This window comes from Pteronotus mesoamericanus, unplaced genomic scaffold (genome assembly GCF_021234165.1).
Source record: "Pteronotus mesoamericanus isolate MK-2021 breed Mesoamerican mustached bat unplaced genomic scaffold, CSHL_Meso_final contig_230, whole genome shotgun sequence".
Taxonomy (NCBI): Eukaryota; Metazoa; Chordata; class Mammalia; order Chiroptera; family Mormoopidae; genus Pteronotus; species Pteronotus mesoamericanus.
In genome coordinates, this window is record NW_026555096.1 from 989,712 (window position 1) to 1,061,800 (window position 72,089).

Sequence of the window (72,089 nt, forward strand, 5' to 3'; positions counted from 1 at the left end):
ATCTTCAGTGCCCAGTAAAGTGCTTTGGCACATTTCAGGGATTCTGAAAATGTTCGTAAGAGAAAGAGGAGAGGATTATTTGCAAATGAGTTGGTCTCTATTGACTTTTGTCCCCTGGAGGTAAAATTATCTGCTTCTTAGAAACATAGGGACATAACGCTTTGCTATATGTGAGAGACCTTCCTTCTAGCTGACTTGCTGGGGAGCTGGGTGTCCCTACTCCCTGATATGAATAGATGTATTCCTCCAGATGCCCTGCTCCTCTTTTGCACCCACAGGGGTGAAGAGAACTGGGAAGTTGATCTTGATTTCCAAATGTCTACTTTTATGTTTCCAGTTCCATCAATAGCTTTGCTCATATTCCTTTTAAGACAGAAGATAACTGCTTCCTCAAATATAAGTTTCCCTTATATAAAGTGTCTTTTTTCTTGTAGGGACATGGTTGTTTTTAACTGAGGGATATTTCTTTTTTTAGGCAATTTTATCCTTTGGTCTTGAGAATTTTAAATTGAGATACTACTTCTCCTACTTACATAAAATGAAAACAAGTGAAGACAACACTTGGTGACTTGGTGGCACAGCCGAGATCATAACTTTGTTCTCTTCATTTGCACCCTGATGTGTGTGTGACTTGTGGGAGCCAGGGTTCATGGGCAATGGTCTGTTTTCCTGCATTCCTGACTCATCATTTAGTAGACTCACTGGGACAGAGCTTATGGCATCAGGCTGAAGATCTGTGTAGTTTTTCCACAATGAAATTAAGGTGTGACCACATTTGTTGGGAAAAGAAACAGGTATAAAATCCTGAATCCAAATCACAAACTTGCAATACACTCAGGCCCTTGTGTTTGTGTGAGTTGGGGACTTGCTGAGCTGCGTGCCTCCCCATTTCCCCAGCCTGGAAACAGCATCTGTGCAAAATGGCCCCCCTCCAAAAACCAAACCGAAACAAAACAAAACTCAAAAACCCACCAAGGACAATGCATTTTGTGTGGTGCCCACCACAGCTGCCCTTTTAAACAAGGAGGGAGGCACTTTTGTCCCCATCTTTCCCACATCACAAGAATGAAGAGGCTTCAGTAGAAGCCCCCAGTGGCAGGCCACACGGACTGGCCCGGCTCTCCTCCCAGAATAGTTGCACACAGTGGGCCTCCCCTCTCACACCTGCACTGCTCTTGAAAGTGCAGAGGTGGTTATTGCACTCTGCTCTCTTGAGCTGATTCAGATACTTTTCTCCAAATCCCCAAACACAACCTCCTTTTGAGCACAGAACACAGTTATTGGTCACTAAATAGGGATAATCAGGGCCTGACTCAGGTAACAGTGGAGGTCCTGGACCCAAGAAGGCATGGACAGGGGTTGAAGGATCAAGGAGGGTCACTGGGGTTGTAGGGCATGCCAAAGCTGCCGATCTTTTCACATGTGATCCTGTGTGGCCTGCAGGCCAAGATGAAGCCCTGGAGGCCATGTGGCCCTTTACTCACCAGCTGAGACCCACCACTGTCCACAGAAGAGACAGGAGTCCAGTGACAGAACCACATCTATAAACTTGTTTCACTTTTTAAAAGGCAGCTTTTTCTTTATGAGGAAACAGCTTTCAGGGGAAAGTTTTCTCAGTAAAGAAAACTCTTTCTATTCAAATGAACATTTCTGCTATGCTGCCTTGTGTCAGTTCTCAGCCACTTCCACCTGAGCTGAGCTGGTAATGGCTGCTGTCTCAGAGTGATAGGGGAAAGTTACCGTCAGTGGCATGTCTGACCCCGAGGGGGTGTGCTGGGTGGCTTGCTTGACCTGCAGTGTTCCGTGCAGTGTTTCTGGGGGCCTCAGCCTGCCCTTGACAAGGAGTGGGTCCGTTGTTGGAACTGAATGGCCCTGAGAAGTCAGGGTGGATCCACCTTAGTGGTAGAGCCAGAGGAGAAGGACAGGGAGGAAGAAAGGAGAAGGGAAAAGGAGTGGAGCATATCTGGGGACTGGGAAGGGGCTCAGAAGGGCCATCATGCAAGCATTGCCCTTCCAGGGAGGGAAACTTGGGGGGTGCCTTGAGGTGGGGTGTTGTTAGAATCTTCACTTCCTTTGAGACTTTAAGTGTCTTAAATGACAAAGGGTGTGTGTGTGTGTGTGTGTGTGTGTGTGTGTGCCCACGCGCGCGTGCCTAAGCAATTGATTGTTCTGGGGGAGGGGGAGCTAAGCTCTTCTGGATTTGCTGTGGAGGTGTTAGTCTGCTGTAATTCTCAAGAAATTCCTTCTGTGGCAAAGTCCTCTAGATCATTGGTGGAGATGATGTCCAGGCTTGGAGCATCTACCTCCTCCTCCCCTGGAATCCAGGGAGGCTCACTGGCAGCCTGGCCTGTAGTGTGCTTGGTGGGGTTGTCATGAGACCCAGGGGTTGGCTGTGGGTCAGCTTTGTGGGTGTTCTGGGACCCAGGGGTTGGCTGTGGGTCAGCTTTGTGGGTGTTCTGGGACCCAGGGCAGGCTGCCTCAGTGGTACCGGGGCTCTGCTTGAGGAAGGTGGGGGCAGAGAGCTGAGAGGAGCAGCGCAGCGGCATCAAGGCAGTTGTGGGTAGGGGCCGGATGCCAGGGTACAACATATAGGGAGCAGCAAGCATGTCCGGCAAGGGTGGCTCGGGTGAACCCTCCTCAGAAGATGGGATGGGGACCTTGACATATTTGCCTGTCTCTGGGTCATAGAAGGTCTTGATTTTCACCTGAAGCGGCAGATCAAAGACAAAGTACTCTCCAGACTGGGGGTCTTGGAGGACCTTCTGGGTGGCAGGGTAAGGGATTAGGGGCATGAAGGACTGGGTCTCCCCAGTCTGCCTCCTGACTAGCTCTGAAAAGGTGGACACTGAGTGGCGGTGCAGAGGAGGGGGCAGGGCACGGATTGCGGGGAACCTGGGCAGCAGCCTTTCTCCAGGGGACCAGGGTCTGTGCTCTGAGTCTTCCAGGCAGGACTTTTCTTCCTGCGGTTTGCCATGCATTTCCTGTGCCTGGTCAGTCTTTCTCCTCTTGCTTGCCAGCTTCTTTGCCCGCCTCAGGGCCTTTTCTGTTTTGGGTGGGACTGCTGGTGGCTTGGCAGCCACTCTTTCTAGGTGAGCAGAAGGCTCTGCTTTTTCAGGGAAGGCTGCTGCACTGGTGGCCATATCCAGCAATGAACCTCTTGGAGAGAGTGTCCTGAGGTCTTCTGCTGATGGCTCAAGCTGGGGGTCGGAACTGGCTTCCCACGTGAAAGCATGCATCAGGTCCTCCCTGCGGGCAGCCCTGGCAGGGCTGCGGTTGGCCCAGGGGCTGGTACGGGAAGGCTCCCCTGGCATCAGGCCCAGTTCACTGGGGCCCTGAGAAGCATCATCCCAAACACTGCTGGTAGCAGGGGAGTATATGCTGCTCTCCTCAAGAGAGCTGGTGTTGGGGGAAGTTGCCATCTCACCAGTGGCCAGTTTTCTCCCTGGGGGCCCTGCTCTGGGTGTAGACAAAAAGTGACCTTTGAAGTCTTGTGTCTGCTCTTCCCCAGAGGTTCTGAGCTGTTGTGGGCGTGACTGGTCTTGTATGTCACTTTCCGGCAAAGCGATCATAGGGATACACCTTGGAGCCTCCAGCTTCTCCTGGTCTGTGGAATTGCTCTTGCCATCATTCACCACAACTTTCCATGTGGCATCTGGGGGTGACTTCAGTACTCCACCCTCTGCTGCTAGTGGAATAGATGAGACATTCCCCTTTGTCTCCACCTTCGCCACATTGGACTCCCAACCCTGTTCCTCTGTGCCCTTGTAGGCCACATTCTTTATGTGTGGGCCCTTCACACCAGTGGATGTCGGGGTGTTGGGCATTTCTTGGCTCTTGGGGGCACAAAGACTGGCATCATTGCCCAAGTCTGGCCTTGGCAATTCCTCCTCTTTGTGACCACTGCCCAGCGGGTCCTCTGAGGACAAGGCCCTCAGAAGGGGCAGCATGATGGGTTTTATCACAGGGGTGGTCCTGAGGGTGTTGTCTTTGATTGCAAACAATATGTGCTTGTTTGAAGTGGAAGATGGTGAGGGGGTAATGCCTTGGGCATGTGAAAAGACTGCATCTTTACTTCCCCCAATCCAAGTGCCTCTGAAACTAGCTTCTTCCCTCAATGGCTTCCTGGGTTTCCCTCCAGACACACTTTCCCCTTCTCCTTGCAATATTCCCCCCTTGCTCTGCTCCTCCATGCATGTGTGCCCATTACTGAGAGCACAGTACTGTAGCTCATCTTTGCCCAGCACTTTCTCCTTCTCATCCTTCTGACTGTCACCTGTACTCACATCATTCTTCCTGTCTTCCCACTGGCTCTCAGTGAACCATGTCTTTTGCTGATCCTCAAATGAGGCAAAGGACTGATCTGAAGAGCTGGTGCTGAATTTGGCCTTACTTTTGAGGCCTGGCATGAAATCAGACTGGCTGTCACTGTAAAACACATCTTCTTCCTCGGGAGAAAGGGGCCCTGGGGAGAATTTCTGGCTGAAATTTGGATTTTGAAGACCTGCTTCTCTCTCGGGTTCTGTCTCTTGAGAGACAGATCTTGAGAACCCACTCTCTAGGTTGGGGATCTTCAGTTGCTCCTCAGCTCTCCCTACCTCAGGCTCTCTGCTGCAAAGTTTCAGGGACAGGTGCTTCCTGGGGCAGTGTTCTCTGGAGTCTGGACACCAGCTGGACCGGGCAGCACCCAAATCTGAATCTTCTTTGGTGGCATCCTTCTCATAGCTGTCCTGGTTCGCAGCCTCCCCGCTGACACAGAAGGGGGCTTTGGCAATAGCTGGAGGTGAGGTAAGTGTTAGATAGTTTTCTGCAGAAGTTGCACCAGGATCAGCTTTAGGGTCCTTCTTGGTACTGATGTGTGACAAAGAAGGAAGGTCAGCTGGTCTCTCCTTAGAAAGTTCCTTTTGGGGGCTTTCCTCAAGCCCATTGGGAAGGATGCCATTGATCATAGGTTCTTGCTTGTCTCTGGTTTTCTCATCGAGGCCTTTTAAGAGAGGCGAGGGGCTGTATATGCTCTTAACACACTTCCGCACATCTTTGAGGTTGAACAGGAGACTAGGGGCTTTGGATTTGTAGCTATCCCGAGATGAACACTCACTGGACTCCTTCTCTTGGTATCCATTCAGCTGTCCTGGGGGTAATGGGGTTATCTCCACTGGTGGGCTGTTGGATGAATCTAGGACATGCTTGGTGGGTATGATGGGGGTCAGAAGCTCACTGATGTTAAAAGGAGGATTATAACAGTCATTGGGGTCCACAGCATTGTCAAGAGCATCATTTTCTGGAAATTGCCCCTGGAGATTGTGCTTTGAATACAAGGCTGAGCCTCTCCTGTTGCTCTGCTTCTCTTCTAAAGCATCTTGTGTACTTTCTTTCCCTCCTTTGCGAGTCTTTGGTTTTCTCCAAGGGGGCTGGGTTGACTTTACCTGAAGATCAGGTTTTGAGCTGGAAGCTTTTTCCTCCATAGGGAATACCTGAACTCCTGGGCCCCTAGCTCTCCAGGGTCCAGATGTGGAGAGAGCTGCTGCTGTCAGACTGTTCTCTTCTTGACCACAGCTGGCCTGGACTTGGCAGGGAGAGACTTTGTGTTCAGGGGCTTGTGGCTCTCTTAACAAGGGAGTGTCCTCATAATGTTTGGGTGATTTGTTTTCAGGGACAGCCTCAGCAGGGTCCTTTCTCTCCAGCAGCCTTGGTTGGTGAGTGCTCCATGACTCAAAAGCACTGTTTTCACTGTGAAGGAAGGTGCCTTTGCGAGCCCACTCTTTGCTTCTTCCAGGCTCTACCATGGCTGGTTTGTGGGATGGAGGTGGGAACTTGGACTCCAATGAGGTGGCTACGTTTTCGGGTGTTGGGAGGAAGCTACTAGAGCCCTGACAGGCCATTTCAGGGCTCTTGGAGGACTCCTGCTCTCCATGCTTTCTACTGGCCTGGTGGCTATTCTGATGGGTGCTGGAGACTTCTGCAGGTACCCTCCTGACAGTCAAAAAGGCAGAATCAAAGCAGAAGTTGACACCACTCTCTGGAAGAGGAGCAAATTGGGGGGGATTTTTGATAGCTGGAGGCTTATTGGTAGGAGGCCTGCTATCACATTGTTGGTTCTCTGTCCTGTCGAAAGATTTAATTAGTGAGGACACTTTGGAAATAGGCTTGTTGCTATTCCTCAGGCCAGAAACTGGCACCTCCAGTCTTCTCTGGGCTGGTGTCAGTGGGGGGCTGCTTTTGGGATACTTTTCCTCTCCTTGAACATATTTAGGTAGCTGCTGGAATGTGGCTGCCCAGCCAGCATGCTCTGTGCCTTGTGATGGTAACTGGCTCCAGATGCCACTTTTTCTATGGGTGTGGCTCACTGCGCCCTGGTGAAAATTCCCAAACACTTGGCGGCTGATATCTGGGGACAAGGCCAGGTCAGAGTCACTGAAAGACGTGTCTTCGGAGATGCACAAACTCCGAAATGCCCGGTCTGTGAGGCTGCTCACCTCCCTGTCTGCATCATCCAGCACACTGCCAATGCTCGAGGAGTCACTGAACCCATCCATGCACTTCTTGTTCCCTTGCATTATCCGCTGGCTAGGAAGCCTGTTTCTGCTCTGTCAGTGTGCACCTCCGGGTAATGATTCTGGAAAGGTTAAATGTAGCCTTCTTTTCACAAAATTAGAGCTTTCCGTTGATCCAATGCAATTACAGAGTGAGATTTTTTTCTCTGCGAAAGGAAGAAGAGCAGGATATGAACAAGATATCTAACTTAAAGGCTCTATATAAGAAATACACACTGGTCCAGATGGTAATGGCGCTTGTGATAGTTAACTTTATGTGCCAACTTGGCTGGACCCTGATGTCCCATTTTTGCTCAGATGCCAGACAGCTTAGATGTTTCTTTGAAGGTCTATTTTTTAGGTGTAATTCACATTTAAATCAATGGACTGTGTAAAGCAGATTACCTTCTTTATCTTCGTTAGTGGGTGGGTCATGTCCAAAAGACTGAGAACCTCTGAGAAAGAGAGAATTCTACCTTCAGTCTTGGGACTGGAGATACATTAGCTCCTTGGATGTCCACCCTACTGGCCTGCCCTGAAGATGTCAGGCTTGCCAGCCCCACAACTGGATGAGCCTGTTCCTTAAAATAAATCTCTCCAATGACATTTTGGCTAATGACTGACTTCATATATGATGGTGGTTCCACAAGATTATAATGGAGCTGAAAAATTCCTATCACTTAGTGATGTCATAGCCACCATAATCTTGTAGCACAATGCATTACTTCATGTTTGTGGTGATGTGGGTATCAACAAACCTGCTGCACTGCCAGTCATATGAAAATACAACACACATTATGTACAGTACATAATACTTGATAATAAATGGTTGTGTTACTGGTTTACATAGTTACTATACTTTTTATTGTAATTTTGAAATACTTTTTCTACACATAAAAAAGTTTGCTGTAAAACAGTATGTGATGTTACACTAGCAGCGACTTCATACATCCGTGTTTACCAAGGCTCTTGATTGCATTGTTTTCTTTTGTGCTTGATTTAATTTTGTGTTGTTTTGTATAGTAACATGTTGTATAGGCTTGTAGCCTAGGAATAATAGACTATATCACATAGTCTAGGTGTGTAGTAAGCTGTGCCATCTAGGTTTGAGTAAGTGCTCTTGATGTTTGCACAGTGACAAAATTGCCTAAGGATCCATTTCTCAGAACGTATCCCTATCGTTAAGCAGCGCATGAATGTGTATGTGCATATCCTATGGATTCTGTTCCTCTGGAGGACCCTGACTAATATAGTGCCTAAAATTCAGATGTGTCATTTACACAGAGAGAACTTCTCTGGCATTCTGTGGAAATATCTCCCCCCAATCTCTCTCAGAGTGGCTGGTTTATTTTCGTCGTTGTACTGAGCACAATCTAAAATTAAATTTACTTCTTCATTGCCTAGCCCATCATTAGACTGTAAGAACTAGGAGCTTAGGAGCCGTTAAGTTGTCCGTTTGCTGATTGCCCTTGTCCCACAGCCACAAAGGAGGGCACGTCCTCCAGAACCTACATTTTCTGGACTCCCTCACTCTCTGTCTTGCCCTTGGATGTGACCAATGGAAGGTGCCAGTAGGATCTTGGAGAGAGGGGGAGCTGCTTGCCCTTGCCCCTGGGGCTGCAGAAGGATGTCTTCACTCTTTTTGAGTGACTCCTCATCCCGCGGTCTCCCTAATTCTGCCTATGCCTCTGTCATAACCCCTTCACTACTCTTTTTTTTATTTTTAAAATCACAATGAAATGTACACTACATAAAACTTATCATCTTAACCATTTTAAGTGTACAGTTTAGTAGTGTTAAGTATAGTCATATTGTTGTACAAACATTACCAACATCCACTTCTTTTTTAGCTTGCAAAACTAAACTTTGTACCCATTAAACAATAACTTATTCTCTCTTTCCACCAGTCCCTGAAACCACCATTCTACTTTCTGTCTGCATGAATTTGACTATTCTAGGTACCTCATATGAGTGGAATCATACGATATTTGTTTCTTTGTGACTGTCTTATTTCACTTTCCATAATGTCCTCAAGGTTCATCCATGTTTTAGCATGTGTCAGCATTTCCTTCCTTTTTAAGGCTGAATAATACTTCATTGTATGTAAGCACCACATTTTGCTTACCCATCCATCTGTCAGTGGTCCCTTTGGTTGCTCCCACCTTTTGCCTATTGTGAATAGTGTTGCTATGAACATTAATGTCCAAATATCTGTTCCAGATCTTGTTTTTAATTCTTTTGAGCTCAAACCCAGAGGTGGAATTGATGGGCCATTATAGTAGTTCTACTTTTAATTTTTGAAGAAACCATCATACTGTTTTTCATAGCAGCTGTACTATTTTATATTCTCACCAGAGTGCACGAGGGTTCCAATTTCTCCAAATCCTTAGCAGCACTTACTATTTTCTGTTTTTTGATAGTAACCATCCTAATGGGTTTGAGGTTGTACATTAAATCCCTTTTGGATCCTGTCTGAGGATGTTGCTTTGTGCTGGGATCCTGACTGCGACGGCCTTCAAAGTCCAGAATAGGCCTGGCCTGGAGGAAGGGATAAATAAACGAGTACAAAAAAAGTAGACAAAATAGGAGGTTTAGGGCCTCGAATGGGCCTGCATGGTGGGCATCTGGGACAGCAGTCATGTGGCGGATGCTGTGTGTTCAGCTGACAGGTGGAGCTCTATCAGGCCGAGGCCCATTCATATTGGCAGCATGCAAGGCAATAACACGGTCAGGGCTTTAGGGGATGGCAGGCAGGGCCCACATGGCAGGAATCCCAATTCAGTCCTTGCTACACATGCAGGAATGAGCACCAGGCATCCTCACGGGCCCGGTGCTACTGTGCTAGTAGTGCTGTGTTTCAGTCCTGCAAGCCAACCTTCCTCAGGGTTTGTTGTTATTGTCTCTTGACCATAGCACTCTGGTGAGTTTCCATTTGGATTTGTTGGCAGACTGACTTGCTTTATGAGTGAAAGAAATGAGCAGAGGCTGCTGGATAAAGAAAGGGATCCTGAGTTCTGGCAAACAGAATGAGGTGAGAAGGAACCACTGACCTGCTCTGGGAGAGCTTCTATTACATGCACCTTGAAGGTCAGAGCTGCTTGCTCCCTAGAAGGCACAGTGTATGCCTTTTAGAAGGCTGTTTGAAAAGGGAGAGTGTCTGCCTCCCACCCTGCTGGCTAGCTGACTTTATTCCTTTCCCTACTTTCTTTCTTAACCACTCACATTCTTAGACTCCTGAGCAGCCATTGTGGCCAGGCCGTGGTGCAGCTCTGGTACAGGGATGGAAGTACAGGGGCATCTAGGGAAATCCATGCCTTCTGATCAAAGGAGTGATCTCTGCTGTCCCCCCTCTATTGGCACCTTTCCTCCTGCTTTGATGCAGACACCAAGACTGAGCTGAGTGAATTTTTGGCATGGGTTGCTATAAAAGAGTACCACACACTGGGTGGCTAAAACAACAGAAGTGTATTTTCTCATAGTTCTGAAGTCTGGATGTCCCAATTCGAGGTATCAGGAGGATGGGTTCCTTCTGAGGGCTGTGAGGGAAGGATCTACTCCAGGTGTCTCTCCTTGGCTTATAGATGTGTCATCTTCTCCCCGTGTCTTTTCACATGATCTTCCTCTGGGTTTACCGCATGTCCAAATTTCTCCTTTTAATGAGGATACAAGTCCTATTGAATTAAAGCCCACCCTAAAGACCTCATCTTAACTAATTACATTTGCACTGACCCTATTTCCAAAGAAGATTATATTCTGAGGTAGTGGGGATTAGGACTTTACCATATGAATTTTAGGGTATACAGTTCAACTCATGACACTGATATATTCACTATTCAACTTGAGAGATGAGCAATGACTGCTTAGGCCCATTGACTGAAGATGGAAATATAGACGGAAGAGTAGCCCTGGGTCTTCGATGGCACAGCTGAGCCATGTGCCCATGCTACAGCCACCTCCCTCTAGAATTTGTGTTATTGGAGTGGGGTGGAGCATCTTAGTGTCTTCAGCCACTGTAAGTTAAATTTTTGGTCCTACTGATGTAATCAGGTGTCTTCTGGTGTTCTGAATGCTGAGGTTTTGATCCTGGGAAATAGCTAAGTCAGTAATACTGGAGTTTCTACACTTTCACATTAAGGTGAAAATAAGATAGCTGAAGATCTAATTTAGAATCTTAGAGTTAAGTAAATACCTGCTTCCAATTAAATATTTATGTTAGAGGATATTCGTTATTTCTTTTGAACACTCAGCTTCTATCCCCTTTCTCTGAGTAAAAATATTCTATATACCTTTTGGAGAAATTCCTTTCTCGATGGGATTCAGTTTTGATGAGGCTTAAAGTCAAGTTGCCTGCAGAGACCACCCTGGGCCAAGTGCAGATGTGAGGCCCAGGTTAGGCCCATCTTTCATTTTTCCTGGAGAGACATAGGCTGGAAACATGTTCGGGCATCCTTTGCAGTGTCAGAGCTCCTTGTTTGCCCTTTCTCCACCTGGAATTTTCAACCTTCACCTTGAGTCTACAAGGGCGCCAATTTCATTTGAATAACTATCAATTTTTGCTTCATTTCTCCAGCATCTGTTTCTGTTTTGTGTGACCAAAGACCCTTAGTTGATCTTGGGTTTGAGTCACAATTCCAGACAGTAATGAAGGATGTTCATTGATATTTGGAGGCTTGGAGAATAACCACATTCATTCTGCCTTTGGAAAATGAGAGACCTCTCTATTGGTAGATTTACTGAAATAACTTCTTCAATTCTGATTTGATTTACCTGGGTTCAGTTGGGATACCTGTTAGATGGGCCATATTACCCCTCCCCCTTTGCCCAGTCCCCCATGAACAACTACATGTGTTTCCAAATGCTGGCTCTTGAGTTAGTGGTTCTATACCTGTTACAGCAGTGAGGGCTGCTGGTGCCTGCCTTGCTGGGTTTTAGGGTCTGTAGTTTTAAAACTCCTTTTCATGTTTATGTTTTCTGTCATTACTGCTCATCTAGAAAAAAAGAGGAAAAATAATTTCAGTGAAACCCAACTGACCAAAGAACCAAGAACATGTTCAGTGAAAAAGATATCTTTAAATATCAGTAATACGTCGGCCTTCATTTTTTTAAAATCCACACTTGAACTGAACAAAATTCCAATCATAGTCATTTTTGGTGAAAACTAATATGGGGCCAATTTTTATTCCTTCCAATATTTGTTAATTAGTCTATGGTCCAGGAAGTCTTCAGGAACCTGTTTTAAGCCCTTAAGGTTTCTAATGTGATTAGCCCAGTTGAGAAATGTTTTTGCTAGTCAGATCTGACCAAAGGTTTTTAACTTTCCGTGTGAATTAATAACTCTGGTTTTGCAATAAAGGGAATCAGAGCAGTTGAACTTAAATCCACATGTCTGACAGTAGCACAGTTTTCGATTTATTGTTGGCAGGAGACTTGACTATCTATTTTGACAGCTAAAATAACTGAAAAGCTGCCCAGGAGAATTTTAAGAGTTCTGAGAATAAAGTGTAGAGTAATTAAATCCACTACACACATTTTAAAGGCAGATCACAAGACCTCCCTCATCTCGCAGCTCCTGAATATTCATTTAGTCCACAGTAGTTCACTAATAATATTCATAATCATAATAACTCAAATTGGTTGAGTACATTTCATTTGAGACTCACAAAGTTGCTTTGTGTCACAACCATCCAATTGGCCCATCCCTGACTCCCAGGCTCTCCTTCATGTTCCCACAGCAGCTGGGTTTAATTTTTCTGTAGATTATATGTCATAATATATATCATATATTTAGAAATTGATGATTCGTTATTTCTCTCAAATAGAAAGTAAAGTCTTTAAATCCAGAAAGTGTCCCTTTTTTGCCTCTCTGTACCAAACACACCAACATAGAAGCCAAATAAATGCATGGTGATACTCTGAAGTGGCTATCTTTATCCTGAATTTCTCTAGAGGATGAAACAAGACATAGAAAAAAAGGAATAAGAAAGAAGGAAAAAAATTTACTGAGAAGGACCTCTGGCCTTGGGTCTTCAGGCCATCTGAAAAATTCAGAGTGACCAATTTGTGTCACTGAATAGTGAGCCTGCTCCATTGCCTGCAGCTCCATGGAGGTATAAATTAGGGATGAGAATGCCATCAATCCATTTCTAACATTATGAGGATGAGACAGGTGCAGAAGGATGTGGTGACTTTTATTTGTGAACATTTAGGGGACCTCTCTGTGCTTGGGTTCGTAGACTCACTGTCATTGCTGCTGACATGCATTTTTCAAAGGTGAGCATAGATCTGTCTTGCTCACTGCTTTGGGCCATTTGAAGGAAGCCAGATGAATTGGTGAACATTTTGGTTCATAGAGCTCTTCTCAGGTAAAAAGATGTGGTTACCCTCAAGAGATAGAAATGAAAAAAATTCCATATTGCTGAGCCATGTTACAAAAAAGTCTGGAATCTGTGCTAATGAATACATAGAAACAAAAATTAATATTTAACCATGGCATGTTAAGTTCTTATTTACATCTATGGCCTTCAAAATAGTTTGTTCTCTTAAATGCTTCCTATCTCTTCCTTACCTCCTATTATTTCCTTAACTCATTTTGCTCTGCCTTTAGTTACTGCTTCCCCACTGGATCTGCTACAGGTAATCTTTGTTCCTCATCTGACTTAACTTCTAAGCTGCAATCATGACTGTTGGCTACTGCCTTCTTGAGAAGCCCTCCTACCTTGACCTGTGGGATATACAGTCTCCTCCTTGCCCCACCTGAATGTTCACTCTCTTACCTTTCTCTCCTAGATGGTTGGATTTCCTCCACTCTCAGTCCCAGGACCTCTTCTCTTCCCCACCTATGGTCTCCATAGGGACAATTTCACCCACACCTGTGGTCACAGGGAGCAGTTACACTGATGGCATGTGCAGCCAGGCTGCTGGCTTGGGCTTAGGACTGATCTCCCACTGCCCACTGGAGAGCTCCACACCTTTGTCTCACAGCTCCACAAACTCACACATCTGAAACAGAAGCCATGACCTTCCCACAAGCCATTTCTCTTTTGGGATTCCAAGAATCTATGACTTCTCCTTCTCCTTCTTCTCTATGTCTCCCCACCATCTGATCCACCTCTGCCCTCCCCATTGCTAGGGTCATCTGCTTGAATCAAAATATCTCAAACAAACTAAATCTGAGTGAGCAGCCCCATAAATCAGCTTTTTCTCACAACAAACAATGAAATATTCTTTATGTAGTGACCACTAATTCTACATTCTACAATGTCTTCTCACATGATGCTTTTCTTCCATGTCATATTGCACGATGCTGTTGAACTGTAAATGGACTGGAATATACTGCATTTTGCAGGAAAAACTGCTTCCCCCCCGGCCCTTTAAAAATGTCTCTGTGTGATCCTCAACGTGATTTTGAGGGAGGTGAAGTTGGACATCTCCCCACTTTCCTCCTCCCTCTAGGCCTATGGTGCACTGGATGAGGTAGCTACAGGTACAGGTAGGTCCTGGCATGGTTTCTTGGAGTGGTAGTCTCTATGCCTGGAAGGTCTTTTTCTGTTCCCCAGTCACCAACAGCTGACTACTTCCTTTTTAATTCTATTCCTTATAGATTTTTTTAAAAAGTCACTTCTATTGCTTTACTGCACATTGTCTGCTATGCATCTATCTTTCCAAGAAGGCTTTGAGCTCCTGGGAGTGAGGTTCCAAGTTTTGCTTATCTTTGACTGACAGGATGCCTGGTACATGGTAGTGATTGTTCAATGTTTTCAGCTACCTTTGCTGAATATGCTTCTTGGACCCCCAAGGATGTGATGACAGAGGTTTGCTGCAAGTGTTCTGTGTGCAAATGGAGGGCTACAAGTTCTGCTTCCCCATGTTCTCTTTGTCTCCCATGAGGCTACTGGACAGTGGCTGGCCCAGGCCTAAGAGATCACACAGCCCCAGCTTTGCTCATCTGCCCCAGGGTGTGAGGAAAGGAAGTAGCAAGGAGAGAGGACTTGTCCATGTCACCCCCTAGGGACCCTGATCCAGACTGCCACATACAACCACTTATGTAAGGCCCATGACTGAGGAAGTGTGGCAGGCCCACAAAACCAGAGTCCTGATTGGTGACCCTGGGAGGTCCCAGCTTCAGCACAATAATCCTTCATGTGGATATGCACCAGCAGCTTAATTTCTGAGATGACAATGGAGCGTCAGAGAGGTGAAAAGAATGTTCCATGTCAGCAGACTGTTTTAGTATAAGATATCTGTCTGAAAAAAGTTCAGTCATTGTTAATATGTAACGAGAAAGGTGTGTGTGACATGGATGTAACCTGGCAGCCAAGGCAAGTAGACTGGAGAGCGTATGTATGAACAATGATGACTTTACTGTACTAGTCAGTGGGGGCAGTAGATGCCCTTGAGTGAGTGTGTGACCTGTGTGACCATTGCATTCAAAATGACTGAGTAAGTAGAGCAATGAATCTGCATCAAATTTTGTGTTAAGCTGGAATATTCGTCTGTGGAAACTATTTCGATGATTCAGAAGGCTGCAGCCCTGGGCAACTGGTGATTGACAGCTTCATCATGACAGCATGCCTACTCAGGCCATCATGTCTTACGCAGAGTTTTTTTGGTGAAACATCAAATCACCCAGGTAACTCAGCCCCTTTACAGCCCAGGTTTGGCACCCTGCAACTTCTGGCTTTTTCCAAAACTAAAATCATCTTAGAAAAAGAAGAGATTTCAGATCTTTGATGAGATTCAGGAAAATATGACAGGGCAGCTGATGGTGATTGGAAGAACTGTGTGAGGTCCCAAGGTGCTTCCTTTGAAGGGGACAGAGGCATCATGTCCTATGCACAATGTTTCTTGTATCTTGTACCTTCTTCCATAAATATCTCTATTTTTCATAGTGCGTGGCTGGATACTTTCTGGACAGACCTATGTCCCATACAATATTTGAATATACTTTGCATTAGTCAGAATTATCTTTAAAATTAATCATCACATACTTAAACTAAAAATAGAAATTCATTGTTTATCTGAAATTCAAATTTCACTGGATGTCCTATTTTTTATCTGGCAAACTGATGTTTTTATCAATTTTTAGGATCCAACGTGGAACACATTCAGAAGAGGCCTGTAATAGTGAGTATACACTGGGATGATTTATGTTTGCACATCACCCTGCAGCTCAAGATGCACTTTAGCATCTATTATCTTGTTTAATTCTCATGACCCTTATGAGGTGGGGTGACCGGGCTTTATTGTCACCATTTTTAGGTAGAGGCACAAAAGCACAGAGAGATACAGAATATTACTCAGTGTTATGTGGTATGCAAAGAAGAGAACTGGGACTGGAATTCACTTAACCACCCTGCTCGTTCTTCAGGGTAAAACTCTGACCTTTGGTCATAGGCTCAGGTATACAAGGGTGTGTCTTGGGCTCATGAACTGGAGTTGAAGAGAGAATTGAGGATAGGTGAGGATAGGTGAGGATAGGTGGAGAAAAGGAGGGCTTTCATTTCTATTCATGTCCCAACAATTTTCTCAGCTCAGATTTTCACAATAATCATAGGAGCTGATGATTAGGCTGGTAAGTAGAGGGTCACTCCTGCTCAGGTAAGTGGGTGTATAGGGGTCCAGATGACTGGTATAGAGCTGGAAGGTACTCTCTTACACTTGGAAGGAGGTGGTTCAGTTCTGCTCTTGGCCTGCCTGTCTGTGCAGGAAGCCATTGGGGTTTGCTTTGTTGCTTGGTTTGACCACTTGCCTGTAGTGTGGTTTCTGAGCCCAAGCTCTTTGGGTGAATTTAATTACCTTAATTGAATGATGTTTTCACTTCTCAGTAAAGGGAAAGCAGGAAGCCAGTCGAGATGACAGGGGTTGGCTTTATCACACCCAGAAGGCCCTAACAAATTGGAATTGATTTCTCTGACTCCTATTTCTGGGTGGTTTTTTGAGTCATTGACTCAGGCATGCCTTGAGGAGTGGTTCACTGCAGTGAACTGTGACAGATGGCCCGTTCCAGCTGGTGAATGTGCAGAGGTCCCACATGCAGCCTTTGCTATCCCACCCCACCCCACCCCACCTTGGGCCTCGCCCTGGACTTGTGTCCTGTTGGTCAGTCTTGGGCCAAGGTCTTGACCTCTCTGTGCAATTGCCAACAGCACTTCTGCTTGCTGTTTCAGAGGTAATGTCCTTGTCTATGTACTACATTTTATGAGGTGAACAATAAAATGGCAAATCAACTTCCTCAGTTGGTGTCTTTCAGGAGACAGAAGCAGACATGTATAGAGTGTCTATGGGGTGGCAGGCCTCAGGCTCACTGTTGCACATGCCTGTGCTTACTCTTTCCTCTCCCATCTTACAGCTGAGGAAACTGAGGCTACATGTGCAGCGGGCCTCCAAGCCCTGGTGCACATAGGAAGGTAGGACTTCCCAGGGAATATGGCTGAAGAAAACAGCTTGCCTGAGCTTATAGGGCTCATGGAGCTGGCTGTGAGTTGTTGCTAGAGCAGCTGTCGGTGTTCTGCTGCCCTGGGGAGAGAGCTCAGGAGCAGGGATGCTTTCTTCCTAGGGCTCAGCCCAGCCTCACCCCTAAGTCTTGCCTGGGTTGCGGTCTGGTCTGCTGTGTCAGGATGGGACGTTTCCTCAGGAGCCTTTGAGCATTGCCCAGACCTGGGGCTGCGCCTGCAGTTAGAAGCCAGGGAACCAGCACAAAAAAAGGCTTGGTCTGATCCAACTGAGTGCTCCCCAGGGCAGGACGATGCTGGCACCTGGCATCGTATACTTGGGGGGAACCCAATTGCAGGAGAAAAGGAGACAAGTAAGGCATGAAGACATGAGGGGTGGGGGGCTGAACAATGTTTACAACTTGCTCTCTGGGGCAAAAGCCCTGTTTTGTAGCACTGGTGGATTTCCTGCTACTGGCCTGGCATCTAGGTTGGACTGAGTTGGGATGAGGTTTGTAGACAGGGCCGCCATGAGGTATACTTATAGTTGTCCTGATAATGATATTTGGGCAGTGGTCTCACCAATTTCTGGTGGCCAGGCATTGCAGGTATCAGGTCTTGAAGCTCCTCATGGCCAGATGTATTGGAGTATCACTATCTCTGGATGCTCCCATCTACCAGAAGAAGCTCAGGCCTGGCACTGTCCAGCTTCTTGGCCCTGCTCTACCAGGAGCCTCAGTGGCCTCATGCCCCTTGGACAAGGGGCCTCAGTCCTTCTTGTGGGCTTAGAGGTACCTGATTTACCTTTATAAGAGCAACTACATTGGCATCTAAAGTAAAAATAGGGGCAGAAAAGAGCAGACCCTAAACAGCCCTGCCCTTGCCTCCCTCAGTCTCCCTAAAGCTGGATGAATTGAAGGGGAATTATCTCAGAAGGGAAAGCTGGGGAAGTGGAAGGGGACAGTTACCAAAAACGGTTTTGTTGCTCAGCCCTGTGACCCTTTGACTTTCTTGTTAGACCTAACCCAAAGTCCAGGAGCCATACCCAAAGTCCTCTGGGGTAAAATTACCCCTGGTTGAGAATTGTTATTAAACTAAGAAGAGAGCATTAGCCCAGGCTCTGGGATATCATTTGTTCATTCATTCACTTGTTTGTTCACTCATTTCTTTACTCCATCCACATTTCCCAGAACATCTTTACCTAGATTCTGAAAATGGTAAAACTGAAATGAGATAGGAATCACATAAGCCATTCTGGGTGGTATTTAAAGAGCTGGAGATCTGGGTGAAGTCTTGGTCCCAAGACAGTGTCATCTCAGGCAAGCCACTGAATATCTACCTACACCTATAAAATAGGGACAATAAATATAACTGCGGCTCTGCTCACATCCATTGGGTGGGCTGTTCCCTAGACTGAGGAGGGCTAAGGAAAGAAATTATCACACACATGTGGTCCCTGGGGAATGCATGCTTGAGAGTCTCTAGATGCTCAGAGACACTTGACTCACCTGGAGGGTCCTGGGGCCTCCTCCAGCCAGGGAACACCTGCACAAGAAGGAAGCCCAGTGAGCCCTGGCTGTGCAGCTTGACCCGCAGACTGCTGGGCAGTCAGGGGAATATGTGTATCCCTTTGTCTACATGTTTCCCCACAGCGGAGGTTTCACACTTATTTGGTTTTCCTTCAACACACACAATAAGAAATATATGTACATCACAGCAGAGTGTGTGTGTATGTGTGTGTGTGTGTGTGTGTGTGTGTGTGTGTGTGTATAACATGGAAAATTTATGGAAGAAAATTTACCCTGCTTGTATGTACCATCTGATATTTCCATTCTATTGTGTTCTATTCTATTGTTTCTTTAAAAAACATATTTTCACTTTAATAAGTGACCCAACCCCCAACACTAAGATATGATCCACAGGGATTTAAAAAACACTGTTCTAGATTAGTAATGTTAGGTATTCCTGATTAGGCTCAATTGCTGCTGCCCTGTTTGTAGTGAGGCTGGGTTTTCTATTGAGAAATGGAGATCTGAGGCCCGAACACAGTGACTGGCATAATCTAAGCAGATTCACATGAGAGAGGGGAGGAGACACCTGGGTGGTGGGTTCATGGACCAGACCTTGCCTTTCTGCTTTAATGCTATGTCCCCAGTTCCCATGCAATGTCTGAGCTTAACACAAGGCCATTCATTTGTTAAGCAATGAATAAGAGAAATCCCCATTTCCTGAGCATCTGGCATAAGATAGGCATTTAATATACTACAATGTTGTTGATTCATATTTATTATTAAGTAATTAATACTTGCAACACTCTGTGAGAAAAAGTTGCTCTTGTTATTTACACAGGAGGAACTTGGAGTCCAGAAAATTTTAATACCTAGTGGTGTGGGGCTTGAACCTTGTGCTGTTGGAGAGGGAGAGCATCCCTGCAACCTGTATTTACAGAGGCTCCTCCAGGAGCTTCTAAATGCCTGCTGCAGGTTGGGAACCTCTGCTCCACAACACCCCACCCCAGGCCACCCTTCAGTCCCCATATTCCTATTCTTACCCTCAGGTCTCCTTGGAGCTCATCTTAAGAACGATGGCCACAAAATGTCCTCAGGTTCCCCATGCCCCATTATACTTGGGAGCCCACAAACAAGGTGCAAAGGCCTTGTAAACATGCCCTACCCCTACTGAAGGGCACATGGCACTCCAGTTAAGAGGTGTGACATCTGACAGACTTTGGACGAGTCACTCAATTTGTCTGAGCCTTAATCCTGCTTTTGTAACCTGGGGCTGTTGGGAAGGTAAGCCCAGTAGCCTAGTACTCATGGCAGCCCCTGTAGCTTATAAAGTTGTGGTTGCAGGGATGACTAACCAATGGCTTTGACTCCACCTTGGAGAGCCTTGTCCATAGAGGAGCCCTTCAGAGGTTTCCAGAGAAAGAGGCACTTGGGTTTGTTGGGAGTGAGCTATCTCTCAGCCACCATCCTCTCCCTGGCCCTTGGGGAAGGGCACCTTTTAAAAGCAGCCTTGGGGTATCCCAGGCTTGGGAAGAGACAGGAGGTTTCAGGAGGGCTCCTAGGACCACAGGAGGGCAGGGGGTTACAGAGGTCTTCTCACTATCTGCAGACCCATTTCTCCATCTGTAAACTGGTGCCTAGGGCTGGGTGGCAAAGGGAGAGAAACAGAGCTGAAGAGTCATCACTGAGCATCACCACCCTTGATGCTTCCAGACACCCATCCTATTTATTCAGCTCCTACTACTAGACATGCACTTTATTTTTTTAAATCTTTAAAAATATTTTCAATTATAGCTGACATTCAGTATTATATCCACAATCTTGTTCAGTGGTTAGAACCCCTGGCAAGTTAGGTGGGGGTTATGTTAAAGAAATCTGAGGTGGAGAAATTGAAGATCACAGAGGTTGAGGAATTTGTTCAAGGTCACACATTGGAGTCAGGATTAGATCCAGGGCCCTGTGCTGCACACCTCTGCCCTCTTCATGCAGGCAAGGCAGAGAGGGGCATCAGGTGCACAGAAGGGCATCAGGTGAGGGGGCTCTTCCTCCACTGTAGTGCTCCTGCTGGGTGAGGGAGGGTGGCAGCCTTTCTCTTAGCACATTTCTTCATCTCCCATGGCCCACCTCTTCCCACCAGGAGCATTTGCTTTAGTAAAGCCAGAGAAGGTGTTCCTTAGACCTGGCTGTCTTGTGGGGAGTCTCCAGGATGGCACTCTTCCCCATCCCTGGGTGGCCAGGAAGGTAAGAGTATCTGGGATGGGGGAGAGCCACAACCTCCTTCACACACACACACACACACACACACACACACACACACACACACACACGTCTCTGGCCTTCTCTTTGGTTCCCTCTGGAGGCTGGAAAGTAGATAAGAAGATGGCTGGGTGGTCAAGGACTGCTGTCATTTCTCCAAGCAGTGTCACAGTGGTGAACCAAGCTCTGCCAGGGAAGGAAAAAGAGAGAACTTCCCAGACATGAGGGGCATGGTCACAGCACAGGGGAACACCCTTTCTTTTTCATGGAGTCTCTCATGGAATGCTTTACAAAGGCAAGAAAAAGAACTCAGACATGGGCACTCAAGTAATCCTTCTAAAAATTAAAACTGTTTCTCTTCCAACAGGCAAAGTTATTTAAAACAATAACTCAAGCTGATATGAAAGATCAGCTTCTTAGAGAGCTCCCAAAGAATAGTGAGGAATCCTTGTCCCCCTATCCTTCCTTGAGGCAGTGTCCTTGCTTTTCAGAAGGCCTTGGGGGCTTGTTAGACAGTGTGCAGGGCCCCACCCAAGAGACACTGCTCAGGAGGTTAAGGTGGTAGGGATGCTGGGGATGCTGTGTGGGGACCACGCTTGAAGCACCACTGCCTTGGGCCTTGAGCAATATGAGGCTGTACCCCTTTCTGGGTGGTTGTATCGATAGGTCACAGGCTCTTTGGGCCACTTGGGTCTCATGGTTGGCAACTACTGTGGTTTGCAATGTCTTTGCTTTGCTCTGGGCTCAGCTCTGGGCAGGCCATGCCTATGTGGGCCACAGAGATGATTCAGAAATTTGGGTCTCTCCAAGAGATGATTGCCTCTGAGGGAAGACCAGGCAGAGGTCAGTGCATGCTGCAGGGTCAGGGTATAGAAAGAGAGAGGTCTTACCAGGCAGGGTGTGCTTAAAGGCAGCTGTGAGAGAGCTTTGGCTGCTGGCCTGTGCACAGACAGTGAACTGGGTCCAGCCTGAGCACCAAGTGAGGGTGGTGGAAAGAGCAGGAGTTTAGAGTCAGACCAGCACTCCCATTTCCTAGCCCTGTGCCACCTCAACAAGTTACTTCACCTCTCTGAGCCTCTGCTCATTCATGTTCATCTGCAACAATACCTACTTCCCTGGGTGGTTGTGAAGGGCAGAGGTGAAGAATTGTTGGGAGCCCAGAAGAGACCTACACAGAGTAAGTACTCAATGAATGGATGCTTCCTCCACTACAGGCCTTGGGTTTTTGAAGCAGACAGTGCAGAGAAGGAATTTCCTATTTACCATGGCAGTACTAACATGCCAACAGGATTGTCGAGTGCTTTAAATGAGCTCATATATAAAAAGCATGCAGTGGTGCTCACTAAACGCTGGCATGCATCATTCTTAATTCCCAGATGGGGCAGTATAACATTGTGGGAAGGGCATGGACTAAAGCCAGATCCCTTGTGCATGGCTCCTGGCTGTACCAGCTGAGAGCGGCCCTTGGCACATTACAAAACCTCTTTGTGTTTTGGTTTCCTCACCTGTAAAATGGACCTACTAATAGTTCCTGCCTTGTGGGATCACAGTGAGGACCCAGTGATTCATGTCTGTGAAGTGGTAGGCCCTTAGTGACTATCCATAAATGTCACAGTTTTCCCCACCACACAACCTACTTAACCCAGGGCCAGGGTCCTGAGAGTCACTGGGATGAATTTGCCTTTCCTCAAAATAAGGGGGTAAAAAGCAAGGCAGTGACTGACTGGAGCATCCAAAGGGCTCTTCTGTCCTTGGAACCACCCCATGTTTGTGTTTGCCCTCTCTGCCGGTTTCCTGCCTTGGCAAACTACTCAGGTCTTGGTCTTAGAAAAGATCTCAGCTGCCCTGTGGTGACATCGGTGCTTATATGGCATCCCCTTGAACAGTGGGTCTGCACCTCTCTGGTAGTCATTCAAAGCAATTTGGAGATTTAAGTTAAGGTTTAACTTAACTTAAAGTTAAGATTTAAGATTAAGTTTAGGTAAATGTAAATTAGGTAAAATTAGGTACAGTTTTAGCAGCCTTTCTCTTCCTCAGGTGGGGCTAGGGGGCAGCGCATGGTGTTCTGGTTGATACGGGTAGTGTGCTGAGGTACCCAGTCACTGCCGCTTTGTCATGAAGTGGGAACATCACCTTCCCTCCACCCCAAGCACTGAAGGTGCCCAGATCCATCACCCTCTTTGGCACACGAGGACAGGCAGGTAATAATGATGTGTTAATGTCTAGTGCTCACTGTCAGGATGGGCTCAGTCCTCCATGTTGCTAGCTGTTCTCCCACTGAGCAATAAGCATGATCAGCTGAACCATAAAACACTGGTATTTATCTTCAGTGACCTCTGGAAGGAAAAGCCCCCAAGTTGGAATTTAAACAGAAGATGAAATAATGGACAAATAGGACAGTTGTGTTTCTATTACATATCTGGTGCTTTTTATATTTGTTCATTTAATGCACGAAGGACACTTTGTCCCCCTGATTAGCAACCAACACTGTTAGTATCCCCATTTTACAGAAGGGCAAGATAAAGCTCAGGGGCTTGCTGAGAAGGGAAATGCTGTCCTGTGAACCCAGATCTGCATAATCCTGAAGACCCTGCTGTGTGTCCCCAGGGGCAACTTCTGTGGACTCTCTGAAGCTCTGAAGGGTTGGGCCTATCTAAGCATGTATAGCTTTTCTAAGGAAGGTTTTCACTATTGCTGAGTGGACCAGCCTTCTTTGTAGAGATTTGTTTTGATGTTGATGTGAGCTATAGGTCTATTGGGCAGTTAGAAAAAGATGTGAGCTCTGATCTCAGGCCCCAAGTGTACATCTCAGCCCCTTAGTAGCTATACCTCCTGAGGCAACCTCTCTAAGCTGCAGTGCCTGCTCTGTGGAGGGAAACCTAAGACGTACCCTGCTGGGTAACCTTGAGAACAGAACCAAGTAATGTACTTAAGCACTTTGCATATGGGAATAACACAACCAGCAATTGCCCTAATGAAAATGTTGGACACACCGAAGGAAAATGGCTCTGAGTTCTGACCCCTCAAGCTCTGTGGCCTGTGGGCCTGACGTGCCTCGAAGAGGGTAAGACAGATCCAGGTGAAGGGATGAGCTGGTGGTGATGCATGTGGTGGGGTTGCCCCAGGACAGGGCAAGTTGAGACAGCTCCATAGTGGCCTGGCTGTTGCAGGTGAGGCTCAGCAGCACGAGGCCTGCAACCAGCCTCCTTACTCGGCAGAGTGTGGGCAACACACTGGTCACTCAAGCAAATCTTAGTTTCCTCTCCTCCTGGCCTTCCTTAAGCTTCAGGTGAAGGCTTTAAAATGGGAGATGGCTAAGATAAAATCCACCCTTAGCTCAGCTTTGCAGTCCCTCAGCAGCTCAGGCCCACTCTGGAAGGGGCCCTCAGAAGGCCCCCAATGAGACCAGGGAATAATGTGCAGGCTGCAGAGGTCCCTAGGAGGCCCTGGGCTCTCAATGACACTATGCACCAGCGTTTCCATAGGATCTGGAAGACCTTTGAGACCTGGTTGCCTGGTCTGAGCCTTGAGGGAGGACCATGCACAGACTGGAAGTCATTAAGAAGGCCTCTTCCCACTTCTACATGCTATGGTCCAGATGGGTCCCTTTCTCCTTTCTACTAGGAAAGGGGCATTTGTCTGTCAAGGGCTGGGGAGAAAGCTACTAAGCTACTAGTGCTGGTTGACTGGCTCTTTGGACCCTCTTGTTGTTTGATTCCCAAACACTTCAACTCTATTCTCAAACTCTGTGAGGTCAGTGACACAGGCTCCCAAGGGAATGCACTTTGCAGCAAGTGGCCTTCAGGTTTCCACCTGAGAACCGAGGTCAGCAGAGAAACTGCTCTGCCTCTACCTTGACACAGGGGGTCATGCATTACTCCCACATGCAGCCCATTCAGAGAATGTTCCAGAAGGATACCAATGTCTTTCGATGGGGATGACACATCTCAGCAGTGCTTTACATGCTCCATTTTTGAGTTTTGATCCATCTGCTTTGATCTTGCCCCTCCAATCCACCCTCGCCATCTTGAGTCATGCAACCAGTGGGAAACAAATAGAAACTAAGAGGTGTTTTGGGGTTTCCCAAGTAAGTAAATGAAATACAAGATTGAGTTGTAGGGCCATGCATTGGCTGAATTTGGTGAAATGTGGTTTAAACCCTCAAATGGAAGTAGAACCAATGCCCACTGCAGCCTGATGGGAAGTGCTGCACTGTGTGTCTCCACAAGGGCTGCCTTCTGTTAAAACCTTTTTCGTCTCTGCAGTAACCCTGGACAGATGGAGTGAAATCCCAAGAGACAACAAGGAAGACAGCCTGGCTCTGGCTCCATTGGCCAGCAGGTTTCAGTGCTGAGATTTCTGGCATAGTCTGGAGGAACAGGGCTATTTCCAGAAGTGGGGCTTTCCCTTTCTATAAGGGTCTCTAGGGCTTCCTTAGGGTCAGGAACAAAGAAGTGGAAAATAGCAAGACACATCTGAGGATCTGTGACCCTCTCTGACCTTCCCTATTTCCTCCACACACTGCTGTCCCCTTGTTTCCAGAGAATCTAAGCCCCTCTGTTACCAGCACCCAGCATTCCACCAGCACCTTTCCTCCCAGTGGACACAGCTGCTCTCATCCCAATGAGTTTGTGGTCACCAGAGAGCAGGCACAATGGTTATCCTCCCAAAGACTCAGGGGCAGGCGCACGCTGGACTCAGGTCACCTGGAGAAGTCTATTTATAAACCATCCTGATAAGCATAATCTGCCCTGCGTAACCCAGGCCACACTCCACAGCAAAGCTAATTCCCCCCTGGTGGCAAACTGAACATATCCTGTACCAGCCAGACTGGAAAAACTGGCCAGGGAGAGGTAGGGGGCTCCAGAGCCAGTCACTGCTCCTGAAGGGTCTAGCTTTTTAACTTCTAGAACTCTCATTGTGTGAGTGCGTGTGTGTGTGCATACTAAAGTGACATATCTCAGGGAGTGCTGCACAGCAGGATTAGCAAACATTTTCTGTGAAGGGCTGAATATTAAATATTTTTGTTTTTGCAAGCCGCATGGCCTGGGCCATTGTAGCCATAGACAATATGTAAATAAACAACTGTGGCTCTGTGCAAATAAAACTTTATTTACAAAATCAGGCACTCAACCCACAGCTGTGGTTCACCAACCACTGCTGTAAAGTAAACTCAAATGCTGGAAAGTTGGACCTCATTTAACACAAACATTTGTTTAATCTCCTCTTTAGGATTTCTGTACTTAAGTACTTTAAAAAATACTTCAAATAAAGTTTATTATAATTGGGTTAGATGTGTTGAAGAAAAGATCCATAATTTAGTTAAAAAAGATAGCTATTATTTTCCAGAGTAGTTTTAGGTTTACAGCAAAATTGAACTATTGGATGAAAAACACAAAAATTTCCCAGAGAGTCCCTGCCCCCATATGCATAGCTTCCTCTATTATCAACATCCATGAGTGTATTTTAAAGTCCTAAATAATAATTTTTAAAGGCTATCTAGCTTTCTACACATATTCAATATTGTTCTTATCAATGATCAATTCTCCACAAGAAAAAATAAAGATACGATTTTAGATTTGGCCAAACCCACTGTGTGGGAGCCTGCTTGGAGACCCCCTGGATATGGGAGAACCCGTAGTCTGGTGGGGCCCCTGTGATGAGGACACTTGTGCTTGCAGAGTCCACAGCCAGAATGTAAATGACCAAGTGTCCTTTGTTACAGCTGGTAGGATCCTACCTGGCCCAGTGCCGGAGGACACAACATAGTCTTCTGCCATAGAACTTGTGACCATGGGGTCGCCCTCAGTTGGCCTCACACTGACCTGGGCACATCCACAGGCATGTGCCCACTCATCCATGTGGGATCAGAGTGCCTTGACAGAGGCACATGAGGACAAAGTCACATCAGGCTAAAGCAGGTACTCTGTGCGGCGTACCCCTCATGGTTCACACAGCCGTCTCGCACCCACGGCGTAGCCAGCACACTGAGACATGCAGCCCCCAATATGCCCCTCACCACTCACACCACCCTGCACAGCACTCTGGCCCAGAACTTTGTCCCCAGTCCTGCTGGCCCAAAGCAAAAGCCCTGCTGCAGGAGCTTGTGCCTCCCTTCCCACACTGAAAAACTGGTGTTGGTGTCCTACCTTCCACTCCTCGCAAGTTCCGCTGCTTGCTCTTCAGCCCTTCCCAGCAACAGGAGAGAGCCCTGACTTTTCCAGCAACCCAGTTCTGCCCAGCAGCCAAAACTTTTTCCCTTGTCAGTTGGGCTGCCCGAAGATGAGATTCCAGATTCAAACCTCTTCTTTTCCCCAAACCTGCCCACCTGAGGAAAATCAGTGACCAGAAACTGGCCAGACACTGGAAGTTCGTGGAGTGTACCTAAATAGAGACCCAGCTGGGGAAACCAAATGGTGTTCTCGGTGGGGAAGAGGCAAACAGTGAGCACTGCAACACCCGCGTGGTGTCAAGTAACAGTCAGATTAAACAAACAGCCTCAGCAGCTATTTTTACATCCAGATCAGCCATGGGTAATAGATAACTTGGGGAGTGAGAAATTGCTTGCTGCTTAGCTGGACCCTAACCATGATTCCAACTTCAGTCCAGAATGATTTCTAAAGCTATTCTAGCATCTAGATTCAAATAAAAATATCCCCTGGTGCAAAGGAAAACATTTGTTTAGGGAAACAGTAAAAACATGATAGTATGCGCCTGGGAACCAGCACCCGGGGCCTGCTGATGTCCCAGCGCAGAAATAGCCCCTTTCATCATCGGCTCAGAGGGCTGCAGGCTGCATTCCTCGAGTAAGGAGCCGTACTCTGTTGTGCTTTTGGAGCAAAATAACATGCCCAGCTGTAGGCTGGGGGAAGGCCAGGCTGGGGTTTCAGGGTAAGAGTTGCAGAAGAATATGAAATAAAATCAGGACAAGGCAAGGTAAGCTCCAGTTTTGTGAGCCTGGCCAGGGCAGTCCCAGCTGTTTGTGAGGTCCAAGGGCCAGTGGGCAGGTCCTGCTGTACCGGGTGAGAGGTCCCCTCTCTGACTCTGGGAGGGGCTGGCCCAGGGGTCATTTTCTGTCTTGGCTAGGGTCATCTGCTCCCCAGGCTGCCTGCAGACCCCCTGACATCTTTCAACCTTCATGTCTTTGCTCCCGTGATGCCATTTCTTGAGTGTCCTTATCACCCTCCCCAAGTTGGCCCTGTTAAAATCTGCTTATTGCTAGGATTTAAAATGAGAAGTTTTTTTTTTTTTTCTTTCTTTCCAGGAGCCCTTTCTCACACTCTCTTGTCCCATAACCTGGGAAACCCAAGGTGCCCAGTCCCTGCTGTATACCCCACTCTGTGTGGTAGTCAAAGCCCTGGGAAGTCTGCATTGCACTGTCTCTCTGTGTCTATGTGCATGCTGTCCTTCTTGCCCGCATGGGCTCCTCATGGCCAGCAACCTCTACCCAAGTCCCAATTCAGTGCCAGGCACCACCTCTGGTTTTGAACCTGCTGGTGGCCAGGGTCACAGGGACCTGGGTTTATGCGTCTCAGTTAGAACAGAGTCAGAGAAGAGCTGCTTGTTCCCCACAGATGGAGGGATCAGACCCCAGCCACCAAAAGTTTCTAGCCCCTCTTCCTCCTGGGAGACTCATAACTTGCCTTTTGCCCTGAGAACTTAGGACCACATGCTCACTGATTAACACTCAGAATTAGTTTGAGGGAGGCCCAAAGTAAACCCCTTGATTTTACCCACTCCATCCACCTCCCTTGTTTGTCAAAACTAACACTAGTCAACCTGGCAGATGAAAAGAATCAACTTGAGATCTAAACCAGCATTAAGAAAAAACAGAACGTAGGATTTGAAGCCCTGGCCCCTTGCATTTTTTTTTAGCTATTTGACACCAGCCAAATCACTTAATATCTATATGCCTCATTTTACTCAACACTAAGATAGACAGATTGCCTATGCTCTATGGGGTTGAAGTTCAAATGAGTTCATGTATACTGATATGCTCATATATTACAAAGCTTCTCAAATGTCAGTCATCTGTTATTTTTTAATGATTTTTGCCACATCTTCAACAATTTGTACCATTGCCTGCTTACTATTTTTATGTAAAGAGAACTTTTATAAACAAAGTTTTATGGTGAACAATAATATCTGCTAAATCATGGATTTGATGTTCAAGTTAATTTTTTCCCCTATTACACATGGCAACAAATTTATAGCCTGTTCATATATTATGTGCATTCGACCAATCATTTTGTTCAGACTTTGGGAAATGCTGCATCACTAAATCTCGTTTTATGGAGGAGTTTGCTCTGTGGCTCATGCAGTAACATGAGCTAAACCTGTTCAGCAGGGCCCCTGGTTTTCTGACTTGCTTCCTCCCATTCCTCAGTACATTTCTTCCCCAGCTTACTTTTAATTTTTCACAGGTGGAGAACATGACCTCATGTCTGGATTAGGATCCTAGAAGTGGTGAGATTTACTATGCAGCCGGAGCTGATGGTGTTTGCTTGAAGTGGCTGATGAAGAAAAGAAAACCATGAGGATGACCTGAGGAAAATTCAGGAGACAGGGCAGTGACCAGTAGTCGTGTCAATGATGTCAGCAGGAAGGGTTAGGAGAGAACAATAAAACACAGTTGACCTGGCAAGAGTCTGTCATGGGAGCAGGAGTTCTCAGAGTGTGGCTTGGGGCGCCATCCCTCTAGCCTGACCACAGCTGACTGCAGCCAAATCTGGTATCTCACCAGTGTGCCTCCACCTGCCCTGTGCCATGGAACCCACGTGTGGTTGGGTCATGGTGGAAGCACTGGTGCCGACCACCCCAGCAGGAAGCAGAGCCCTAGAACTCAGCCACAGCTCCAGACCGGGAGCTCAGGGTCTGCATCAGCCCAAGCTGGCATCTTCCCAGGGGACGGGTCCAGGCAAAGTGATCACTCTCTTCCAGTCCAGGAGCTGTGAGCTGCGTGGAAAGAATGTGAATGAAGACACAATTCTAAATGTAGAATCACAGAGGCTATGTGAGCCGACTCTCTAGTCATCCAGAAAAACATTGTACATTCTGCAAGAGCATAAATAAAGCTGTCCTCAGGTGGCGTGCTACGTCTTCCCATCCTTGCAGTGACTTCATTGGCTCTAACTTCCAGCAGAATTTCTGGAATGTTGTGGGAGCTGCCCATCTTCCTTACCGTGTGGATGAAAGTGGCCTGATTCTTGACTGGATGTTCGTGATGTTTGCTAACTTAATTTTGCAGCAAATTTACTCTTCTGTGTTTGTATTAGTTACAAATGTTCAAAAGCTGGTAATAAGAACAATGCAGAATGGGTCCTTCAGGCCAATTTCTGGATCTGAGTGTTTGAAGTTTACATCCCTGCAAATATCATTAGATACGTTACCTGATTCTTCCACTTTGTGACATGGTTCTCTGGACTGCTTGTTAGGAGGCCTCAGGAGACTTCTTCACTAATGCTCAACCTTCTTTAGAAGTCTTTTCCATAAACTTCTTCAAGAGGTTGGTGCATTTCCTGAGCTTAATAATAATAATAATATTATTATTATTATTCAATTATAACAATAATAATGTGAGCTAACACATCTAAAACCTTTTGTCTGCACCATGCACCGTCCTGAGCTTTTATGTAAATTAACCCTCACACTGTACACTCTTTATCTTGGGCCTGGCACCATTTAGTTCTAGCCTCACAAATACTACCTGTTAGGGAGCTAGGAAAAGATGAGATAAGGGAACCAATATTGCCTGAGTACCTGTTTTGTGCTGGGCACTATCTGTGTTTTTTTTCACCAAATCCTCACAATGCCCTTGTGTGATGGCTGCTTATGCCCCATCTTTATAGAAGAGGAAACTAAGGCTTGCAGAGGTCCTGGATGTCACAGAGCTAACGGGGGCATTGAGGATTTAGGCCAGGGTTTGTCTACCTCCCTATCTGGCCTATAGTCTCTGTTGCAACCCGCCCCCCCGCCCCCCGCAGCTAACCACTCTCCTAGTCCAAGTCCAGGGAACCTGGCCTCCTTTTCACCCACCTGTTCTCTTTGCTTCTCTCTGGCGAGACACAAGAGTCAGGCCAGGGCACCTCCTTAGCTACTGATTTGTTATGGGAACCGAGGGGATTCTGTACCTCAGTGTTGGAACTTGTCCTTAGGGCTGGTAGCAGGATGGGGCATCACTGCAGGAAGGTACTTCTGAAGCTCAAGCCCCACCGGGCCATTCACCTGCTGAGCAACTGGACTTGTCCTTCTCACAGATTTACTTACTAGGAAGTCTGGATTGGCCCCTTTTATTGCATGAAAATGTGGGTCCAGTGCCCAGCTCAGAGGGTCTGGGTTTATGGGGGAGGGTGGATCCCTGCTTGCGGCTCTTGCTAGAAAACAGCCCACTGGCCTAGGTCAATGTGGCTGGGTAAGCTGGGCCATCTTTGCCCTCCCACTGTTGCTACAGATTATTTACTGGGAGCTGCTCAAAATTGGCTTCCTCTTCAAGTTGATTCAATGAACATTTGCTGAACCCTCACTGTATCTCAGGCTCCTCCTGTTATCCTTACTACATCTTGGAGGTAGATTTACAGGTAAGGTAACTGAGGCATGAATTAAATAAATAACCTAAGGCCAAGGTGCTAGGAGAAAATAAGGTTGGGGTTTGAATTTTTAGGGACACTGGCACTCAACCCCGGCAGGAGATTTGCTTCCATCCTACCTGCTCTCTCTGAGGTCTTGCCTTCCAGAAGCTCTTGTATATGGGTCATGGACACCAGATAGACCTAACTGTCTATTTCTACTTCTTATCTGTGTGATGCTGGATAGAGCCACACAGAACTTTACAAGGCACAGCCAGGGCTCTGTGTAGCTGAGAGGATAAAAGTGCAGATTTGGGCCTCAGAGATGTAAGGTTTGCATTCCCAGACCTACCACATACTGGCTGTATGGGCTTCAGTGTATGACTTGAGTTTTCCAAACTTTATTTTGGTACTCTCTTCAAATGACTGTTGTAAATGTTAAATGAGATGATGTAAATAGCACTAAAAGCTCCACATAGATAGGTACAATAAGCCAATGAAGATATTTTGTTATAACTTTGATTGCCTTGGTCATATCAGCATTGGGGAGCAGGGCAACAACAGGTCTATAGTGACAGAAAAACCTGGGAGTTTTGGGTGAGGAGGTAGTGAGCAGAGGACCAAGGAGCTGGTCCCCCTCATGGTGGAATACATGCAGCTGCTGAAAGGGACGAGGGGCATTTCTCTATACTTGCAGGGAGTTGTCTGTGCATTTATATGTATTTGATTGTATTAAAGAAAGAATAGAAGAATAAATTAAAAAAACAGAAACAGTTACCTATGGGAATAGGTTAAGAGCTTGACTTCTCTGAGTCTACTTGATCTGATAGATTTGATGAGGAGCCATGTAAGCACCTTGCAGAATTATAAAACTAAAATAAATAAAAAATAATTTAAAAAGAAGGTCCTAAAAATTAAGAGCATAATGTCATAGAAGAGTATTATTTCAAATGACTTTAAAATTTATTAAATTGACTTGACATCTATAAGGAGCATATATCCTAACACAAAATTAACTGTAAAGTAAAACCTCGAACTGTTCTCAGAAACAGATATAGATATAGCTAATTACTATGTTAATCTCATTAGAAAGCAATACTTTTATAGTGTTAAAGAAAGGCAAATATAAAATCAAAAGAGTAAGTAAAACCTGTTACTTGTATATTTGAATGTCAATGAACTTATATTTAATATCAATGTAAAGTAAAGGGATTCTATAAAAGCAAATATTAAAAGATCAAATATTTAAAAAAGTATAAGATATACTTTACCTTAAAAAAAGAAAAGTATTTGCTGCTGAAAAGGTCTTGAAACAATAACCAATATAATAACCATGAACCTCCTTTTCACCTACATTCTGTCTCTACATTCAATTTCTCATTAAAAAGAATTAACATTTCCTGATCTGGAGCAGAAAATGTATAAGGATTGTTTAGAACACCTTGTCACACCAAAGGCAAGCAGACTAAGAAAAACTCCTAGAATAAAACCAAAGAACTAAAGGACCAACTCAAAGAGTTTCCCACCAGGTAAAGATGGAACAGTGTGCACATCAGTAAGAATGAAAACCATGACTAGTTGAAACACAAGAAATGTGTTTAAACCCATGAGTGCATAATGATGCTGAACTTCCCAGCCCCTAAATCAATGGAAACAGTCCTTCGTGGTCTGCTTAGAGGATGCAGGGAATAGCTTCTTTTGAAAAGTGGAACAGGACTGAGTACTTCCCCTGACTTTCCTGTATGAACTGTACCAAGGAACCAAGTGATAGATCAAGGAGAATTCCTCTAATAAAGAAGGAAGGGTAAAACTAGAATATTATTATTTTTTAACCCCTTGACAAAATAATGGATCAAGACATGATCAACGGACCTTCTGTGAAAATATCCATTGACCATGAAATATTATTTCCAAAAAACCAAACCTAAATCAGAGTGAGCTTTTAACCCTGGATTTTAAGATCAGAATATAGGAATAACAGGGGAACAGGAAACTAATAATGACACCATGAGAAAGGAATCAACAAAATCTGGAATATGGAAACTCTATAGGACAAGTGACCAATTTCTTTAACAAATAAGCCATTGAAATAGAGGCAGGAGGAACTGACTGATTCAAAGACACTAAATAGGCACATCAATGAAATGCGGTTTCTTGAGTCTCTTTGCATCCTGATTCCAACAAACCATCTATGGCAAACATTTATAAGACAACTTGGGAAATTTGAATACTGTCTGTGTATTTGATGATGTTCAGGAGTTACTGCTTCTGTTTTAGTTGTGATAATAGCATGCTGAATAAAGAATCTTTCTTATTTGGAAAGACCCACCCTACTATCTATGAATGAAATAATACAGTATCTGAGACTTCTAAGTAATGTAGTATATGGGGAAAAGGGTTGGAATATATGAAACAAGGTTTCTAATGTTGGGCATTTGTTACATCATCTTATGAACTTTTGTATAGATTTGAAATGTTCCATAATTTTAAAACCCAGAAAATTTCCTTGGACATGAAAAGGAGGAAAGAGGATGAGAGTGAGCTGAGGGGGAGGTGGGAGCTCCAGGGGAGGAGACAAAGGAAGTCAGAGAAACCTCTGTGGGAATCAAGGCAAGAACTAAGACTGTCCTTGGGGCCCTGGGGCAGAAGAATGGCACTTGGGCCTGCCTGGCCTATCCAGTAGATTCCAGTGTGTCTGATAACCTCAGTTAGAGTTATTTGATATGAAGTGGCTTCAAGAAGGCCAACATCTCCACAAATACTGGTAGGTGCACAAAACATCAGAAACAAATGTCTAATTTCAGAAGTGAGTTGACTAAGGCTATGCTTAACAATTAAAAAATTAAAATAGGGGAAAATACCTATGGTAGGTTGTTAAGTAACAAACTAAAAATAGAGTTTATATATTGATATAAAAATGGGTATATTCATGGTAATAAAAAAGGTAAAACTGTAGTTTTGTTAAAAAAATAAGGTATTAAATATATCACCAAACATTAGGTAAAAAGATGCCTAAACACAAAAGGTATTCTTTTTATTTATTTATTTATTTATTTTTTAATTTTTATTTATTTATTTGTTTTTTTAAATTTATTTACTTTTTAAATACATTTGCCTCTGCCTCCCCCCCACCTCTTTCCCTTGCCCCCTCCCTCCTTCCCTCCCTCAGCTCTTCCCCTTTGGTTTTCTCCATGAGTCCTTGCTATATGTTCCTTGACTTTCCCCTTCCCTTCTCTTTCCCTGCCCCCCCCTTCCCTCTTGTCTCTGTTGATTTCTTTTCCTTTCAGTGTTGCTGGTCATATTTTCCTTGCCTCTTTGCATTGTTGGTTAGGTTCCGCTTATAGGTGAGATCATATGGTATTTGTCTTTCGCCCCCTGGCTTATTTCGCTTAGCATGATGCTCTCGAGTTCCATCCATGCTGTCGCGAAGTTTAGTAGTTCTTTTTTTGTTTCTGCTGCGTAGTATTCCATTGTGTATATGTACCATCACTTTTTGATCCAATCATCTACTAATGGGCATTTAGGTTGCTTCCAAGACTTGGCTATTGTAAATTGTGCTGCTATGAACATTGGGGTGCATAGGTTCTTTTGTATTGGCGTTTTGGTGTTCTCAGGGTATAGTCCCAGCAGGGGAATCGCTGGATCAAAAGGCAGTTCCATTTTCAGCTTTCTGAGGAAATTCCACACTGCTTTCCACAGTGGCTGCACCAGTCTGCATTCCCACCAACAGCGTACTAGGGTTTCCTTTTCTCCACAGCCTCGCCAGCACCTGTTGTTTGTGGATCTGTTTATGATGGCCATTCTGACCGGTGTGAGGTGGTACCTCATGGTGGTTTTGATCTGCATTTCTCTGATGGCTAGTGATGCTGAGCATCCTTTCAAATGCCTCTGGGCCCTCTGTATCTCCTCCTTAGAAAAGCATCTGCCCAAGTCCAAAAGGTATTCTTTTGTAAGCAGTGTATGTGTGTGTGTTGATTTTTCCTTTAAAAAAAGAGATAATGCATTTTTCATTGAGAAGATTTGTGGCAGGGTGAAGAAAGCTGTTCCTACTTTGACAAGAGATTGAAGTTGGACTAACTCGCAGGAAAACCTGAGTCCAGAGTTTCAGTGGGATACTTCCCATTCCCTCACCCTCAAGCCTTGCTGGAGCTAGGCAAAGGTGAGTGGCTAATTTTACCAGTGATGTTAACACCCAGGAATGGACGTATGGGATGGTGGGACTAAAAATACTTCAGTGTAGGATGTTTCTCTAGAAAACCTAGAGATGTCTATTTTCTCCCTTGGACTAAGGGTCATTACCTAGCGACCAGTGCCTGTGACATGGTGGCTGTGTCAGGGGCAAAAGCTGCTTCTTGGACACTTGCACATCCCAAGATCCCTTTACAGGCGTTGTCTTTCCTGCAGAGAGGCAGCCACCTAGGGCTCCAGGAGGGAGGCTGGTGTTTACCACCATGGATGGACTGCCCAATTTATGGGCCTTTAATCCCATGAGAGCTTTGGATTCCTGTTGGGAAACAGAATGTCAAGACCCCCTGCCTGAATATCAGCTCCACTAGAGGAGGCTCAGTCTCATTCTGTCATCCAATTTTAGAGCACAATGTGGGAAACGGATATCCACAGTGTGACTGGGACTGGCTCAGGTGCGTTTTGAGGTTGGAATAGAGTCAGTGCATTCTCAGATGAGTAGCTTTGCAAATCACCTTCTCCCAGGTTTGTTATCTCACATTGAAGTCTCAACTCCCCAAGAAAATCTCTGCTTCCCGAGGCTTCCAGAGGCCAGAATTCAGGGAGCTGTGAGATTTTCACATGACTTCCTGGGTGTCCAATAGTCACCATTCCATTGGCACAAAGTGTGCTGTCTTGTCTGCAGAAGGCTCTTCATCACTTTAGGGAGCATTAGTTCTAGGGAAGCCCTTTAAGGAGGGCTAAATCCTTGTCACCGCCTCCCTTTTCCTTCCAGCAGACGGAGCAAGTTCTTTTTTTTTTTTAATTTTATTTTAATTTATTTTTTCAAATACATTTGTCTCTGCCTCCCCCCCACCTCTTTCCCTTGCCCCCTCCCTCCTACCCTCCCTCAGCTCTTCCCCTTTGGTTTTCTCCATGAGTCCTTGCTATATGTTCCTTGACCTTCCCCTTCCCTTCCTTTTCCCCACCCCCCCCTCCCTCCTTCCCTCTTGTCTCTGTTGGTTTCTTTTCCTTTCAGTGTTGCTGGTCTTATTTTCCTTGCATCTTTGTATTGTTGGTTAGGTTCCGCTTATAGGTGAGATCATATGGTATTTGTCTTTTGCCCCCTGGCTTATTTCGCTTAGCATAATGCTCTCGAGTTCCATCCATGCTGTCGCGAAGTTTAGTAGTTCTTTTTTTGTTTCTGCTGCGTAGTATTCCATTGTGTATATGTACCATCACTTTTTGATCCAATCATCTACTAATGGGCATTTAGGTTGCTTCCAAGACTTGGCTATTGTAAATTGTGCTGCTATGAACATTGGGGTGCATAGGTTCTTTTGTATTGGCGTTTTGGTGTTCTCAGGGTATAGTCCCAGCAGGGGAATCACTGGATCAAAAGGCAGTTCCATTTTCAGCTTTCTGAGGAAATTCCACACTGCTTTCCACAGTGGCTGCACCAGTCTGCATTCCCACCAACAGCGTACTAGGGTTCCCTTTTCTCCACAGCCTCGCCAGCACCTGTTGTTTGTGGATCTGTTTATGATGGCCATTCTGACCGGTGTGAGGTGGTACCTCATGGTGGTTTTGATCTGCATTTCTCTGATGGCTAGTGATGCTGAGCATCCTTTCAAATGCCTCTGGGCTCCCTGTATCTCCTCCTTGGAAAAGTGTCTGCCTAGGTCCTTTGCCCATTTTTTTATTGGATCGTTTGTCTTCTTGGAGGGGAGTTGTGTGAGTTCTTTATATAGCTTGGAGATCAAACCTCTATCTGATGTATCATTAGCGAATATATTTTCCCATATGGTTGGCTCCCTTTTCATTTTGCGAATGTTTTCTTTTGCCGTGCAGAAGCTTCTTATTTTGATGAGGTCCCACTTGTTTATTCTTTCCTTTATGTCCCTTGCTTTAGGAGACATATCAGTGAAAAAATTGCTGCGTGGGATATCTGAGAGTTTCCTGCCAATGTTCTCTTCTAGGACTTTTATGGTGTTGCGACTTCTATTTAAGTCTTTTATCCATCTTGAGTTTATGTTTGTGTATGGTGTCAGCTGATGATCCTATTTCAATTTTTTTGCATGTAGCCGTCCAGCTCTCCCAACACCATTTGTTGAAGAGGCTATTATTGCTCCATTTTATGCTTCTGCCCCCTTTGTCAAATATTAGATGCCCATAGAGACCTGGGCTTATTTCTGGGCTTTCTAATCTGTTCCACTGGTCTATGGGTCTGTTCTTGTGCCAGTACCACATTGTTTTGAGTACAGTGGCTTTGTAGTAGAGTTTGATGTCCGGTATTGTAATCCCTCCTACTCTGTTTTTCTTTCTCAAAATTGCTGCAGCTATTCGGGGTTGTTTATGGTTCCACATAAATTTTTGAAATGTCTGTTCTATTTCTGTGAAATATGTCATTGGTATCTAAATAGGGATTGCGTTGAATCTATACATTGCTTTGGGTAGTATGGACATTTTGATGATATTAATTCTTCCAATCCATGAGCACGGTATATGCTTCCATTTATTTGTATCTTCCTTAATTTCTTTTTTCAATATTGTATAGTTTTCTGCATACAGGTCTTTTACATCTTTGGTTAAATTTATGCCTAGGTACTTTATTTTTCTTCTTGCTATATCGAATGGTACTTTTTTCCTGATTTCTTCTTCTTCTATTGCATTGCTGGTGTACAAAAATGCCTTTGATTTCTGAATGTTGACTTTGTATCCTGCTGTTTTGCCAAATTCACTGATTAGGTTGAGGAGTTTTTTGGTAGAGTCTACAGGGTTCTCTATGTACACTATCATGTCATCTGCAAACAATGATAGCTTTCCTTCCTCCTTTCCTATCTGGATGCCTTTTATCTCTTTCTCTTGTCTGACTGCTGTGGCTAGGACTTCCAATACGATGTTGAAAAGAAGCTGTGAGAGCGGACATCCTTGTCGTGTGCCCAATCTTAGTGGGAAAGCTTTCAGTTTTTGCCCGTTGAGTATGATATTGGCGGTAGGTTTTTCATATATGGCCTTTATTACATTGAGAAATGCCCCATTTATTCCCATTTTGCTGAGTGTTTTGATCATAAATGGGTGCTGTACCTTATCGAATGCCTTTTCTGCATCTATTGAGATGAGCATGTGGTTTTTGTCTTTCTTCTATTTATGTGATGTATCACGTTTACTGATTTGCATATATTGAACCATCCCTGCATCCCTGGGATGAATCCCACTTGATTGTGTGGATAATCTTTTTAATGTATTGTTGGATGAGGTTTGCCAATATTTTGTTGAGGATTTTAGCGTCTATGTTCATCAGAGAAATTGGCCTGTAGTTTTCTTTCTTTGTAGGGTCTTTATCTGGTTTTGGGATCAGGGTGATGCTGGCCTCATAGAAAGAGTCTGGGAGTCTTCCCTCCTCTTGGATTTTTTGGAATAGTCTGAGAAGCACAGGGATTAGCTCTTCCTTAAATGTTTTGTAACATTCTCCTGGGAAACCATCCGGCCCTGGACTTTTGTGTGCTGGGAGTTTCTTGATTACTGCTTCAATTTCTCAAGCTGTTATCGGTCTGTTCAAGCTTTTGGTTTCTTCCTCCTTCAGTGTTGGAAGGTTATACTTTTCTAAAAATTTGTCCATTTCATCCAGGTTTTCAAAGTTATTGGTATAGAATTGCTCATAGTAGTTTCTGACGATCCTTTGTATTTCTGTGGTATCAGTTGTTATTTCACCTCTTTCATTTCTGATATTATTAATTTGGGTCCTCTCCCTTTTTTTCTTGATGAGTCTGCTTAAAGGCTTGTCAATTTTATTTATCTTTTCAAAGAACCAGCTTCTGGATTGGTTGATCCTCTGAATTGTTCTTTTTGTCTCTATGTTATTCAGTTCTGCTCTAATCTTGACTATTTCCTTCCTTCTACTTGCTCTGGGATTTATTTGTTGTTGTTTCTCCAATTCTTGAAGTTGCAGTGTTAGGTCTTTTATTTGAAATGTTTCTATCTTTTTTAGGTAAGCCTGTATTGCTATGAACTTCCCTCTCAGGACCGCCTTTGCTGTGTCCCATAGGTTTTGGACTGTTGTCTGTTCATTTTCATTTGTTTCCAGAAATTTTTTGATGTCTTCTCTTATCTCATTATTGACCCATTCATTGTTTCATAGTCTAGTGTTCAATCTCCATGAGTTTGCAAGTTTTTGAAGTTTCTTGGGGACTTACAGAAGTCACATGAGTGACCGTCCAGTAAATAACAGAGCTGGTGCTAGACTGTCTCTAGATGCCCAACAATTAGGCAAGTGTTTTCTGCCTCCTTTCTGGCTTTCATGGAGGGACCAGCACATACTTTTCTTATACTTACCTGGATCTGAGCTTCAGTTCATGGACTTACCTAGCACAGCCCATAGCCAGATGCGGCCCAAAAGGCTGCAAGAGGGTTTTGTTCTAAAAATATGGATTGGTTAACAGCACTTAAAAATCAAGGGATTTTGTGGTAACAGCAGCATTTATGGCTCTTTTTAATGAAAGTGGGATATCATTGGGTGGCATTCCTGAATAGGGGCAGGAGTGTTAGCTAAGGTTGCCCCTTCTGCTTACCACCAGCTACTTTCACTATTTATATAAGTCGTCAGGACTAAAATCTTTGATATTTGCAATTCCATTCTGAGCAGGGGTGGTTTAGACTGTGTTAAAGAGGGATAGTTGGTCACAACAAAGCTAAAAGCTGTCTCAATGTCTCCTGTAAAGCCAGCTGGCAGGCAAACCTGAACCCTCAGCCCTGCCATCCTCCTCACTACTCAACATTCTCAAACACTTGGAGAACTGAGTGCCACGTCGAGTTGAATTAAGCCTTGGAGAGGACATAACAGGAAATGTTCTGCTGACATTAATACTAAATAGGGTTTAGCTTCAGAAACATTTACCTGCTGTGAGCAGATATGTCTTCATGAAATATGAAATCCACCCAAATTTATTAAAACCGCCTGCATAGTAGTAGGAACTCAAACTGAGCAGCTCTCCATTAGAGCCTCATTATTATTATGGCATTATTTATTTATATCCTACCCTAAGACAGACATGATGTAATCCAGTAATTAAGATCGTTATGATTGAATATTTATTAAGCACCTACAATAAGCCAGTCACTGATCCACGTAAATGAGTCTTTACCCTCAAGAGCTCCCATCTTTATGTGATGGGGAGCTCAGTGCCTCTCATGGGAAGCAGGGAGAGTTTAATGGATTTCGTCTTCCCTGAGTAAGCCTGAGAAATGACACTGATCAAAAATTGGACCCGGTGTAGTGCCACTTTTCAATATGAATAAAATGAAGACAATCCATCGCTGGTTTAGAAAAGAGATGGATGTGCAAAGGGGCTGTGCCAGCAAAATGTCTCTCATGAGGAACCAAGTCTCCCAAAAACCAGTGGTGGACAGGGCTGTGGACTCCTCTGGGCCTCCAGGGCAAGAGGCATGGGCAGCTTGATCTGCTTTGTGAACTTATCCCCAGGCCCAGATGAATGGTTCTTTTGCACCTCTCGTATTAGCCCTGCTCTTACATGTTACAAGCCAGCATTTGCTGGGTGCCTACGGTGTGCCAGCGCTGGGGCTGCACAGAGGAACCGCACACAGCCTTAGGCCTCCCTGAGCCAGCTGCTCAGACAAGACCCCACAGGGAGCTTTCTCCATCTGCCCCTCTCCAATGGCTCTAAACACTTGTGATTAGTTCCATGGTTTCTCCTTTCTTGTTGTCCCTTTCACAATGGGCAGCTTCTGCCTTAAAGGACCTGATGGACTGTGAACTCACCAAGATCAAGCCTGTACTCTGGGTCCCCTGCTTCTTCCTGCCCCAGTGCCTGGCAACTCTTTGTACAGTGAAAGAGCAAACAAGTGAGTGAGAGCACAAAGGAGTCAATGGATGAAACACAGTCATGAATGTGTGCCTGGCATTGACACACAAACTTCTGTGACCAACTTTCTTCAGTTACAATTTTTCCCTAGCAGATTATTTCTGTTCTGAAAGAGCGTGGAATGTCCCTTGGGTTCTCTGGTGCCTTTCGTAGGAGATGTTTTGAAAACTGACACATGCATGCCACACTTCTCTTAGCACTAGCCCTGACTCTTACATTGGTTCAGATAAAATCTTTTTATCATGGAGGGGATCCTATTCATTTCCACAAGTTTTTATTTATCAGTTTTTATTAATATTGTAACTTTTAAAAGTTGTGGTGAAGTACATATTGCAAAAAATGTACCATCTTAACCATTTTAAAGGTAAAATTCCATGACATTAAGTGCATTCATCTTCGTGAACTTTTTTTCTTGCCAAACTGAAACTCTGTGCACATTAAACTTTAATTTTTCATCCTCCTTCCCCGGTTTCTGGCAACCAAAATTCCACTTTCAATCTCTATGAATTTGACTAGTGGAATCATGTAGTATTTGTCTTTTTATGACTGGCTTATTGCACTGCATGTAATAACCTCAAGGTTCATCCATGTTGATGAACCTTGGTTCACCAAGGTTCATACAAGGATACATCCACATATCATAGGTCAGAATTTCTTTTCTGAGGCTTAATAATATTCCATTTTATGTATATACCACATTTTGTGTATCTGTTCACCCATTAACGGGCACATGGGCTGCGTCCACCTTTTGGTTATTATGAATAGTATTTCTATGAATATGGTTGTGCAAATATCTGTTCAAGATCCTACTTTCAATTCTTTTGGGTATACATGCAGAGTGGAATTGCTGAGTCATAAGCCAGTTCTTTTTTTAACTTTTTGAGGAACTGCCATACTGTTTTGCACAGGTCTTGTACCAATTCACCTTCCTACGAACAGTGCTGAAGGGTTCCAATTTCCCTACATCCCAACAAAAACTTGTTCATTTCTTTTATATTTTTCCTTTTTATTAAATTTATCAGTGGTGACACTGGTTAACAAAACTACACAGGTTTTAGGTTCACAATTCCACAGCACATAACCTGTTCACCACCCCAAGTCAGGTCTCCTTCCATCACCATTTATCTCTCCCATATGCTCCTCTACCTTCCCCCACTCCCCTCCTTCTGGAAATCACTACACTGTTATTCATCCTCATGGCTTTTTTCTCTCTTTTTTTTTGCTCAGTCTCTCCACCCTGTGCCTTGCCCTCAATCTCCCCTGACTCAACAGCTCTCAGCCTGCTCTCTATGAGTCTATCTCTCTTTTGCTTGTTAGTTCATTTTGTTTATTATATTTCACATATTAGTGAAATCATATGTTATTTATTTTTCCCTGAATGGCTTATTTCATTTAGAGTAATGCTCACCCATGCTGTCACAGATGGTAAGATTTCTTTCTTTTTTTATAGCCAAGTAGTGTTCCACTGCATAAATGTACCACATCTTTTTTATCCACTCATAAGCAGTTCTTTTTTTTTTTCTTCTTTTTTTTTTTCAAATAATGGCCATACTAATGGATTTGAGATGTTATCTCATGCGGTTTTGATTTATATTTCCTTAATGATTAATGATGTTCAGCACCTTTTAGAAAATATCAGTTTTTAAAGAGGTGTGCAAACATCATTCAATGAAGTTTCATTTTAAATGGAAGTCTTTGTATTGAACATGCCACATGGTTTGAAACTACATTTGTGGTATGCAGATAACAGAGGGTGAGCAGCTGCAGGGTTGCCAGCTATGCCACCTCTTCCCTTTAATGTAGGACCTGCTATGCACTGTGTCCACCTGTAGAGCATTAAACATTTCAGTGCTGTGTCCCAGCACTTAAGTTTCTGATTTAGTTCATCTGGGGTCATTCTTAGCTATACATAGGGGAGGGTTACTAAGCTTCCCACATAGATCTGTTATGCAGTCAAATCTGGTAATCACTGCTTCAAACTGTGCTATTGTTTCCTTGATTCAAGGACACTTTGGGGCTAGAGATGAGACATAGCAACCTATGTGAGTGGATGAGCACCCTGCTTCAAACATGTTCCTCCTGCTGCTGGTGGTGAGCACTACACTGAGGTTCACTACAGGTCTTCCTTCTTCTTTGACATTTGCTCTGATGCCATCAGTTTTCCCTAAAGTATGTCTTCCAAGCCTTAAAAGGTACTCATGGCTAGGCTGGAGGATGCCTCCTCCTTGCAGAAAAGATGATGACACTTATTATCCATGTCCCCTCTTGAAGGAGACATGGACCATTTGCTTTCACTTAAAATTTTCGCATTCTGGAACTAGTGGATAAGCTGCAATGTTTCCCAACTATCTTTGATGGTAAGATTGGTCTAGAGGCTTGTTCCAACACAGATTGCCAGGCCTCTATCTTGGAACTTCTAATTTGATAATTCTAGGTTGGAGCCCTAGAATCTGTTTTGTGTTTTTTTTAAACAAGTACCCCAGACGATACTTGACTGGAGTTAAGCAATGGCTGTCCTGAAGTGTAAGGTGTAGTGATGAGGGGAGCAGCTTCCCCTAGGGGTAGACCCTACCCTGCATCATGATAATGCCTCTCACTGTTGGCCACTTCACTCTTAGCCAGATGTTCTTTAAGCCTGGTGCCTAGACCAACTGCACCAGCATCTTGGGGCTTTTTAGACATGCATATTCTCTGGATTTACTGAATGAGACACTAGGGATGGGCCGGGCCCAGAAACTCTGTGTTTACAAGCCCTCTAGAGGATTCTCTTGCAACCTCTGGTCTTAAAAACACACCCTTGCCTTTCACAGGCAGAAAACCAAGGCACAGAGGGACAATATGACTGTTCCAAATCAGGCAGTGGACAAAGGCAGGGATGGGTCCATGACTCCCCTCCCTAACCCCTCATGAACTTCTTCCTGAGAGCATATAGTGGGACATAAGGACAAGAGTTGGAGTTGTGGTATTCAGAAAGTTCTTATCCCTGATTCTAACTTTGCTAAAAGGGATATGGAAAACCAAGAATGGGAGGAATAAAACATATGGCACATGGATATGACTTTCACATAAATAAGAGAATATTTGGCCAGGAAACACATAAACAATTCCCATCTAAAGACAACCCTCACCCATAAACAAACTAAATTACACTAAAGGAAGGAAAAAAAGGCATGCCAAGTTAGGCAAGTCAGACACATAAATATGCTGTTACCACACAGGGCATGAGTGAGAACTAGTCACCACAAAACAGGACTGCCAAAAATTATAGTTTTAATTTGGAGCAAGATCAAGCCACCAGACCCAGGCCACACCCTTCAGAGACTATTTTAAAAGAGATTGCTACTGAGATGCCAAGACAGCCAAGAGTAGAGAGGAAACATCCAGAGTGGCTGGGCTTGAGAGGAGCAAGATGTCCAGGAAGAGCTATGATTTCAGGGAATGTTTTCCACTTCCTGAAATAAACACTGGCAACCCTCTAAACCGCTCTTGAACCCACCACATAGAGGGAGATTGTGAGCACCACAAAAACAGCCATAAGAGGGAAATATATAGCAGTACAGGCCTACCTCAAGAAACAAGAAAAATCTCAAATAAAAACATCCAATCCTTCACCTAAAGAAACTAGGGAAAAAACAACAACAAATAAAGCCAAAGTGAGTAGAAGAAAGGAACTAATAAAGATCAGAGGGAGAACAAAATAGAATCTAAAAAAAAATACAAAACATCACTGAAGTTAAGAGCTCATTCTTTGAAAAGATAAATAAGATTGATGAAACTTTACCCAGACTCATTACAAAAAAAGAGAGAAGGCCCAAATAAATACAATCAGAAATGAAGGAAGTGACAACTGACACCACAGAAATACAAAGGATTATAAGAAAATACTATTAACGATTTTATGCCAACAAATTGGACAATTTGGAGGAAAAGGATAAATTCATAGAAACATACAATCTTCCAAGACTGAATACAAAACAAACAGAAAATCTGAACAGACCAATGACAACTAACAAAATCTATTCAGTAATCAAAAATTCCCAACAAACCAGATGGCTTCATGGGTGAATTTTTACCAAACATTGAAAGAATTAATACCTGTTCTTCTCAAACTAGTGCAAAAAATTCAACAGGAGGAAAGACTCCCAATCTCATTTTATGAGGTCAACATTATCATGATTCCAAAACTAGATGAAGACACTAAAAGAAAGAAAATTATAGGCCAATATTTCTGATGAACATAGATGCTAAAATCCTCAACAAAATATTGGCAAACCAGATCTAGCAATACATTAGAAAGATCATATACCATGATCAGGTGGGATTTATATCTGGGTTGCAAGATTGGTTCAATAACCACAAATCAATTATACCACAAAAACAAAATGAAAACTAAAAATCATATGATCGTATCAATAGATGCAAAAACATTTGACAAAATCCAGTGCTTATTTATGATAAAACAATTCTCAGTGAAGTGAGAATACAGAGAACATACCTCAATGTAATAAAGGTCATATATGAAAAATCCACAACTAACATCATATTCAATGGGGAAAAACTGAAAGTGTTTCCTTAAGTGTTTCCCTTAAGGTCGGGAATAAGACAAGGATGTCCACTTTCATTACTCTTATTCAACATAGTACTGAAAGTCCTAACCTCAGCAATTAGACAAAAAAAAAAAAAAAAAAAAAAAAGGGCATCCAAATTTGCAAAAAAAGTGGTAAAATGTCACTATTTGCAGGTGAAATGACTGTTAATACAGAACCCTAAAAATTACACCAAAAAACTATAAGAAATGGTAAATTCAATAAAGTAGCAGGATACAAAATAAATATTTAAAAATTTGTTGAGTTTTATAATCTAATGATGAACTATCAGAAGGGAAACTAAGAAAACAATCCGGTTCACAATTGCATACAAAATATCTAGGAATAAAATTGAAAAAGGAGGTTAAAGGCATGTACTTGGAAAATTTAAGACATTAAAGAAAAAAATTAAAGAAGATAAAAATAAATGGATGCATGTACTGTGCTCATGGATAGGAATAATTAACATTGTTAAAATGTCCATACTACCCAAAGATATCTTTTAAATCAATGTAATTCATATTGAAATAGCAATGGTATTTTCCACAGAACTAGAACAAATTATACAAAAACTTATATGAAACCACAAAAGACCCTAAATAGCCAAAACAATCTTGAGAAAAAAGGAACAAAGTTGTAGGTATCATGCTACCTGATATCAAACTATAATACAAGGCTATACTGTAATCAAAACAGCTTGGTACTGACATAAAAACAAGCACATAGATCAATGAAACAGAATAGAGCGCCCAAAAATAAACACATGTCTATATGATCATTAATCTATGACAAAGGAAGCAATAACATACAATGGGGCAAAGACAGTCTGTTCAATAAGTGGTGTTGGGAAAATTGGATGGATACAGGCAAAAAAAAAAATTAAAGTAGATCACCTAATACACCATATACTAAAATAAACTCCAAATGGATTAAAGACTTAAATTTTAGACTTGAAACCATAAAACCTTTAGAAGAAAACATAGGCAGTAAGATCTCAGATATTTCTCTTTGCAATTTGCAATTTTTTTCTGATATATTGGCTCAGGCGAGGGAAACATAAAAAATATAAACAAATGGGACTACATCAAACTAAATAAAAAGTTTTTCACAGTAAAGGAAACCATCAACAAAAGGAAGACAACCTACTGAATGGGAGAATATATTTGCCAATGATACATCTGATATGGGGTGAATACCCAAAATTTATAACGAACTCAGACAACTGAGCACCCCAAAACAAACAATCCAATTAAATAGCAGGTAGTAGAACTGGATAAACACTTCTCGAAATAGAGCATACAGATGGCCAATAGACATATGAAAAGATGTTAATTATCAGAGAAATGCAAATTAAAACCACAATAAGATATCAACTCACACCTGTCAGAATGGTTATCATCAATAAATCATGAACAACAAATGTTGGTGAAGTTGTGGAGAAAAGGGAATTCTCGTGCACTGTTGGTGGGAATGTAGACTGGTGCATCCACTGTGGAAAACTGTATTGAGGTTCCTCAAAAAATTGAAAATGGATCTGCCTTATGGACAACAATTCTACTTCCAGTTATATATCTGAAGAAACACAGAATACTAATTTGAAAGAATATGTGCAACCCTCTCTTTATTGTAACACTATTTGCAATAACTAAGATGTTATTGCAACACTAGTGCCTATCAGTAAATGTGTGGATAAAAAAGTGGTGATACCTATATACTATGGAATATTACTCAGACATAAAAAGGATGAGATCTTACCATTTGGACCTACCTGTGGATGGACCTAGAGGGTATTATGCTAAGTGAAATAAGTCAGACAGAGAAAGACAAATGTCATATGATTTTACTTATATTTGGAGTCTAAATAACAAAATAACCAAACAAGCAAAAACAGAAATAAGCTCGTAGATACAGAGAACAGACAGATAGTAGCCAGAGGGGTAAGGAGTTGGGGGCTGGGTGAAAAAGGCAAAGATATTAAGAAGTACAAATTGGTAGTTACAAAATAATCATAGGAATATAAAGTATGGCATAGGGACATAATCAGAATATTGTGATGACTATGTATGGTGCCAGGTGGGTACTTGAAATATCAGGGGGATTACTGTGTAAAGTATATGATTTTCTAACTGCTATTCTATACACCTGAAACTAATACAAAGTAATATTGAATGTAATCTGTAACTGAAAAATAAAATTAAAAAATAAATAAAATTGTAGGAAGAAATCTTAAAAAGCAGGGTGATTGTGAGGCAGTAGGGGAAAAGAGCTGGCATCCGGCTTCAAAGTTCACCTTGATCTCTTACTAGATATGTAGGTGTGGGAACTATATTTATTTACGTCTACCTCAGTGGTCTTGTTTATTTAGTGGGCATAATAACATTGGCCTGGGAGTTTTTGCACAGATTAGGTAAAACAATCAATATTCAACCCTTAGTTCAATACTTCATTTGAGCTTGGTATTCATTGAGAAGCATCTCAGATTATGAGAGTGATAAGTTATCTGTTGCCCTTGAAAGAGGTCTCTTGTGCAGACCCTGCCTCTTTTGGTCATCTAGGCCACCACTTTTAGCAACAGAGAGCAAAGCCAGGACACCTCTTTTTCTTTGGTAAGTGTACTGGGCAAAAGAAGTCAGCACTGTCACCCCCCAATTCTTTCCTCCCCAGGAAGACAAAAATAGCCCAATATTCCATTTTTTAAAAATCCCAACAGAGAGCTTGTTGTTCACATTTCTGCAGCATTATTTGCTCCTAATTCACCCACAGGTTTCATCTTTTTAATTTTCATTATGTGGTCTCATTCCTAAAAATTTTCCATTTGCATTTGCATTTGCAGTATAGTCATTTAGGTGGTGGTGGTGATAGAAATGTGTACAGGTATGTGTGAGTGTGTGTAGCTGGGTGTATGTGTGTGTCACAGGAAACTTTCTGGGTCAAAAAGATAACAAGGAGCTGATTTCTACTGTTTGAGGAGTTAATTTTCTAAGGATCTTTCGCTCAATTCTTTGTAGATATTACTATAGGCAACATAAAAATAAAATGTATTTTTTGAAAATGTCTCATATTTTGGAAGTACTTCCATACTGAGAGTTCATTATATATTCAAGTGATCCTTAATGGGATCATAGGCCAGCCACATGAAAGGGCCCCGGGATTTCATCTATCCCCTCATTCTATACCTAGGGAAGCTCAGGCCCTGGGGGAAGGAGCCTGGTCCAGGTTGTGTGATGTGTGGATGGCAAACCCAAGTCCTGGCTGTTGGGTGAAACTGGCATTTAGAAGAATCTATTGGGGGCTGGGTGAGAAGGGCGAAGGGATTAAACACAGAAAAAAGAGAAAGACTCATGGACACAGACAACAGCATGGTGATTGCCAGAGGGTAGGGGGAGTGGGGGGAGGTGGAAGAGGGTAGAGAGGATAAATGGTGATGGAAGGAGACTTGACTTGAGGTGGTGAACACACAATACAACATATAGATAATATATAGTAAAACTGTACACTTGAAATCTGTATAATTTTATTAAGCAATGTCATCTAGATAAATTCAATTAAAAATAAATAAATAAATAAATATTTAGGCCTCCTTTCAAAGAGAAGACAAGGAATCTATTGGAGACCGAAACAGGCTAGATATTAACAGTTCTTCCTGTGGGGTAATGTGATGTATGAGAAATCCCACCATCACTGACCAGGAGAAGCCATTTTCCAACTTAAAGTTAGGAAGAGCCTGAAAATGGATCTCAAACTTATCTACTCATTCAACATGCTTGTGTTCCTCTGATTCTGGGCACTGGAGAGCCTGAGGTGCGCACCCAGGCCTGGCCGTCACCCAAGTTCAGCACGCTGCCCCCTGCTGGTGGAACGCCAACCTGCAGGTCGTGTTCTCCACAGGCTTTGGAGGCAGTGTGTGTGCTCAAGGGGGTAGGGATAAAACTAGAGAATCTCTGCCCAGCCTGTAAGGGTACAGGTAGGACCCTGGCTCAAAGTCAAAATAAACACTTTCCTAAGGGACAGGGAGTTGGAGAGTGAGTTCAGAAGGCTTCCGTAGAAGACCAGCTTGAATTTGATGTTTTCGGGAGGGCTGAGGGGTTGAGAAAGCATTAACATGGTCCCCCCTCCTTGGAAGAAAGTATGTTGACAGGGAACATGAGGTGACAAGCTTAAAATGGCGAAGAAGTCCAACAGATGGTGAAATGGAAAGGTGTATTAGGAAGCGAAAGGACCAAGACTCCATCTGCATTCTTCAGTTGGGATAAGAGGTTCCTCTTTTTGTTTTCTCTCTTTCCTTTTTACCTCCCTTCTCCTGCCCTTTCTCTCTCTTTTCCTGTCTCCTTTCTTTTCTTCCTTCCTAATAAAATTCATTTTTTCATTATAGACAATTTGGTATTTTGGGGGGGGATAACAAACAGTAGGGGAACCCCCCCAGAGATATTGATAATGGAGAAGGCTATGTGTGTGTAAGGTGTTGGGGGTGGCATATGCAGAATCTACTGCTTAATTTGGTTGTGAACCTAAAACTACTCTAAACACTGAAGTCTGTTAATTAAAAAACAAAAAACAAAACACTTGCACCCATAGGTCCTATGTACCATTCATTTGCTCTTTTTCTTTTTAATTAACATAGTTGTGGTCATACCATCTAAACAATTTTATAACCTTGTTTTGTGATAAAATGTGATAAAAACATTTCCATGTTGTTATAAATTCTTCTAAAATGTTATTTTTAATGGCTTACTATTCCATATTACGTCATTTCAATGTATTTGGTGCCTTAGAAAATGCTACTACAATGATGTTTATAGGTCAGATTTACTTTTATTTAGACTTATAACCTTAAAATATGTTTGTAGATGTATACTTACTGGATCAAGGAGATGCACGTTATTAAGTTCTGTATAGGTGTATCCTCCCCAATGTTTCCAGCTGCCACCAACAATGAATGGTAAGCCTGCCTGTTTGACCACATCTTTGGCAGCATTGGTTATTTCATCTTTATGGCTCTTTGTTACTGTGAATTGTGAAAAATGGGGCTTCAAGTCCATAGTAACATCCCCAGTAATGACTGAGACTGGGTGTATAGTGCCACATGTGGTAGCACAAGCACAGGACAAATGGAGTGAGCAGAAATCTTCCCAGCACACCCAGGGTGGGGCAGCCATCCGGTTAACAGGCAGGAAGAGAGAGAAGGAACAAGCTCAGACCCTGAGCTACTCTTAAAAAGTAGTTCAAGAGCACTGCTAGGCCTGGTGGTGTAATGCAGGGTAGATTCCAGGCAGAGCCCTGAGTTTGAATCCCTTTCCTCCTAAGCTCCTGGTTGTGTGTTTTGGTGCTAATTGTTATCTCTTGAGTCTCTGCTTCCTTTAATGCCCCCAGGCAGAATTGTTTTGGGAAATGAGAGGAATGACTGCCAACAGGACAACTTCAAGTCAGACTCCTTCCCTTCTTCCCTCAAAGTCATAAAACCTCGATTCCCAAATCCCTCAGCAGCCAGGTCACTGTCTTCAAGGAAGATACAGCCCAGAAGCAGAGTTCTGTCAGATGGAAAGGATAGCTGACCCCGATGGTGGGAACTGCTTGCTGTCCAGCAGCTCTGGGTACCTCTGCCCAAGCTGTGCCAGGTTCACCACACATTCTGGCATGACCAGGCCCTTCAGTACTTTGTGAGGCCAGCCTTCCACCATTGTTCTTCCTCATCTTTGGGATGAGATCATGAAATGCAGGCTGCTAATTGCTCAGGAAAATAAGGCTCTTTTAAAATCAGGTGCTAAAAGTGTTCTCAGCAGCCTGTGCTGTGCTGTGCTGTGCTGCTGACTGGAGCAGTCTCCAGCCAATTTTGTGACACTTCAAAGAGCTGAGGTGAGGTTGCTTATGGGAAATTAGCACCCACCCCCACCCTATCTAGATTTTCTTGGACTATATAACATGGGTCAAACCCAGAGATGGGAAATGTTGATGAGTCTGCAGAGCAAACATTGCTGAAACCCAAGGTTGAGAACTTGATCTCACTTTCTCTGAGTATTCTGTTCCATTTCTTTATCTGTAAAATGGGGATAGATCGACTAAGTCCTATCTTGTAGGATTATGAAGATTGAGGGAAAGGGAGAGAAAGGCACAGCGGTTATAGTGCTGCATACTTTTATGTTATATTTTATTTGATCTTATCAAAAACTCTGTGAGATGGGGAGCATCATTATCTGGGGTTGTATCCCTCCTGTTGCACAGCCCAGGTTCCCTACTCAGTACCCACGCACCACGTGGAGACACCTTCTTCTGTTGTAAGCGGCAATGATGAGGAAGCAAAGTCTCACTTTGTGACCCATGGCCAACACATTTCTTCACTCTTTTGTCCTGAAATTCCTCCTCTGCAAATGGAGCTAATTGGTGTTAGGCTCTACCTCCAGGTCGAAAGTACTTGGAAAATCACAAAACCTCCCTAACACTGGAAACAAAAATGTGTTTGGAAAGCGGGTACTTCCTTGAGCTTTCATCGGGGCTGTAGAGCTGGGATGGCATGGGTTGTGGTTTTTCTCTGCTACCTCCCTTTTGCTCCCCAACCTTGTGTTTCTTCTCCTGATAGCATTTTAGATTAAGTATGTAGCTAAAATATAGCCTGGGCTGTCAGCAGTGCTGTGCCAGGTTTTCTGACTTAGTGTCATGCTGCAACTTCACAGCCAAGATCATTTATGGGGTACGAATTCTGTTTCAGGAGCCTCACCGTCCTCTCTACTCTAATTTTAGGCACAAGGAAGGACCCCACAGAGACAACTAGAAGGATAGTGGGGAGTAGGGTAGGGCCGGAGAGAGCCTGGCTCTGCAGATCCAAGCATGACAGTACACTGAGTCCTCAAGATCAAAGTCCCTGAGTCCTTTGTTCTATGGCCTTGGAAACACTGCTGCCTCACCAGAACTGTAGAGCCATTCGTAGGGCCAGTGAGTCACCATCTCACTACCAGCAGCATGGAAACTTGGCAGTCATTGAATCTAGTTGAGCTGCAGTGGCCTCATGTACAAAGAGGAATAATGCTAACTTCATGCTCACACTATGGTGAATAAAGGAAAGTGAGGATGTGGCAACTCTGGGTGAAGTGAAGCTGCTCATGTTGGTGGGATTGGTATGTATTGAGTCTGTTGGCAGGAACATGCTTTGCCATCTTTCCATCAGCCCTATCATGCTTATAGCCAGTTCAGCCTAGCTAAAATGTTCTGAGTATCACTCTGTGCTGGGACTTGAAGCTCAGTAGAATGATGAGCTCAAGACTACACAGAGGGTAAGCAGCAGGGACATGCGTTTAATGGTGCTAAATTCGCCACAATCTCCATATCACACTCCATCCTCCCTTCTCGCCAAGTGATGATCATTTGTATTGTTCTTGGGTTTATTGGACTAAAAAGTCTTAAGAGGGAAACCAACTGAGGGCGAAGGGGCATGACTGGGTCTGGGCAGGGATGAGGGAGGGGCTTAACAAGACTCGCCCATGATAGAGCTAGTTGAGGGTCCAGGGCTCCTGCCCTACTTCACCTGAAAACTCTAGGAGTATCGTTCTGTACTAGTGGCAACCCTGGATTTGTGCAGCTCACAGCCTGTGTAGCTGAATGTAGTTGCCTGTCTAGGGCCACTTGCCCCAAGGCCACCTTAGAGATATAGAGAGCCCAGCAGCATCTTTGAGCCTGTTTGGATATTTTTGCAGAAGAAAAAGGCTCTCATTTAAGTGGTCTTACCCAGATTCACACATACAGTGTCTGTTTCAATTGTTACCTATTAAGGATGGCTTGTGATTTCAGCTGACGGTCATACATGGCCACACTTGTCAGTATCACATGCCAGCGGAAGAGGAAAGAGATGCACAAGATGATGAACATGGACCTAGAAGCCTCCAGTGCCTTGTTTTTTACCTTATGTTGAAACCACCCCAGAATATCTTTGCAAGCATCATTGGGCCAGCTCCCTGGTCATAAAGACCTACTCTTCTGAATATAGTAGGATATGCCAGCTCAGAGCCCTGAAATGAATTGCCCTACACATGTATGTGCATGCATATGCTAAACGTCAGTATGCATGTAAAAGCATTTGCAGCTCTCCTGTGGACTGTGACAGAGTTAGAATAAAGTGGATGGCATTTGAGCATTCTTGGCAGAGGATATAGTGGTACAGCTGGAGCTTGAGGTAAGGGAGGAAAAAAGGGTTTTGTCAGACTTTAGGGCTGAATCAGACACCGTGCACCTGGGAATGAGGTACTGTAATCTAATACACTTTCCAGAGGAAGATACTGAGGCTCCAGCTCACATCAGTGCCCACAGAAGGATGAACCCTGTACCCTGCTTATGTGGCACGTGGTGTGCCTCCTGGCATTACCTCTTTGGCTCCCATATGGCCATCCATTGTGTTAATTGAGTGCTTCACTGTGTTTGAAGTCTGGGTTTTGTGCTTGAATATATTGCCACATTAATAACTTGAGAACATTTCAGACAGTGTCAAAATAGTAAATTAGGATACGATGGGCCATATATTCAGGGAAGAGAGCTGAAGTACCATTTTATTACATGTGCCATGGAATTAAAGGCTTAATTTTCTTTTAAAAGATGGTGATGCATCATTTCCTGCAGTCAGGTAAAAACAGTTAGCAGAAATGATTTATCCTTCATTCCATTTAAAAATAGGAAACCGGAATCCCGGGATCTTGCTCTCTGTTATTTATCTCTGCCTGGAGGGCACTTGAGAGTTTGATCCGTCTTTCTGACTTGAAGGACACAGACAAGTCCTGGATGAAGCCAGGAAAGGGAGGCCAGGACAGAGTGGTGGCTGTCTCTATGGGGGTGTGCGGCTTCCTGAGCAAGATGCAGAGGACCGCCCTCTTTCAGGCTTGGCCACAAGCTGGTTTGTAATCACTTCTTGGTTCCTGGTTTTCTCACCTCCAGCATGGAATAACAGCTGAGCTCCTCATGGGATCTCATGATATTATAGGTAGAAAGGAATTGGGTCCTTCAGTGACTCTTGTACAATTATATGATATTCACCAAAATAAATTTTTAGAATACTTTTTAAATTTCCTAACAATAAAAGTAATATTCATTGAGAAAAAATTTGGAAAATATAGAAAATAACAAGGAGGAAAATAAATAACATGATATCACACTGCCCAGAGATGATCAATGTTACTTTTTCCTTTTTGGGCATACTTTTAAAAACAAAATTAAATTCAGATACATTTATAATTTAATATTCTGGTACTCTCTTTTCATGGCTTGATTTTATAACTGGACATCTATCTGTCTCTTCACTAAATGTTGCCCGCAGACTTTTTACCACTACTTTGTATAAATGCACGTAACCTGTACTGACCCCTAGTGTTGGTTCTTTACACTCTTTCTTTTATGAACACTTCTTTTCTTTCCTTTGTAACTTATAACTGTGAAAGGTAGATATTATTAACCTGTTTTATAGGCCACAATACAAGCGACTGTGGCTATTCTAAAAAATTACTACCAACTGAGGGGTTTAAAATAACAGAAGTTTATTCTCTTACAGTCCTGAAGGCCTGAGTGTGGGATCAAGGTGTCAGCAAGCTGAGCTGCCTTTGAAGGCTCTCCTGGAGAAACTTCCTTGCCACTCACAACACTCCTGGCTCCGAGTGTTCCTTTGCTTGTGGCCACATCACTCCAATCTCTGCTTCTGTCTCCACATGGACTTTTCATCTCTGAGTACCTCTAAAAGGACACTTTGTTACTGGCCTTAGAGCCCAGTTGGATAATTAGAATGATCTCTTCATCTTCAGGTTACACTTAATTACACCTGCAAAGACTCTTTCCAAATAAGGTTACATTCACAAGTTCTGGGGGTTAGGATGTGGACATATCTTTTTTTGGAAACAAGGGCTTAATGAAGTCCAGGGTACCAAGGCTTCAGTTGTGGTTCTGGGATGCTAACTTAGGCATTTGGCCTAAGCATATTTAATTTATCTGAACATCTTTTTATTATACATGGGAAATCATCCTTTAGAACTTTTGTCTTAATAAACTCTTTGTTGGGTGACACTGGCTCTTTACTGTTTCCCTCCCAAGTCCAGTCACCTTTGGGGGCAGGCCCTCTGGACCTCAATCTCACATCTGTCCCTACCAGCAGGATGGGGGCAGCCTGGCCACCTGCCCACCCAGCTGCAGTCCCTCCAACCTTCCTGTGGGGCTCTAAGCTTTAGTATCAGTCTAACAGGAGCCAATACTCATAGTATGGCAGGCATGAGTCCCATCCACATCCTTCCCAGGGATTCCTACTGTTTATCCCATCAGATGCCTCAGGTATTAACAACACCACTTGGACCCAGGCCACCTCCCCCGACCTAGCCCTTGCTTCTCTGGGCTTCTGTCCTTTCTTAGGAGACCCTTGAACAAGTCTTCCCAAGAGATCTCTTCCCCAAGATCTATGGGACACAACCCCCATAGAAACCTCCCAGGCACCTGTCCTTCTCATGAGACCAGAGCTACTGAGAGGCTCAAGTGAGGTTCCTAACAGCACTGTTACCCTGTACACTGCTTTGCAAATTTGATTCACACAGAAGAAGAGAATGGACAGAAATGGTGCCGGGCAAGGTGCCTCTGAAGGCCTGGCTAGCTGACTTGCCCCCATTTCCTACTGTGGGCCAGAGTGCTGGTCCTTGTATTCACCCAGGTTATTCTCAGCTCACACTGCTTTGTCTCTACCAAATCCTGCCTCTACTCCTTTCTGGTAGGCCTTGGTCATGTCATTAATATGATAGGTCAGAGGGAGACAGTTTGATCCAGGAACTCTGAGGCCTGGGTTTCTGCTTCCTGACAGAACACTGTGGAGCCCCACTGCCCACAGAAGATGGGTACATACATGTGCAACACAGAAGATGGCTGTGATGACCCAGTGGGTAGTAAGGGGGAATCTCTCAACCTTGAGCAACAGCAAAGTCATGGAGATGGAGGTTTATTTGTTTTCTTTTTTTAATCCTTACTTGAGACTTGAGAGAGAGAGAGAGAGAGAGAAACATTGATGTTTGCAAGAAACATTGATGTTTGCAAGAAACATCAGTTGGTTGCTTCCTGTATGCATCCTGACTAAGAATCGAACCTGCAACCTTTTGGTGTATGGGACGACACTCCAACCAACTGAGCAACCTGGCTATGGCCGGGACTTTTTAAAACATGGATCTGGGTGGGGCGGGAGAAGGTGCCTGTTTAGCTGAGTCCCAGGTGATGCTGGTGCTGGGACTCCGGTTCATGCTAGAACGGTGAGGGTCTGCTCTGAGTGGCTGCTCCAGAAGTACTGGTGGGTATGTTCCCCTCCTGGAGGTTGGCAGGATTCAGGGAGACTTCATAGACCCTAAGTGTGGTTTAGTGCACTTTCTCTCCAAGGCCGACACAGCCAGAGCCTTGGGGGTTGCCTGGGAGAATGGGACAACATCTCCTAGCCAGCACTGGGCTGCAGCACTGTGTCCACATCTTGCCTGGCTTGCTGTAGCCCTGGCAGTACACTCATAGTCAGAGAGGGTCTCCCACAGACTGGTTTCTCCCTGCTGCTCTTCCATGCAGCCTGGCAGGGCTGTGCTAGTGTAAGTCTGGGAGACAATCTTGTGGAGATTAAGCTGAAGGTGATGAATACCTAGTGAGCATGTGGAAAGCACTGCTGAATACCATTCACAAAGGTGGAGAAGCTTGTTCCCCCTGGACAAGTGGAGGACATGGTCCCTCTCTTTGGCCTTCCTCTTTGTCTGCTGTTGAGATGTAGGTGTCTATTAGAGTGTGTGTACGCTCACCCGTGTGTGCTTGCGCTCATTGGGGAAAGGCCTGCTGTTGGCTCAGTTTTTTTGTTTTTTTGTTTGTTTGTTTTTAGAGGGTGAGGAGAGGGAAAGAGAAAGAGAGGAAGAGGAACATCAGCAGATTGCCTCTTACATGCTGCCAACTAGGGACCTGGCCCACAAATCAAGTGTGTGCCCTGACCGAGAATTGAACTGGTGATCTTTCAGTTTGCAGAATGATGCCCCACCCACTGAGCCACACCAGTCAGGGCTGTTGGCTCAGTTTTGGTGCAGGGCATTTGAGGTGCTGGGTCCTGGGTCTCAGAGGGAGTGGTGCTGGGATGGGCACCCAAATGGATGGTGGAAATCTTCTCTGAGATGTTTAAATGTGAGAGCATGGGGTCTGTTTCTCAGGGTTGTCAGAAAAATTCAGGCTCCAAACATACACATTCTTGGTGCCCCTCTTATGCTGCAGACTGAGGGGCATGGTCTGGCTGCATACAACTGCCCTACTTTATGTTCAGGAGAAGATGTTCTCTGAGCTACCTGTCAAGGAGACTGAAAGTGTGGTGCAAGATTGTCTGGGAGGGGCAGGAACAAAGGCTAGAGGCCTCTAGAAGACAGGTACAATGAAGGCCTGAACCAAAGCAGCAAGGGGACATCGGAGAAAAGCAGCCAGAAGTTCAGATACAGATCTAAACAACCAAGTGGACATGGGGCAGAAGACTGCTGGTGTACTTCACACCTGGATGTGCTGGAGGATTGGGGAGATGGATGGGTTGTGTGTGTGTGTGTGTGTGTGTGTGTGTGTGTGTATTGGGGGGCATCAGGAAAAGGAATAAGTTCAGTTTCACCTCAGTAAGATGACACTCCATGGGCAGGGGAGTGATAGCACCTTCCTTAGACTCTGGAGAAACTGTTGTCATTTGACATCCTCTTCCTCCCCTTCTTGGGGGTGAGATTCCTCCAGTCATCCCCTTCTGGAACCATCAGCATGAAGTATAACCCTCATGCTTTTTCCTGGGTCTTGGGCCCTGAATTAGTTTGCTCCTGTGCCTGGGCCTAATCCACACTGCTGTGCTTACTGAAGGTTGGGCTCAGGGCAGGGGCCTGATGTTAACTGAGTACTGACTATATATCAAGGGCCAAGCCAGGTAATTAACATTCAACTTATAGCTGCCTGGAGACTTAGATATAATTATACTCATTTTAAAGATGAAGAAGCTCAAAGGGAAAAACGACTTGTCCAAGGCCACACAAGTAGCCTGGAGAGGTGGCCCATGGTTCATAGTGGAGGTAGTAGGTCCTTTTCAATGGATAATCCCTACCATACACCTCTACTTCACAATAAGCTACACCCTGGGAAAGTCACAGCCAGACATATGCAGGGAAGGTAGGGCTTAACAAGAGAGTGATGAAGACATAGACTTGGTTTCAAGTTTGTAATCTGGGTTCCCTCAGCATGACCATCTGAGCCAGAGCCGAGAGTCAGGAGAGGAGGGTAGGGCAGGGTTCTGTGAGCTACAGGTACCTGGACCCTGTAAGTCCCCTATGGGCTCCATGGGTGTCCCCATGATCTTCCCCAGCAAACAGAAGCCAACACTGAATGATCTATGTGACCAGGAGCACAGCTGAGATAGACTGGGCTCCTGTAGCTCCAGCAGACTTTCTTAGGGAGGAAGGTTAAGCAGAAACAATGTCCAAAAACCTGGGGAATGAACTCAGGTTCTAAGGTTGGGGGTTGGAGCTTCAGTCACGTACTATCCCATCTAACCTCTCAGCAGCTTGGCGAAGTAGGCCGTATTATTTCCATTTGCAGAAAAAGAAATGAGGCTCAGAGAGTTGGGGTGACTTGTACAGGGTCACACAACAAAAAAGGGATGAAGCTGGGATTCAAAGCTTACTAACGCTTGTGCCTTTTGAACCTGAGGAGATGAAAGTCTGCCATTCTTCTTGCTACAGCTATTCAAGTAAGAACATTACTTCTACAGGGAGAAAGGCTTAAAGGTGCACAAGACTCAGAGATATGATGTGGTCACAGATGTGAAGGAGGCAGGCTGGTCAGATGCTGCTCCTGCCACTGAGGAAAGCCTTCTGTTAGCTCTTGGGAGCCCTGGTGCAGGACAGTGGGCATCTCCCAGTACAGGCCTGTGAGAGGGGCCTGGTAAGGCAGGCTGGGTCAATGACTTCCTCTGGACAGCTGTGCTCAACAACATACAGGCTAAGAGTGGATCCTGTTCTTCCACATCCCTGCCATGGCTACATAGATTCCTGCCTTCCAAGGGACAGCCTGGGCTGAGATACCACCAAGTAAGTCACTCCAACACGGCCCTGCCCAGAGAGTGGTCTTTACTGTGAGAAAAACAGGGGAGAACAGAGGCCCATTCACTGTGACAGTGCCCCTCAAGGTGGCAGCAGTGTGGAGGGCACAACCGTTCACAGACAGGACGGAGGCCGCATGTAAGGTACCTGCCCTGGGCACTGATATTTCCTTTCTTGGAGTGGCAATAAGGCAGTGGAAAAGAATCTGCTCCCACCCAGCCAGACCTTCCCTTGCTCTCAATACCAGGTGTGACTTGGAAGCCAGCTGAACATTCCTATGTTAGGCTGTTCAGAAATGGACCATGGCCCCACTGGTCAGAAAGGCCTCAAGTTTCCTCTGCTCTTGCACTTTTCTTTCTCTCAGAGCATTGCTGTTCTCTGCAATGCCCCCTGTCTCAAGGCAGTGGATCTCTGACCTTGGTGAAGACTTTGGCCCACCCTGCGCCTTATTTGTTTATAAATAGGCCCATTTCTCATCTTGCTGTGGCCCAGAGCTTCCCACCCAAAAGGCAGAGACAACCTTGAGATTTTCTTTCCAACCAAAGGCAGAGCAGGACCTGGAGGGCTTATGGGCCTGAAGGGTGAGGTCACAAATTCTTCTGCAAATAGAAACTCATGCCAAAGTCAGAAACACAAGTTAGCTTGCATGTTACTTTCTTGCAGCTGCTTGTCAACCAATGGTCATTGGTGCCAATTCAATGCCAACAGGAACCCCCAATTTATGGTGCAGTGAAGAAGGAAGCTTTATTTAGTGCAGAACAGCTCAATTGTGATAACAGCACATTCTGAAAATGGCATGGCTGTGAGGCAGCCTCTGGGTCAGGCCCCACTCCTGTTAGATAGCTCTGTTCTGCTCCACTCCAGTCTGCTTTGAGCTGCACTGGGCTGGACTGCTCTGCTCTGCTCTCATAGGACATCTTGGGTGTTTCAGTTCACTCAGCAAGTTGCAGTCTTCAGACTTCAGCTGAAAAGAAAATTGTGCTCTTCCAGCTAGTAGGGAACTGGCTTATATGGAAAGGAATCCCGACACCTGATCTCTGATTGGTTTGTCCTCATGCAAATGAGGACTCCAAAGCCTTGCTGTTTGATTAGTCCAAAAGGCACTGTCCTGATTTGTCCTTGATTTCAGAATAGAGGTGTTGCAGTTGGTTGCAGATGCGCAGCTCTGATTAGATGGGAAAAGCCTTAGGTTTATTGGTTGAAATAGGACTCCAGGAACTCCTTTGTAAGGGCTGGCTCAGATGGCAGAACCACAGTTTAGGGCAGAGGCAGGTAGTTCAGTGCAGCCTTCTCTGTGTAGTGCAGTTTGCGTGAGAGGCCCCTGTGCAGAAATGGCTGCTAGGCTCTGTTTTTTAAAAAATTTGAGTGCACTTAGCCACCTGGAGCCCATCTTAGTAGGCGCCTAATTTTTCCCCTCATGTGCCCTACCACACACTGGGAGACTTAAAACAATAGAAGTTTGTTCTCTCACAGTTCTGGAGGCCAGAGTCCAAAACCAAGGTATCGGCAGGGCCATCCTCCTTCTGAAGGCTCCAGGAGAGGAACTTTCCTTGCTTCTTCCAGTGGCCCCATTAGTTTCTTGGCTTGTAGACACATAACTAAAGTACCTACCTTTGTGGTCACATTGCCTTCTCCTCCTATGTCTCTCAAATATTCATCTACCTTTCTTTTGTAAAAGGACACTTATCTTTGGATTTGGGGCCACTAGGACACTCCAGGATAATCTCCTCATCACAAGATCCTTAATTCTATCTGCAGAGACTTTTTTTCCTCAGTAAGGTCACATTCACAGGTTCCATGAATTAGGTCATGGGCATATCTTTTGGGGGCCACCATTCAGCTCACTGCAATTTGTTGTCATGAATGGAATTTGCTGAGCTGGCCATTGATAAGTGGGTCAAATGAGGAAGTCCAAGAAAAAATATTTGCAACAGAGGGACTCAAACATATGGGATGCTTGCTCCTCTGTTGTCTAGGGTACCCCCAGGTTCAGTCATGCTGATTCTGAATGCGATTCTTTAACAATGAACTAACAACAGCTAAGCTGAGGCCTCAGGAAGAAGCTGTGTGTCATCTCCTGCTCTGCTAAACTTGTGGGTCAACCTCCTGGCTCTCAGGTGGATTAGTGAATTGTCAATAGATCCGGTTGGGCTAAGACAACTGGAGTTTGTAGACCACACAAAGTCACTAGTTATTTTGGCTTTTGTGGTGATTTGGCATGATTTGTAGCTTGGCGTTTGGCCACTACGACACTCACAAAATCTGATCAGCAGTCCCTGTGTCATGGTTTTTGCTAAGAAAAATGACCTGGGTGTAATTTTATGGTTCATGAAGAAAATTTCAAGCCCTGGAGTCATGCAGATCCTCTGGGTCTGACTCCTTTGTCACTGGTTGCCTTTGGTAACTGGAAGCTTGGGCAGTTTTCCTCTAGGTGAAGTGAGGAAGTACAAACTTACCTGGAGGAATTTTAATTATGAAGCTAGATTCTTTCACAAGGCCTTGTTCAGGACCTGACGCAGGACCTGGCATAAGATACATACTCATTAAATGGTTGTTTTGACTTTGAGGTAGAGAGGTCACCGTCCACAGAAGCCTGGACTTTCTCACTGCCTCCTCTCTCTTTCTCCCTCTCTCCAAGTCGTACTATGTCTGGACCTTTCCTTTAGGTCCCCTGGTTTGGGGGCATATTTTTGCTCCTCTGGGTCCCTGTAGCAACTTCCTGACCACTCTTCCTTTTATGCCATGAGTGCCAAAATGAAGAGAGAGATAGAGAGAGAGAGAGAGAGAGAGAGAGAGAGAGAGACTGGGTACTGGGTTCAGCTGAGGTGGATCTAGCTGAGGCCAGAATCAAGGTCAGTGACAGTAGACATCAAGTGTAAGTAGACTGAGTGTGGGATACAACCTCCAAAGGGCCAGTCCAAGGTCAAAACCAGCAAGCGGATGACAGGTAAGGCATTAGAATCAGGCAGCTCACAAAAATTGCTCTCGGCAGTCCGGGTAAGACCTGTCCTCTCTCAAAGGCTTTTGATGACCCAGCCCCAGGCAAAAGCCTCCATTAGTCTTAAAGGGCTGGTATCATACAGATCCCAGAAGCTGGCATCCAGACCACTTTTCATTGTGGTTGGTTTGGAGAATTTTTGGAAGCAGGTGGAACATAGTTCCAACACATGTCAGTTTTTTATTGCTTCTCTCTTTTGTTAGAGCGGAAGTAAAAATAAAGAGACATTGGAATCTTTCAGAGAATGCCTAACTGCTCTGCCATGCAGGCAAACCTGTCTTAATATAAACTGACCTGGATAGGTAGCAACATTCAGTCATTTTTCATAGTCACTAATGAAAATAATGCTGCCTCTGGCTGGGTAGTCCAAAGTGCCCAACAAATGAATTCTGAGTCCCAGGTGAGACCTGTAGATCGGGAAAGCTTTGGATCAACTAATGACGCATCTTGTGCAAATTTTAAACCTTCCAATAATGTCCGTGCATGTGGCCTAATGGTACTACAGAGATTTTAGGATTGGTACATATATTAGTCACTGTAATTAAAATCCTGGGGTTATATTATATGTTATTTGTATGGCAGTTTGTGATGCATTTAATGTGCCCAGCTTCAAAATTATTAAAGTTACTGTCCCTGGATGGCCAAAGTGATAAGCAAAGTAAGAATGTGATCTTATTCCCTCTTGATGGGGCAGGCGGGGAGGTGGATGCATGTGGGATTTCCTTATAAAGATACCAAATGCCAAATAAAAGAATTCCAGCTGTGCAACAGGAAAGTTGAAATGGTTAGTTAGGATCATTAATATTGCAATGAAAACTAATTAAACCTGGAGCTAGGAGGAGTTCGTTAGTGGTTTGGAGCCAAGGATTCTGCTTCTGTAGAGTTGGTTATAGCATTGTGGAACTTGGAAAGTTGTCAACTGGGCTTGGGGTCATGAAACTCGCTCTTTTTTGTGGCCTCTGAAATTAAGCTTTCACTAATGATAAGCACTTGGTAGATGTAAGCCAAGAGATTTCCTTGGAGTACATAAAGCACCTTTAGCTTCTGTCCCCAGAAGGGAACTGGACAGTGCTACTCTCGTCTGGGTGGCTCATCCCTTGTAGGTTACTGAAAATGGGCTTTTGAAGATAGGAAGAGGTGTTAATTGACAGGTTTTCTGTCCAAGCAATGGAGATGTTTCAACATTGTAAGTTGACTCATCTCACACTGCTAGAATTAAAAGTGACCCCCAGCTTCAACAGTAGTTTTGTGCTATGGAAGTACTTTCACACACAGCTCATCCACTCTTCTCTATAGTTCTCACAAAATTTCTTCATCATTTCTTCTCCTAAGTTGTTTGCCTGAGAGAGGGAAGGTTGCTTTCAGTTGGGTTTGGCTGGCAGTATTCTATAAAGGAGGGCCCTGAGGACCAACACCTCTAGTGGGGAGGGGCTGGGGACAGCTGTGGAGAATCAAGCTGTGAGCTGACCTGACACCTAGGAAGCTTTGAGGCTGGAATCCTAAGGTGGTTTGGATGGCCAATTCCTTATCCTTTTGCTTTTATCACTAATTGGAGGGGGGCCACCTGGGAAGGGTGGCGCTTTGGGCCCAATGGCTCTGTGCTAATACTACCTGTAAAAGGGCTGACAGCTAAAGGTCCCCCATCCACAGCAACTCAGCAATTGGGGTAGCAAGTCCTTTCTCTTGGGGGTTCTGGGCAGCACATCTTCTGCAGTTCTGTTCATCATAATCTCCCTTGACCCGAGCATGGTACCTGGAGTGTAGTAGATTTTTATTTTACTTCTTAATTTTTGTTAAATTTATTGGGATGACATTGATTAATAAGATCATATAAGTTTCAAGTGCCCATTTCTATGATACAAGATCTGTATGTTGCACTGTGTGGCCACAAGTTAAAGTCACACCATCTTCCATTATGTATTAGGACCCCCTCTACCCCACATTCTGACACCCTCTTCCCCCTAGCAACAACAACATTGCTGTCTGTGTCCATAAGTTTCAGTTTTATGCCCCACATATGAGTGAAATCATATTGTTCTTAGCTTTTTCTGACTGACTTATTTCACTTAGCATAATATGCTCAAGGTCCATCCATGTTGTCACAAATGGCAGTATTTAGTCTTCTCTTATGGCTGAGTAGTATTTCATTGCATATGTGTACCAAATTTCTTCATCAAATCTTCCATTGAAGGACACTTTGGTTGACTCCATTTCTTGGCCATGGTGAATAATGCTGCAATAAACAGGGGGTGCATATATTTTTGTGAATACATGTTTTTGTGTTTTTCAGGTAGATACCCAGGAGAAGGATTGCTGGGTCATATGGTATCTCTATTCTTAATTTTTTGAGGAACTTCCAGAGTCTTTCCCATAGTGGCTGTAGCAGTTCCCACCAGCAGTGAATGAGTGTTCCCTTTCCTCCACAACCTCTCCAACATTTGTTATCTCTTGTTTTGTTGATGATAGCCATTTTTTAACAGGTGTGACATGGTATATCATGGTAGTTTTGATGTGCATCTCCCTAATGGCTAGTGAGGTTGAATAGTTTTTCATATATCAGTTTGCTGTTTCTATGTCTTCTTGGGAGAGGTGTCTGTTCAGGTCATGTGGCCATTTTTCAACTGATTGTTTATTTGGTGTTGAGTTTTATGGGTTCTTTATATATTTGAGATATTAAATCTTTGTTGGAGCTGTTTGCAAATATTCTCTCCCATTTGGTTGGTTGCCTCTTTGTTTTGTTGTCAGTTTCTTTTGCTGTTCAGAAGCTTTTTAGTTTAATATAGTCTCATTCTTTTATTTTTGCCTTTGCTTTCTTTAACTTTGGGGACAAATTCATAAAATGTTCTCCATGACAAATGTAAATAAGTTTAGTACCTATATTTTCTTCTATGTAATTTATTGTTTCAGATCTCATATGTAAATTTTTGATTCACTTTGAATTAATTTTTGTACATGGGGACAAGCTGTAATTTAGTTTCATGCTTTTGCATGTGACTCTAATTTTTCCAGCACCATTTATTGAAGAAACTTTCTTTTCTCCATTGAGTATTTCTGGCTCCTTTTTTTTTGAAAATTATCTACCCATATATATGTGATCTTATGTCTGGGTTCTCAATTCAGTTCCATTGATCTGTGTGTCTATTTTTCTGCCAGTACCACACTGTTTTGATTATCATAGCTCTGTGAAATAATTTGAAGTCAGGTACTGGCTTTGTTCTTTTTTTTTCAGAATTGTTTTTGGCTATTTGGGGTCCTTTGTGGTTTCATACAAATCTGATGTTTTTTGTTCTATTTGTTTAAAAAACGACAGTGGGTCCTGGCTGGTATGGCTAGGTGGATTGAGTGCTGACTTGTGAACTAAAAGGTGACTGATTTCATTCCCAGTTGGGGCACATCCCTGGTTTGTGGGCCAGGTGTGCAAGAGGCAGCTGATCAATGTATCTCACATGCATTGATGTTTCTCTCCTTCTTTTTCTCCCTCCCTGTCTCTCTCTCTCTAAAAAATATATAAAAAATAAATATTTTTTAAAAATGACACTAGGATTTTGATGGGAATTGCATTAAATCTGTACATTGCTTTGGATAATAGGGCCATTTTAACTATGCCGATTTTTCCAATCCATGAACATAGAGTATCTTTCCAAATTTCTTTTAATAGTGCTTTGTAGTTTTCAGTATACAGGTCTTCCACATCCTTTGTTGTTTATTCTTAGATATTTTATTCTTTTGGTTGTAGTTGCAAAAGAAAATTTTTTTAACTTCTTTCTCTGAAGTTTCATTGTTAGTATACAAGAAAGCAGTGGATTTTTGTATATTGATTTTGTATCCTTCAACTTTGCTTTATTTGTTTTTTGATTCTAATAGTTTTTTTTACTGTTTTTAGGGTTCTCTATGTACAGAATCATGTCATCTCCAAAAAGTGACACTTACTTCTTTCTTCCTAATTTGGATACCTTTTATTCTTTCTTTTGCCTTGTTGCTCTGGCTAGGACTACCAGAATTATGTTGAATAAGAGTGGTGAGAGTGGGCATCCTTGTCTTTTCCTGATTTTAGAGAAAAAATTTTCAGTTTTTCACCATTGAGTATGATATTGCCTGAGGTTTGTCATATATGGCCTTTATTATGTTGAGACACTTTCCTTCTATTTCTATTTTATTGAGTGTTTTAATCATAGATGGATGTTGATCAAATATTTTTCCTGCATCTATTGATAAGATCATATGATTTTTATTCTTTCTTTTGTTATTGTGGTGTATTACATTGATTGCTTTGCCTATGTTAAAACATCTTTGTGCCCTGAGAACAAGTCTGACTTAATCATTATTTTTTGCATTATTTTTTGACATATTCTTGTCTTTGATTTGTTAGTATTTTATTTACAATTTTTGCATCTGTGTTCATCAGAGATATTGGTCTGTAGTTTTCATTTTTATGTGTTATCCTAGCAAGTTTTTCATATCAGGGTTTTATTGGTCTCATAAAATGTTTTAGGATATATTGCTCCTTCTTCAACTTTTAGGAAGAGTTTGAGAAGGATAGGTTTTAAATCTTCTTTGAATGTTTGGTAGAATTCACTGGTGAAGCCACCTGGTCCTGGGTTTTTATTTTTTGGGAGATTTTTGATGGTTACTTCAATTTCCTCACTGCTGATGAGTCTATTTAGATTTCCCAGTTCTTCATGATTTAGTCTAAGAAGGTTATATATTTCTAGAAACTTATCCATTTCTTCTAGGTTACTCAGTTTGGTAGCATAGTTTGTCATAGTATTCTAATATAATCTTTTGTATCTCTGTGGTGTCTGTGGTAACTTCTTTTTCATTTCTGATTTTGTTTATATAGGTCTTTTCTCTTTTTTCCTTAGTGAGTATAGCCAGGGGGTTGTCAACTTTATCAATCTTTTCAAAGAACTAGCTCTTTGTTGTATTAATTTTTTTAATATTCTATTTCATTCAATTCTGCTCTAATTTTTATTATTTCCTTTCTTCTGCTGACTCTGGATTGTTTTTATTCTTCTTTTTCTAGTTTTTTAAGATGTAATGTTAGATTATTTACTTGGGATTTCTCTTGTTTCTTGAGGTAGGCCTGTAATGATATAAAATTCCCTCTTATTACAGCTTTTGCTATATCATCGTTCTCATTTCTTTCTATATATCTTTTGATCTCACTTTTTATTTCTTCTTTGACCCAGTTATATTCTAATAGCATGTTGTTTAACCTCCACATATTTGTGAGTATTTTTACTTCTTTTTTAAAAGTATATTTATTGATTATGCTATTACAGTTGTCTCATGTTTCTCTCCCCTTTGTTCCTCTCTGCCCTGCACCACCCCTCCCACCAGCATCCCCTCCCTCCACTTAGTTCATGTTCGTGGGTAGTACATATAAGTTCTTTGGCTTCTCCATTTCCTATACTATTCTTAAACCACCCCCCCATCTATTTTTTTATCTACCATTTATGTTTCTTATTCCCTGTATCTTTTCCCCCATTCTCCCCTCTCCCCCGCCCCACTGATAAACCTCCATGTGATCTCCATTTCTGTGATTCTGTTCCTGTTCTAGTTGTTTGCTTAGTTTTTGGTTTTTTAAGGTTCATTTGTTGATAGTTGTAGGTTTGTTGTCATTTTAATGTTCATAGTTTTGATCTCCTTTTTCTTAAGTAAGTCCCTTTAACATTTCATATAATAAGGGCTTGGTGGTAAAGAACTCCTTTAACTTTCCGTTATCTGGGAAGCACTTTATCTGCCCTTCCATTCTAAATGGTAGCTTTGCTGGATAGAGTAATCTTGGATGTAGGTCCTCGCCTTTCATGACTTTGAATACTTTTTTCCAGCCCCTTCTTGCATGCAAGCTTTCTTTTGAGAAATCAATTGATAGTCTTACAGGAACTCCTTTGTAGGTAACTGGCTCCTTTTGTCTTGCTGCTTTTAAGATTATTTCCTTATGTTTAATCTTGGGTAACTTAATTATGATGTACCTTGGTGTGTGCTTCCTTGGGTGCAACTTCTTTGGGACTTTCTGAGCTTCCTGGACTTGTTGGAAGTCTATTTCCTTGGCCAGATTGGGGAAGTTCTTCTTCATTATTTTTTCATATACATTTTCAATTTCTTCCTCTTCCTCTTCTCCTTCCGGCACCCTTATGATTTGGATGTTGGAATGTTTAAAGTTGTCCCAGACATTTCTAAGTATCTCCTCATTTTTAGGAATTCTTGTTTCTTCATTCTGCTCTGGTTGAATGTTTATTTCTTCCTTCTGTTCCAAATCATTGCTGTGAGTCTCAATTTCCTTCCCTTCACTGTTGGCTCCCTGTATATTTTCTTTGTTTCCTTTTGTTTTATTTCACTTTGCATAACCTTCACTTTTTCCTCTATTTTGTGTCCATGCTCATTCATTTCTGTGAGCATCCTGATTACCAGTGATTTCAACTCTGCATCTGATAGGTTGGCTATCTCCTTGTTGCTTAGTTCTTTTTCTCGAGCTTTGATCTACTTTTTCATTTGGGCCATATTTCTTTGCCTCAGCGCAGCTCTTATGTTGTAAGGGGCAGGGCCTTAAGTATTCACCAAGGTGGGGCAATCCACCTCTCTGTGTTGTGGCGCTGTATGTGGGGGAGGAGTCAGAGATGGAACTCTGCCACTTGCTCAGCTTCCAGCCAGGTTTCAATCATTTCCTCCACTACCAACAAGCAAATTGAGCCCCTCTGGTGCTGATTCCTGGGTGTGTGGGTTTGTGTATGTTCTAGGACTCTGTGGGTCTCTCCAATGAACTGTCCTGTGAGGCTGGGAGTATCTCCCACCACTACAACCCTCACGGGTTTTTGCAGCCAGAGGTTTTAAGGCTTTCTTTTCATGGGTTGGAGCTGGATGTTGCATGGTCTGTCTCGCTCCCTAGTTGTTCCTCCCTGTTTATCCACATGCAAATGTGGGACCTCCCTGTTTATCCACATGCAAATGTGGGACTGCCAGCTGCCATTTTGCTGCATGTCCTCTCTGCCTGGCTGCCCATCTCTGCCCCTCCTACCAGTCTGGATAAATGTTTCTTCTTTAACTCCTTGGTTGTCAGGCTTTCATATAATTAGATTTTCTGATAGTTCTGGTTGTTTTTTATTATTAAATTTTTTGTTGACCTTTTTTTTTTGTTGTGTGGGGAGGCAAAGTATATCTTCCTATGCCTCCATCTTGGCAAGGGGTCAGGTTTCTTTACTTTTTTCTTGCAGTTGATGTCTAATTCCAAGGTATTGTGGTCAAAGAATATGTTTGGTATAATTTTAATCTTCTTGAATTTATTGAGACTAGTTTTGTGACCCACCATATGGTCTATTCTTGAGAATTCTCCATTGGCACTGGAGTAGAATGTGTAGTCTGATGGTCTGGATGAAATGTTTCGTATATGACAATTATGTCCATTTGGTCTAACGTGATATTTAAGGCTGATATTTCTGTATTGATTTTCTGTTTGGAGGATCTATCTAAAGCTGTCAGTGGACTATTAAGGTTCCCAGCTATAATTCTGTTTTGGTTTATTTGTCCCCTTAATTCTGTGGGTAATTGCTTTATATATTTTGGTGCTCCCTGATTGGATGCATATTTATTAATAAGTGTTATGTCTTCTTGATGTAGTGTTCCCTTTAACATTATAAAATATCCATTGTTGTCTCTTGTTACCTTGTTATCTTGAAATCTATTTTATCAGATATAAGTATGCTATATCTGCTTTTCTATGTTTGTTATTTGTTTGGAGAAACATTTCCACCCATTTTCACTTTGAGTCTAATTTTGTGTTTGCAGCTTAGGTGTGTCTTTTGAAAGCTGCATATGATTGGAGTTCTTTTTTTTTATCCATTCTGCTACTCTGTGCCTCTTTATTTGTGAATTCAGCCTATTTACATTTGGGATAATTATTGATGTGTGAGCACATCCTGTAGTCATTTTGCTCTTTCGTTTTATGGTAGTTCTGTGCCTCCATTGGTTCTTTTCCTTTGTTTTTCTGTCTGTTGATTTTGTTTGGTGGTATTCCATGTTTACTTCTTTTTTTAAGTTATGTGTCTCAGTTTTGGGGATTTTGTGTGTGGTTGCCATTTGGTTTATAAAAAAGAAAGTTGCATATATTCAGTGTTTGTTTTCTTTTCAGTGTATCTGATCTCCATCTTCTTTTGCCAGTTCACACCATTGCCCCCTCTCCTTTTATGTTTTTGTTGTCCCAAATTATCCCTGTTTATGCTGTAAGTTTTTGTGTGTGTGTGTGATCTTACTTGTAATGTTGTAACCTTTTGTTCTTTGTTTCAGGTAGAATAATCACCTTGAGTATTGCCTGCAGTGGAGGTTTTCTGGTGATAAATTACCTCAGCTACTGTATGTCTAGAAAGGTCTTTATTTCTCCTTCACATTTAAAGGATAACTTTGCTAAACATTATTCTTGGCTGATAATTTCCCTCTTTCAGTATTTTGCATATTTGCTTTCACTTTCTTCTGGCTTGTAGAGTTTCTGCAGAGATGTCTGATGATAATGTGATGGGCTTTCCTTTGTAGTTCATTATTTTTTTCCCCTGGTTGCTTTGAGAATTTTTTCTTTGGCATTAATTTTTGACAATTTTAATGCAATATGCCTTGGAGAGGGCATCTTTGGATTAAGGTAACTAGGTATTTTGTTCACTTCTTGGATTCAAGGATCTAGTTCTTTCCATAAGTTTGGAAAATTCTCATCCACTATTTGAATAGGCTCTCCATTCCCTTCTCCTTCTCTTCTTCTGGTATACCACTAATTTTTATATTGTGTTTTCTCTTAGAGTGAGATAGTTCTTGTAGAACTCTTTCATTTTTTTTTAATGCTCAGGTCTCTCTCTTCTTCTGCATCATTTCTAGATTCCTGGCTGCAATATCACTAATTATTTTCTCCAGCTGGTCAACTCTGTTTCCCTAAGCTTAGTAGTTATTCTTGATTTCCTTTATTTAATGCTTCATCTTCAGGATTCTTATTTCAGTATTTTTTGTTTATGTTTCAGTCCCTTTGTTTTGTTCATTAATTTGTTTTCTGAGTGCATTAAATTGCTTGTCTGTATTTTTTTGCATCTCATTGAGTATTTTCAGAACTGCAATCT

The 72,089-nt window shown here is 43.5% G+C and overlaps 1 protein-coding gene across 5 annotated transcripts; it reads right to left on the reverse strand.

Moving 5' to 3' along the window:
* Positions 1-1,549: 1,549 nt before the first annotated feature.
* Positions 1,550-27,175, reverse strand: CUNH10orf71 (chromosome unknown C10orf71 homolog). Of its 5 annotated transcripts, XM_054572373.1 has the most exons (5): positions 26,874-27,175; positions 18,469-18,505; positions 13,304-13,399; positions 11,416-11,518; positions 1,550-6,697 (listed from the first exon to the last, which is right to left on the reverse strand). In XM_054572373.1, exon 5 carries the CDS (start codon positions 6,552-6,554, stop codon positions 2,232-2,234), a length of 4,323 nt encoding a protein of 1,440 aa, XP_054428348.1. In that variant the 5' UTR covers positions 6,555-6,697; positions 11,416-11,518; positions 13,304-13,399; positions 18,469-18,505; positions 26,874-27,175; the 3' UTR covers positions 1,550-2,231. The 5 variants fall into 5 exon arrangements, with proteins under 5 accessions (XP_054428348.1, XP_054428346.1, XP_054428347.1 ...); XM_054572371.1 differs by lacking the exon at positions 13,304-13,399; XM_054572372.1 differs by lacking the exons at positions 13,304-13,399; positions 18,469-18,505.
* Positions 27,176-72,089: the final 44,914 nt, after the last annotated feature.

Coding starts and splice junctions, on each gene's coding strand:
- CUNH10orf71 (XM_054572375.1), bottom strand. CDS start 6,554: ATGCAAGGGAACAAGAAGTGCATGGATGGGTTCAGTGACTCCTCGAGC.